The sequence below is a fragment of the Gracilinanus agilis genome, chromosome 5 (assembly GCF_016433145.1).
Source record: "Gracilinanus agilis isolate LMUSP501 chromosome 5, AgileGrace, whole genome shotgun sequence".
NCBI lineage: Eukaryota > Metazoa > Chordata > Mammalia > Didelphimorphia > Didelphidae > Gracilinanus > Gracilinanus agilis.
In genome coordinates, this window is record NC_058134.1 from 129555416 (window position 1) to 129613701 (window position 58286).

General features: G+C 37.3%; 1 protein-coding gene across 2 annotated transcripts; it reads right to left on the reverse strand.

Annotated features, from left to right (window-relative positions):
• Positions 1 to 14618: 14618 nt before the first annotated feature.
• On the reverse strand, positions 14619 to 38595 carry ASB15 (ankyrin repeat and SOCS box containing 15). Of its 2 annotated transcripts, none has more exons than XM_044678218.1 (9): positions 38489 to 38595; positions 35705 to 35757; positions 35484 to 35615; positions 32981 to 33139; positions 25982 to 26227; positions 25274 to 25445; positions 22315 to 22885; positions 21575 to 21728; positions 14619 to 15816 (listed from the first exon to the last, which is right to left on the reverse strand). In XM_044678218.1, exons 1-9 carry the CDS (start codon positions 38593 to 38595, stop codon positions 15644 to 15646), a joined length of 1767 nt encoding a protein of 588 aa, XP_044534153.1. In that variant the 3' UTR covers positions 14619 to 15643. The 2 variants fall into 2 exon arrangements, with proteins under 2 accessions (XP_044534153.1, XP_044534151.1); XM_044678216.1 differs by having other exon boundaries at positions 35705 to 35760.
• Between the last annotated feature and the right edge of the window lie 19691 nt (positions 38596 to 58286).

Genomic DNA, 58286 nt, shown 5'->3' on the forward strand with positions numbered 1-58286 from the left:
AGAGGAATATTTAGATCTCCCACTAGTATGGTTTTACTATCTATTTCCTTCTTGAGCTCTGCCAGTTTCTCCTTTATGAATTTGGGTGCTATGCCACTTGGTGCATACATATTGAGCAGTGTTATTTCCTCATTGTTTATACTGCCTTTAATCAGGATGTAATGACCTTCCCTGTCTTTTTTAATCATATCTATTTTTACTTTGGCTTTGTCAGAAATCATAATAGCCACTCCTGCCTTCTTTTTCTCATTTGATGCCCAAAAGATTTTGCTCAAACCCTGAACCTTAAACTTGTGTATGTCCACCCGCCTCATATGTGTTTCTTGTAGACAACATATGGTGGGATTTTGGTTTCTAATCCACTCTGCTATTTGCTTCCGTTTTATGAGCGAGTTCATCCCGTTCACATTCAGAGTTATAATCATCAGTTGTGCATTTGCTGACATTTTCAAATCCTCCCCCCTTCCTACCCCTTCCCCTTAAGCTATTTCCTTAAAAACCAGTGGCTCGCTATAAAGGCCCTATCCCTTATCCCCTCCCTTGATTGACTTCCCTTTCTACCCCCTCCCTTATTTCCCCCCCTCCTTTTTGTTTTTAAAGGTCTTATGAATTCCCTCCCCCTTCTCCCCTCCCTTTTTTTGTTCTCCCCACTCCCCTGCTCCCCTTGGTTTATTCCTTCTAACTTCCTCAGAAGGGCAAGATAAGAGTTTTATTTCCCAATGGATAGTATAGCTACTCTTCCCTCTCCGGGTTGATTACACTGAGAGTAAGGTTTGATTATTACCTCTTTATGCTCTCTTCCTCTCCTTCTTATAATAGTATTTGTCCCCTCTCTCTCCCATGCCCTCTTTGTGTGTAATAGAATATTCTATTTTCTTATTCGCTCAAGTTTCTCTTGGTGACCCCTGCTATTCTCCCCCTTTTTCCCATCCCCCATGCCATCTTAGATTATTTAGTGTTCCACCCTCACCCTGTTAATTATTCTTCTGATTACTATAATAGTGAATATTATAATAGTGAATAGAATTCACTACAGAGAATTATACATAATATTTCTCTACAAAGGAATACAGATAATTAGATCTCACTGAGGCCCTTAAAAAGGCAGATTTAAAAATTATAAGTTTTCTTTCTTTCCCCTCTGTATCTTATTTACCTTTTCAGGTTTCTCTCGATTTTTGTGGTTGGATATCAAACTTTCCATTTAGCCCCGGTCTTTTCTGTGCAAATACCTGGAATTCTTCAATTTTGTTGAATGCCCATACTTTCCCTTGGAAATATATAGTCAATTTTGATGGGTAGTTGATCCGTGGTTGCAGGCCCAGCTCTCTTGCCTTTCTGAATATTGTATTCCACGCCTTGCGGTCTTTTAGTGTTGAGGCTGCCAGATCCTGTGTGATCCTGATTGTTGCTCCTTGATATTTGAATTGTTTCTTTCTGGCTTCTTGTAAGATTTTTTCTTTTGCTTGGAAACTCTTGAATTTTGCAATGATGTTTCTTGGTGTTTTCCTTTCTTGATCGAATGCCGCAGGTGTTCTATGAATCCTTTCAATGTCTATATTGCCCTCTTGTTGTAGGACTTCAGGGCAATTTTGCTGAATTATTTCTGTTAGTATAGAGTCCAGGTTTTTATTAATTTCTGGTTTTTCTCGAAGACCAATTATTCTCAAATTGTCTCTTCTAGACCGGTTTTCTTGGTCTGTCACTCTCTCATTGAGATATTTCATGTTTCCTTCTATTTTTTCAGTCTTTTGGCTTTGTTTTATTTGTTCTTGTTGTCTTGAGAGATCATTAGTTTCTACTTGCTCAATTCTAGCCTTTAGGGATTGATTTTCGGCCATAATCTTCTGGTAATCGGCCATAATCTTTTGGTTTTCGGCCATAATCTTCTTGTTTTCGGCCATAATCTTCTGGTATTCCTTTTCAATCTGGTCATTTCTTGTGTTCAATTTGCTTATCAGTTCATTTGGTTTCTGAGCCTCGCTTTCCAGTTGCAAGATTCTACCTTTTAAGCTGTTATTTTCTTGCCAGATCTCTTCCATTTTCCTCAAAATCTCAGATTTGAACTCTTCCATAGGTTGTGAGGAGTTTTCCTTATTTGGGGAGGGTCTGGATGGTTGTTTGTTCTCCTCCTCTGTTTGCTCGGTTGTCTGGATTTTCTCTGTGTAGAAGCTGTCGAGTGTTAAAGACTTCTTTTTTTTGTTATTATTCTTTCTCTTCTGAATTTCCTGTAACTGGTTAGCCATCATTAGCCCAGCAGCTTCTCAGGTTTATCCTCGCTCTCAGTGTCTGTCTGAGATCTATTGGCTCCTGAGGTCTGAGTTCTAGTTTTTTCCAAGGTCAAGCCCCCTGGTGGATTCCCTTGCTTGAACCTCTGCAGGAGGTTTCTTTACAAGTCTCAGGGAGCTACTTCCACAGTCGTATACCCGTCTGCACTGGTTCCCCACTTAGGCTTTAGTTCCTGGTTGTGTTTGCCTCCACCCAAGCCTCTGCTCAGCGGGCACCCACGCCTCTGCTCAGCCGGCGCTCCACTCCCAGCGTCCGCTCCCGCGCGCGCGCGCTCAGATTTCGCGTGCGTTCTTGACTTAATGGGGTCCTAAGTCTTGCTGCTCTCAGGAACAGGTCCCGGAGCTGCTGATGACTCGATGGGTGCCCCAAATTTGCTCTATTTCTTTTTAGCTGGGTTCAGAGCTATAGGTGAGTGTGGAGGGGGTGGGGGTGGGGCGGTTGCTCAGCTCGCGCTTGAGTGAGAGCCCTTTTTAGCTTGGAAATGTCTCGATTCCACGTACCTTCCACGCTGTGCCCTGTTGTGGGGTTCCTCCGTTCGTCTGGACTTGTTTTTATGTCCCCTTGAGGAGTTTTGTGTGTTTCGGTCAGGAGAGGTTTAGAGCTGCTTCTTACTCTGCCGCCATCTTAACCCGGATATTCCAGGACCTTATATTCTTATTAGTCCATAGTTAGTAGTTTTCTTGAAAGGCATGGAAGGGAAAGGTATGAATGGGACCTCAGGCATTCTATTACTCTCTTATTAGACTGGTGGTGTTTATTTTTGTCTGCAAATAAAAATTCTGGATTCACACCTCTAGAAATATGCCAAATAAGAAACTTGTTCCTGCATCTCATATTGCTTTCAGACTATCTTTGTGGGGGGGTGTCATAATCAGACTCTGGGAGCTGAGAGTCTCACCTTGATTGACAGGTGAAGACAGTTGGAGACATCAGAATGTTCCCAGAGGCCATGAGGACAGGAGGAAAGGCAGTTGGCCAGAAAGGATAGAAATACCCTGGCAGCCCCCCGAGAAGATCCCTTTTGTCTTTTGGGGACCCTTTTGGCTTTGACTTTGCCTTGGCTGAGCTTTGCCTAAACTTTTGCCTTGGACATTTGATCTTGAACATTGATTGACCTGTGGGTCACACCATGGATCCTTTGATTCTCTCTGAATCCCCTAGATATTTAGGCACTTAAACCATCTCTAGATATTTAGGTATCCTGGGCCCGGGGGAGATCCGGGAGGTGGGTAGGAGAAGAAGAGGGTAGTGAAAGGTGGAATTTCCTGAAGGTTGTAGCAAACAACTAGCAGTAAGAAGCTGAGAGAAACCATCATCAATATTTGTATCATCCAAACAGTCTGCTTACTCTGGTTTGGCTGTGGCCAGGCTGAGCCAGAGGAGGTGAAGAACAAGCCCAGCATTACTGAACAGCCTACAGTCCTGAGGGATTATTGTCTTAGATTTAGTGATAAGGTCTCCTATTCCCCAACCTGTTCCTGATCATTCCTTTCCCTTGTATACAACATAGATAAAAGTTATTAAGTACCTTCCTGGAGTAGTTATTCCATCATCACTCTGGGGAGGGAGCAAGGCAGTCAGATTAATGTTATCCAAGGCTGATAGAAGCCAATACCATTAATCAATCAACCCCAGGTAGGACCTGAAAGGGTTACCCATCCATTGACCTTTAGGGATTCCTGCCTGGGCACTGTTATAAAGAAGGGCAGTTACTATAACATCCAGCTGGGTGGCAGGACTTGGGTATCCCTGCACCAGCCATCAGGGGAACCAAACCACAGCTTACTCAGATTATATACAGATTAATAACAACTATAATAACTAGTCTTAGTAATATTAGTAGCAGTATAGAGATTATTCTCTTTATTTTTATAACAGGGGTGAAATGGATCTAAAGTAAGCAGACTATAATGCACCATGAGCACAAACATACATATTTTACTATCATGCCTTCTGTAAAAAAAAAAAAAAAAAAAAACAACTTAGGTTAACTGTTTTAATTGGGATATGTTCATTGTTTTGCTAATATTTTGCGTGTGTATAATTTCTGCCTATCATCTTCTTAGATGGCCAATGTTATAATGATAAATCATAACCATAATAAAATTAATAATAAGGAATTACCATGTTATTATTTGATGATGATGATTTTAATTATTTAGTTATATAATAATTATTAGTTGAATATTGTGTATGAGATTCAATAATCAATAATGATATTGTGAGTAAGGATCACAAAGAAAATCTTCTGAAATTCCTTGGCAAGATACCCTTTCCAGGAGGAGCTCTGTACATGCATCCAGCATCCTGGCAGGTGTCCAGATAGTATGATATCTCAGTTGGCTTCGAAGCTACAAGAAATGCCCTTAGCTTTTACCATATATGAAACTGAAGAGAGTCAGACACGACTGAACAACAAAGACACTAACAGCAACTAAGCTGATCCTATTCAATAGAAAGGAGCTCGGCTTCTCTTCACTGGGCAGCTCACCCTTATCCTAGTGATTCTACCCATCCACCAAACTTTGTAGAAGTGCTGACGACAGGTCAAGCTTTCTAGGATGAGCTTCCGTCTCTGAGCTCCACCTTTTTCTGTGGACCAGCCCCAGCGAGGAGGTGTGGAATATTTTAGTGGGTTTTTTTCCCCATTCAGAATCATCTCTCAAGTTCCTCTGGCACACCCCGTCGCTTCCCTGAACTCGCTGTTTCTTGGGGTGTATTACGTGACCTTGGTTTAATAGAGTTGACTCCCCACCTAAAGAGATAAAACATTCTTAACTATGCCCGATAATTACCCTTAGCATGGAATCAAATAAAAAAAAATACGTGCCTAATAAAATATAATACATAACAGCAATGAAAGAATGCATAATAAAACATCTGATACTTGAATGTACTTAACAGCCTCTCCCAGGCCACTGCAGTTCTCACTGTTTACAGAATTGGGTGGGAACCCCCAAATTCAAGGAAATTCACAATTATAATTTGCTTAGTTTCCCACTCTCTGCTCCTGGTCAAGGTGCAGACAGTACAATGTGGTTCTCACTTAATAGGTGACTCCCACTTAAATAGAATATGGAACCAGTAAACAGTAAAAACTGGAATACGGAAGGTCACGGCTTTCTGGTTCCTGTCACTAGCAGGGATTGCCTGGAGAATCTAGCCTTAGATTAGATTCAAAGATTAGATTTGAGGATCTAGCCGTGGCTCATTTATTGCTCATGAACCCAGGGAAGGGTACACAAGGGCAGGGAACACATGGAAAGAAACTGTGCTCCATCTCCTCCTTCTGTCAGTGACCTCGATTCCTGAAGTGGCTATTTCTGGTATTTCCGAGTTATTTCACAGCCCCTTTGTCCCTTCAGTTCTCCATGGCTTTTGAACTTCATGAGCAGAGACAACCAGAAACACAGAGTGGCAGATGGCAGAGGAAGAGAGACATGCAAGTCCCCTCTTCCATGTTGATGTTACAAAACAGCATTGCTTTTAAAGATGGGAATCATTAGAGAATGAATGAACAAATTATGGTTTATAGAGTACTTTCTCTTAAGGCAGGCAATAGGGTGGCGCAATGGATAGAGTCCTGGGTTTGGAAAAGGAAAGACTCATCTCCCTAAGTTCAAATATGGCCTCAGACACTTACTATCTGTATGACTTTGGGCAATTAACTTCACTCCTATTTGCCTCAGTTTCCTCATCTGTCAAATGTGCTGTAGAAGGAAATGGCAATCCACTCCAGTATCTTTGAAAAGAAAACTCCCAAATGAGGTCATAAAGTGTTAAACACAACTGAAATAACTAAATAACAAAATTCTCATAAAAAATAACAACTATAAAGAATTTAGAGAAGCATAAGAAGTCTTTTATTCAGTGATACAGGGATGGGAACCAAACTTGTCATTTCATTGGTAAGGGGTGACTTCCAGGTGAGGAAATTCCCTCTTTCAAAGCAGGTTGGCACCTTCTTTGCAATTTGAATTCTTAGAGAGTTGCCTGCAGTCACATAGCCAGTGCTATCAGAGATAGGATTTGAATTCCTGGACTCTAGGCTAGCTATATCTCTTATGCTAAATATCCTTTTTTTCAAAGTACAAGAAAACAGCTAAAAACAAGAGAGGGGATTAAAATGACTTAAATTCCACATGAAGAAACTAAATTAGTCGAAGAATTAGCCAGTGCTCATACTCTATTGCCAACATTCAAGGATACACTTCCTTCTTTCTATTAAGAAAGGATCTTTGTATTTCTTTTCTGAGGAATGTTCATGTTCTTTTCGGAAGTTGGGTGGGGAGGGGAATTTTTTGTGCTCAAACTGTATCAATTTAAAAAGTACCATTGAGTTAGGTAGCTATTAGTCACAATAAGGGAAACCTGAGTTCAAATCTATCCTTAGACATTAATTAGCTTGTGGTTCTTGGCAAGTCTCAACTTCTATCTGTTTCAGTTTTCTCAAATGTGCACCTACGTCTTGGGACTGTTGTGAGGACCAGATGAAATAATATTTGGAAAGCACTGAGCACAGTTCCTGAGACATAATAGGTACTTCAAAATGTTTGTAATATTCCCCTTTCCACTACATACAGGGCATTCATGTTTGCAAAACACTTTCCTCACAGCAAGTCTAAGGGGTTAGGCTGCAGAAGTGTGATGGAAGTTCACCAAGATATAGAGGCCATCTGTGTGCTAAGCCAGCAAAGCTTCTCCACGTGAAGGATGTGAAGGAACTTGTTTTGAGGAAAATCATGATGATGATGTATAAGAGAAATACTTTGGAAAGATGGTGGAACATGAGAAAGACATTTTATAATGTTGTGACCAGCTATTCCTGTGATGAAGGGGAGGCTTCAGAGACATCCAAAGAAGCCAGACAGCATCAACCTTGCCATCTTTTTGCCCTATAATTGACTTACTCATGGCATCCAGTAAGAGACAGTTCTGTAAAGGGAGAGTCCTTTGGTCCTGCACTCTTCCAAGGCTGTGGCCCTGAGAAATAGGTCTTAGCCCTTGGCCTTTCCATTTACCCTTTTCTATTCTGGATGAAGAATGGAACTTCCATTCTTGGAAATTTTGAAGGGTCTGGAGAGTTAAGACACAGGAATCTGGGAGTCAGAATCCATACCAGGTTTTATGGCCACAAAATAACAATTCCTGAAGAAGCAAGTTTTAGGGAGTGATCTTTGGGACCTCAGTCTAGTAGTAGTTAAGTCAAGGACTCACTTGGCATGAATGATACCTTCAAAATGAATTGAGCGTCATGATGCTTTGTAGGAAATGAGTTAAATTTTGAGCTTACTCCTCTAGAAACCAGTAGTGCAGAGGAGCATATGCGTTCTGAAGCATTGTGAAGGAAAATGGTGGTATATTTGTTCTTGCCACAAATATCCCTTTGTAAAAGCTAATTGATGCTAAGTGGTTAAATGAGGGACTAGTTACTGGTACTCCCAAGAATGGGGAAACTTAGGTGGTGGGTACTTGAAGTGATAACACTAAAAAAGCAACATCCTGACCTCTCAGAGTCATTCCCTGGAAACCTGAAAATCAGATATAGCAGCTTGACTCTAGGAGAGCATATATGATATACAAGTATTATTATTTCCAATTTACAGATGAGGAAACTGAAGGTCTAAGAGATAAGTATGTTGCATTTCCCCACAATAGGTCTCATTTATTTGACTTTTTGTCTCTTTTATTTTGTAGTCATTAATACATATGCAATTCTACTTATGAAAAACAGAATATACAAAAGTACAACATCTGGATTTCATGTAAGTGAAGTTTTGCCTGCACTAAATTGAAAGAACTCAAAATCTGATTCTTTCTGGCAAATAATTCAGTAACAATCTCATTGGTTTTAGTTATTTGCAGTGTTGTTCACCAATAACTTAGATCAATAATATCTTTGGAAGGGTGATACGCTAGGCAGAGCATCAGAAGATCTATGCTTTTCTCCCTAAGATGTCACTATCCTCAAGTTCATATCTTTCAATTCTGAAGAATATTATCATGTATCAATGGGAAGAGTGAATTAAAAAAATTGATGTCAGTCTGATAAGTTTGGCTGTTCCTCTAGGGGAGGAGAAAAAAGGTAAATTCCTTAGCAAAGCAGAGAAATGTTGAGATAAGTAGCCAATCTTGATGTCTCTGTGTCATATCTAGTTGATTATAAAGAGTTACCTCTATTGTCTGGTATCAACAAAGGACGCTTGAGATTGTAGATGTGGTTAGTTTGAGGAAACTGGTGGAAGAAAAGTGGTTGCATACCTCAAAGAGTTTTTTTTAAAAAAAACTTTACCATCCCTTTTATGAGGCAAGATAGAATGCTAGAGAATAGCTATATGATCTTGAGAGTTGAATTTTTCCTTTTCCTTCCTAGCTTCCTTCCTTCTTTCCTTCTTCCTTTCCTTCTTTCCTAGCTTCCTTCCTTCCTTCTTTCTTTCTTAGCTTCCTTTCTTCCTTCTTTCCTTCCTTCCTTCCTTCCTTCTTTCCTTCCTAGCTTCCTTCCTTCCTTCCTAGTTTCCTTCTTCCTTCCTTCTTTCTTTCCTTCCTTCCTTTCCATCTCCATTCTTATAATGGAAGTCAGTGGAACTGCCCAATCTCTCAACTTTGCTGTTCTCATATGATATTCTTTCCTCTCATAATCCCCTATGTTCTTTTGCCCCCACTGTAATACAGGTTGGCCATATTATACATGGCAATGCTAAAACCTGTATTATACCACAATCTTCTGAATGCTCATTCCTTCAACTTTTTGCTCCTGGCTGCAGTCTCTGGGATGTCTTTGCTTATCTCTGTTTTGTATTTGTCTGTCTAGAAATCTAGAGCTGGTCCAACAAAAGACTTAAACCATTGGTGGATATATTTCATTAGGGGGAAAAAAAAGCTTACGCTTATGTTGAGAGATACTAAATGCTCTTCTTTTGGCTCTGTAAATTACAAACATTAAGAAAAATAATCATAAAAATCAGTTGCAAATTATAAGGAAAAATCATCAGAAAGTCAGCTGGTAAGTAATATAAAGAGACTAGTGGAAACAGATATATTTGCTTAAATGTAGAGGCTAAAGAGATTGATAGAGGCAGCATGCTTTATGCTGACCTTGAAAGCTATGAGTCATCGCCCACTTTTATTGGTGTTATCATCAGACCCAATGGGATAAATCATGTGTTGTAGACATATGAACGAAGAACTCTGCTTTTCTCTGTGCCAACTGATTTCATTGTTCAGTTGGGCTACCCAGACAATGTTGTAAACATGGGATCGCGTGTCAGTAACGGACAGTTTCCTTCCATCCTGGATGAACACAAAGATCAGGTCACCACAGAGTTAAGTAAAGTCTTGCCAAGAGAAAGAATGATGGAATAAATAACTTTTCATGGTTCTTTTAAGCCCTGCATTTCCATAATTCATTCCTAAGTAGGATTATGTTTAGCCCCAGACAGAGATAGGCTGTCTTGGACTTTCAGACTTCCCATTCTAGGTAATTAATATTCTTAGTCTCCTTCTCCTCTCTTTATTAAAACTTACTCTAGGAAAAAGTCTGATATAACAGTCCTTTGTAGCTGGGCTTTTTGTACCTTTCTCATGGTACCTCATCTTGAATTGCAGAATAAGGGGCTTTGCCCCCTCTTCACAGGATTTTGGGCTGCTTTGGAGCAGTTGTGTTAGAGACTATGATGAGAAAGAAGACTTCTCTATGACCTGGAGTCATGCCACTGAGGCAGACTTCTGTTTTGCCTATATGGTAGGTTATCTCTACCCCTAGCCATTGTAGATTGAATTCTTAGTTCTACTAGTTAAAAGTTACAAGAATCATGTAGTCTTCAGATCCTATTTGACTTAAAGGAAACAGCAGAAGCTAAAGATCAGGCTTAAGTTGAAGGTAAACTAAGGAGGTGATTTTGTCTACTGATTAATTTCCTCTAGCTGTCTGGCATTCATTTTGGGTCCAAATTTGATATGGCCAGAAACAGCTGCTTCCATAGTTTATATAATTCTACTTTATATTATGTATAATATATATCATATAAATTTACTTTAAAGTCCAAACAACTCTTGTTATACCTCAAATAGCAGTGGTACCTAATCTGGGAGGGAGGTCCTTTTAACATTCCCATTTTGTGGATGGGAAAACTGAGACTGAGAGAAGTTAAATGATTCTCTCTGGGTTACACACTAGATAATCTGCCAGGCTGATTTGAATATATCTTCCCAACTCTTGGTCCAGCACACTATCCAATTTGCCATCTAGCTGCCTTAGTGAATGTGGTAGAAACACTAAAATTTGCTGTCATTCAGTTTGTAGTAATAATAACAGCTCAAACTGACTTGCAAGCTCAAAACCTATTAATCGAGTGTGATCTGGCAGGTGCAAAAGCTAATTTGATCTTGGACTGCTTCAAGAAAAGCATAACATCCAGAACACTGAAAGTTATAATTCCGCAGTGTTCTGCTCTGATTAGCACACAATAGGAATATAGCAAGACAACTAGGTGGCACAGTGGATGGAGCGCCTGGCCTGGAGTCAGGAAGATTCATCTTCATGAGTTCAAATGTGGTCTCAGACACTTTTTAGTTTGGTGTCCTTGGACAAGCCAAGTAACCCTGTGTGCCTTGCTTTTCTCCTCTGTCAAATGAGCTGAAGAAGACCAAGAAAGCCTCAAATGGGGTGATGAAGAGTGTCAGACACAACTGAAAATGAATTAACGACAACAATGGAGTATGGGGTTCATTTCTGGGCACCCTCTTTTAGAAAGGATAGACTGGAGAAAATCCAAAGGAAGATGGCCTGGATCTCGAAGGTTCTTGAGTTTATACCACATGAGCATTCATGGAAAGAACCAGGGGTATCTAGACTCAAGAGAAAAAGACCTGGGAGTATTAGTGTTACCCCAAAGTGTAATAGACTCAGGAGGTAATCGGTTCCTTCTCACTTTAGGTCTCTGAGCAAAGATTGGATGCCCCTTTGTTGGAATGGCACAGAGATAAGTCTGAGAGATCTTCCAACTCTAAGAATCTAATTTTTAAACCTTAAGGCTTGCAAAATGAAATACAGACTCACTTGATCCTGGCAACCTGGTAATGAAGGATGCCATTATTATCCCCATTTTCTAAATGAGGGAACAGAGGCTGAGAAAGATTAAGTGATTTGCCCAGCATAGCTAGGAAGTATGTGAGACAGGATTTAAACCCAAATTTTCCTAGCTGCAAGTTCACACTATGACACATTTCTTTTATAAATATAGCAGTTATTGTTGAATCATCATCATTGATATTATTTGTTTTGTCTAGACTTGTGATTTCATTGATGAATGGAAATCCTGGTGTGGAAATTCTCTCTGTAAGTGTGTATCAGAATCTATACACTCAGCTGCTAATAGCCTTAGAGAGTTGTTACCCACTATGCTACATAGCCTATTTGTTATTGCTATAATTTAACTGCCGTTTCCTACTAAAGTTGGAGTCAGAGGAAAAGGGCTTGAATCCCAGTGTCTCCTTTGTCATTTTGGCCATGTCACCTTATTTCTGGATTTCACTTTCTTTTGAAATGAATAATATTAAAGATCTCTCCAAACTCTAAAACTATTGAGATTCTTTGAGTTTGTGATATTCTGTAATACTCTCTCACATTTATATTAAGTTTAGTAGATATAATATACTTTACTCAAAATAACATTGTCAAAGTAGACTTTTCAAGAATTATCTTCATTTTATGGTTGAGGAAATTGACATTTAGGTGGCTTAAGTGACCTGCTGTGGTCACAGCAAAATAAGTGGCCATCAGAAATGGAACACAGGAGTTGTGGTCCCACGTCTTGTATTTTTTCAAACTACCTTATTATGATTAGGCATACATAAATATTCAATATATCCAATAACATTGATCCCAGTACTCCCTATCTTCTCCAGTTTCATTTGCTCCAGTTCCATTTGTTTTTCAGCAAGCAAGCAGCAAGATGTGAACACCCTTATCATAGCCATCAGATGGAAGGGCCACCAAGTACGTGAAATATTTAATGTCTCTTCTGCCTTCTACAGAATCCACGCTGGCCCTGATATTCATATCCTCTTCCAAAGAGTTTTATTTTAAATGATGCCAGAGGAGCCTGGGATTGTCACAATAACACCAGCTTCTAGTACAAGAGGAGATGCTGGCCTCCTTTTTTGCTTACTGGAATGTGACTCTTAAGAGCCAAGTAACCAGTAAAGGGTCTTTGATGGAGTCACTGACCATGCCAGGATTAGAACTCAGGAGTTCCACGTCTTAGACTCAAATTACTAGACTGAAACTCCACCAGAAAACAACAAGTCCCAGCCCTCTTTCACATGCAATGCAGCAAAGTTAAAGTTCACCAAGGGCAAATAAAAATTTACTCCTCTGAACTTGCCTCTCCCTTACATAGTTTAATTTTTTTTTTTTTATGGCCAAGAGTTGTTTGATCAGGATTGTGATCATCGAATCAAAGGAATGGAGCTTAATAACAGCCAGGGATAACAACCTGCTACTCTTCCAAACCACCAGCGATCTCTAAGTAGTTTTGGACCACCGTGAGAATCTGTTTGCATGTTTGGCACAGTTTTTAATAGTATTCTAAAGCCTAAACATATCCACACAGTGGCTGGGGTCACAGATGTTCCTGAGGCATGCAGGGCTGTTACAGACACGTAGGCAGAAATCTTATTGATGTCTACCTGCATCCTGTGTGTCCCAAATATGTTATTGCTTTGGAAGCTCAACAAGGAATTATGAATTTTAAAAAGTTATGCCTACAGCAATGGAAACAAAGACAATAATGGACAACAAAACTCAAGTCAAATTCAACATATGATGCAGATATTTCTGTTCAGTTGTTTTCCATCATATCCACCTCTTCATGATCATATTTGGAGTTTTCTTGGCAGAGATACTAGAGTGGTTTACCATTCCTTCCCTGGCTCATTTTACAGATGAGGAAACTGAGGCAGACAGCGTTATGTGACTTGTCCAGGGTTACAGAACTAGTAAGTGTCTGAGGCCAGAAATAAATTTTCCTGACTTCAAACACAGAACTCTTTCTATCCACTGTACCATTAAGCTGCCTTTAATGCTGGTCCTGAGATACTAAAGATGAAGCACACACTTCCTTTTTTTTGGTTTGTTTTAAACAATCAGGAAACAGAACAGAAGGTCAGGGTACTATCAGGCTCAATAACTGTTGGATGGTCTTGTTGGACAAGATGGTACGCCTTCACCTTCACTTCTTAGAATCTCTAGCTTCTTTCAAAGTTTAACTTGGGTAACACTTCCTATTAGGAGGCTAATCTGATCTCCCCAGCTGTTAATGCTCCTTTCCTTCAGAAAAATAGTGTGTAATATTAATATAAGTGGTAACTCTCAGAGAATGCAAATTTCTTGAGACCTGGGATTGTTTTAGTTTTTGCCTTTGTATCTCCGGTGACTAGCATGGTGCCTGAAATATAGTGGGCACATATCTAGGAAAATTTACTTTGTGGTAAGGTTTGTCATCTCTTGGGTTCAAACAAAATGTGTTAATTTTTAAAATTTGTCCCAAGGAGGTTGTGGGATCCAACCCTAGAGATCTTATTTTGGTTCATAGATTTAGAACTAGAAGGAACCTTAGATGTGATTCAGTCTAACTCCTTTGCTTTAGAGATGAAGAAATCTGAGGACTCGAGTGATGAAATGACTTGCCTAGGGTCACAAAGCTTATTATTAGCTAAAGCAAGATTTGAACTGCCTGACTCCAAATCCAGTGCTGACTCTGTCTCTCAGGTGTCTGGTAAAAAAGTCAGTGGCAAAGGAAAAATATAAGCATGGTCTTTGTGTCCAAAGGCACACAACAGTTTTCTTAATATATAATGGTTGCCTTACATTTTCACATTTAATTGTTTATAAATTTCAAAGGCACACTTATACCAACATGAGTTTTCTTCCTTGGCGTTTCCATTCTTCCTGATCCTTACACATCATCGAGATTTCTTCCTAATATCTGCTGTAAAATATTGTAATATGTGTTCATAATTTCAGCATCTTTTCTTTAAATTAGTTCTACAGTCTGAAAATATGCTTGGCTTTCACAGACTGGTTACACTGTGATCTTCTTCAGAAGACATTTTGCTTCAAGAGGCTGACTGAATTTACTTTAAACCAGTTAAGGCAATATTGTTTCATGAGAGCACACTGGAAACCAGAATTTATTGTATGTTCAGAAGCCACTCAATGAAATCCAGACCTCCTGTATAATGCTAAGCAGATGTCGTTGTGAACAAACAGCATGGGAGATCTCAGCCTTGTGAAAGGCAGCATCGAGGAGCTTGTCATGCTGGGGTTGCGGAAGCAGGCTTGTATTAGCTTCTTCTAAGCCTCATCAGTGGGTGCAGCTGTTCCTGTTTCCCACTTACGTATGAGAAACACCTCCTCCCTTGTCTAACTGAGCCCCCTTGAAAATAAAAACACAACGAATAAAATTCACAATCTGGTGGGAGGAAGATCCGATCTCTTCTGGTTGTTAGTGATTGCTTCAGTTATGGAGGGCATATTTTTTTTCTCCCCCATAAATATCAAGAGAGTTTCTTCAGTGTCAGCCGACAATATGTTGAGTTAGCTCAAATGTTTGGATTCTGATGTTTCTTTTAATTAATTTACCCAGAAATCAATTAAAGGAAGAAGCAAGAAAATGCACAAGCTACATTAAATCTGGTCCATTACCTTGAAATGCCATATCTCAGGGTAACATCTTCATGATTGTTTATTTTCTTAGAATTGTATTAATAGAAACCAATGCATCTTAATCTGCATTTGCCATGGCTTTACAGTAGGATCATGAAATAAAATACATGGTCCATTACAATTCAAGCCAAGCGCATGCAGTTTATATTGTAAGGAAATGATGGAGTTAAAAAAATCATATTTTTTTTAACTAATTTTCTTGTGTTTGTTTATCCTAAAATAGTAAACCTACCATGTGAGGAACATACAAATGCTGAGGAAATTATGGTGTGGAACAAATGTCTGATTTCTAAAAATGAAATTATAAAAGAACATACTACAGTTAACCCCACTGAGACAATGAAACAACCAATGTTAGAGAAAACAAGTGAGTGAAGATGAGTCAAAGTGACCATGCCTGAAGAGCTGAATGAATTAAGTACAATCATCTCTCCATGGGATCAATGTCCCTTCCTGTCAGACCCACAGGAGATGTCAAAAAAAAGATATCATATAACTTTCAAAGTCTTATAAAAGAAAAAAAAAGGTTTTGCTTAACAGAATTGTTAATGGTTTTAAATTATATTTAAAGGTTCTGAATAATTCCAGTGACATGCTCAGAAGGAATGATTGAAAACTCCTTAGGAATCATGATAACTTCAATTCTTGTCCATATAGATCATATTCTTTAAATAAGATATATCCTTTTAAGATAGTTGGTAGAGGAAGCTTCTCTATAAATTCTGGTTTGCGTAGTCTTTTTAGTCCCATGAGTCTCCGAATTCGTAGCCGACACAAATGCTTTAATGAGCAAGGGTTCTCTAAAAAAAAATAATAATAAAAAAATTAAAAAATATATATATACATATAGTATTATCAAAGAGACCAAGATGAGACTTTCTGTTGCAGAATAATATGGATATGCAATTTGGGGAACAAATATATTTATTATGAAAATCACAATATTTGTTCATCTTAAATAACATTACAACAGGTTGCTAAAGGAAGAACACGTTCAAAATGTTAACTATGGTTTTCTGCTCATTTTTAAAGACAGACTATAGAATGACATTTGTTTATTACTTTTGGGGATCTTTGTCCTGCCCATTTCCATTTAGACAAACTCTGCCCCAAGTTGATCCCATACCTCTGAAGTTGTTCTACCTATATATCATTTCAATTATAGGATTGGTTTCAAATTCCTGCCTCTATCATCTTTTGTACCTTACTAGTATTTTCAATTTCTCCTAAAATTTTAATATCAATTTACTTTAAGTACCAGACAAATGTCACCATTTCAGCTTTCTGTATTTTTATAAAAGCAGCACAAACTAGTAGATAAGAGGTCTGTCATCAGTCAGGAACACCTGTGCTCATGTCCCATTTCTGACCCAAAATGGTTGGTTGTATGACTCTGGATCAGACAATTTACCACTCAGTAACCTCTCTAAAACTTTGCATAAGTTGCAGAATATTTGCCAGGCAGCTCGGTGGTACAGGGCATAGAGTACTACTCCTAGAGTCAGGAAGACCTCAAGTTAAACTATAACTCCAGATACTAAATGTATGATCCTCGATAAATCATTTAACGTGTTTGCCTCAGTTTCCTCATCTGTAAAATGGGGATAATAGTAGCACCTAGCTCCCAGGGTTGTTGTTGAGGATCAAATGAAATAATCAAAGGGAAAAAATGAGGATCCAATCAAATTGGAAAGCAGAGTGCCTGGAACATAAGTGCTTTATGAATGGTAACTATTCTTCTTCTTAGATCTATTTTGGTAGAGTTTCATTTCTAAGAGTTCCCACAACATTAAAGTCCCAGACCTGAAGCCTCTAAAATATATTTACCACAATAAGTATAATTATATTGGCACATCCTTCTGGACAACCTAAAGTAATATCACCAGTCACCTTTGTATCTATCTTCGTAACTGTCCTAGCAACAGTCAAACATGTACGTTTTATTGAAATAAGGCTTTTCCCATGATTTGAATATAGAATGTAGACAGCCATTCTGAACAGTCATGACCTCTTCTTTTAGCATAAGGTAATCTTTGCTCCCTAACAAACCTGTTTTGTTACATTTAAATAGAACAACACTGACATCCAGTGGCCAGGTTACACTCATTGTAACTGCCTAATCCCAAATTGTTGAGGTAAAACTTTAATAGCCAATCTGAGATTTTGACACGCTCCACTGAGGCAAATTGCAATTCCCTTGGACTTCAGTAAATGCTTTTCATGAGCTGAAAAAGTCATTACTTGCTTTTTAACCTCCCAGTGATGAACATCCCTCTCAGTTTACCAACTAAGTTGGTCTTCAGACAACAAATTATATAGTCTGAGGCCAACCTTGGAACTGGAAGACTCTCTAGTTCTTCTAAGCTTGCCAGAGCTTCTGCTCCAATGGCAGAACCATCTGGAATCCAGTGTTACCTCGAAGCCATGCTGTGGCAATGGAGCAAATCTTTTATGGAGATGCTGAAGAAATACTTAAATCCTCCAAGGATCCATGACTCTGTTGGCTTCAAAACTCTCTGGAACAATGGAACTCATAATCTACCAGTTGGTGTGGCCAAAAAGGGGGAGGGGGATCATCATTTGATGACCAAATATCTGGTAATGAGACAGTTTGTGACCTGAACTGAGTTGATCCTCAGACAACAAATATACAGTCGTTTTACCTCTTGTTTGACCTGTACATGAAGCTCTATCATCTATGAAGGTTCTCCCAGACCTCAAATTCCATTGATATAAGCTTTAAGAATCAAGGACTTTCTCCATGTTGTGGTAAAGCAGCAGAGTAGGATTTTTATAAAGGCACTGAAGAGCTAATATATAAAAATTATTGACTTTTAGGATTGATGTTAAGGAAAGTTTCCTAATCATTAGACCCCTTAACAAAAGAAGGATGGGCTAACTCAAGAAGTGGTGAGTTCACCATACTTGGAGTTCTTCAAGAAGTGAATAAATTTTTCAGATATATTATAGTGGGAATTCCATTTTTGTAATGTGTTGGAGTAGACGGTTGCTAAGATTCCTTCCAAAATAAATTCTAAGTTTCTGTAATCTTATTTTTAGGTAAGATGTAATTTGTCTTTTGGTCCTGTAGAACCTTGAAGCTGCTTTTCCTCAATGCATCTGGGTTGTCCTTGGCTCCTGATAAAGGTACTGTCCTCAGCAGTTCTGGGACACTTGTAGCATGCCAATCTCCTTATTCCTCTCTGGGCTCTGTTCCTGACTCTCCTAATTTTATCTACCATGACACAGCAGCTTTTTTATCCTGGATGATGCTAGGCATAGAAGCCCCTTCCTCTGATTGGTTATTTATTCCCAGAACCTCCGTTTTAAGGAAAGTAACCAGGCCAGCCATGTTCACTTCTTTATTTCTCTCCTGACTCTGCACTTGATTCTCTGGATTTTCTCTGTCATACCTCCACATGGCACATTCTCCCACTCTTATCTCTCTCTTCAGCTTCCTCTTATATTTTATCTTCAACCATTAGAAGTGAAATTTCTTGAGGGCAAGAATTGTCTTTCCTTGTACTTGTATCTGTGTTTTCAGTGCTTAGCACAGTACCTGGTACATAGTTTTTCATTGTTCATTCTTCATTTAGAAGAGGACCAATGATATCAAGGGGTGATGTTTTGACTTGCCGGGAAGTTGGATTTGAGTGAAGCAGAATTGTCAAAGTTGTCAGCTTCACTGTCTCTTCCAGTGTAGTCCAGTGGCAAGACAAAATCTAAGATGACTGGCAATGGCCATTATAATGGCGATATAGTAGATGACCTTCATATCTTTGATGTCTGATCAGTCACCTTCATGGCCATTAGAACAAAATGTTCTCACTCACCCATTCAATCTTTACAAGGTTGGAGTAGATATCCCCCTAACTCACGGATGGGTTTGAGACTTGTTAGTTACCCTCAACCTGGTTTAGCCCATCTGCCAAGATGGTTTTACCAGGGTGTGCCTAACTACACGTGCTACAGTTTCTTGGAGTCACAGGGGAGAGTTGGATATCACAGGTGAAGGAGCAGCCCTGAAAAGGGCTCTGCAAGCTCTCCTACTGGAGGTGCTTGTCCTTCCTGAACATAGTAAATGCTTAATAAATGCTTTTGAATTGTCTTCTTTTGATCAAAAGAAAGTGGAGAGACTCAGGAAGAAGCTAGGGTTCTTTTCCTTCCCCACAAGTGATTCCTATATTAGAGGATTTATACCATAAGCTTCAGGATGGTTGAATTTCTAGAATCTGATAGTTTGTTATTTTATATATATATATACATATATATATGCATATATATTATAGTTGTTATTTTATTTTATTGACAGAAAATAATAATAACAATGATGACTGAGTTTCCTCAACCAATCTGGCTATCCTTCTGGCATAATGTCATTCCAGTTAATCCAATGCCTTTTAAATACATCTAAATCAATTAAAGTTTTTTGCACCTTTCATCTAAAGCCTATAATGGACTGACTCAAGTAAGAAGTGCTATAATCTAGTTAAGGCATCAGGGCACAGCATCTTGTCACATTAAGTAGTGTAGGCTAAATGATAGCTTAACTCAATCCACCCTCATTCTTACACATAGGAAACCTCTGAGCTATAGTGGGCATTTTAAAATTTTCAGGTATTTCTCTCTAGCTGGTTCTCCAGATGATCAGAAACATATATCCTCTCCACTTACTTAAATTCCTTGCTACCAGAATCCATAGATATGCAAATTTAAATTTACTTAATATAACAGGTTCTGTGACTGAAACAAAAATCTTAACCTCAATATTTTTGCTACCAATATTAATGCCCAAAAAGTTTGAATTCAGCTGAAGGCTATGATTTTCATTTTCAGGTTCCTTAAATGGTTAGGGCATGGTATCAGAAATGGTATCATATTTTCAGGAGTGGTATCATATTTTATTACTATTTAGCTCAACTAACAGAGCAGCTATGTGATGCACGATAGACTTTCACCTCTAAGAATAATTTATTCCTATTATGAAGTCCAAAGAATACTTAGTTAAAGTTAAAAATCTCATTTGTTTTTTATTTTTTTATCTTCAATATTTCAACGGACCTGTGATTTTATCAGCCTGAGCATTCCTTCCACTGGAGCAGATTGTGACCCTCCATGTTCTCTCATCCAATATGATTCTTGTCCACGGCTTTCCATAAATTCTCCAAAGAGGAAACTGCTCAGTGAATTGAAGGCTACCATATAGTTCTTTTGTTATTTTGGGAATACTAATCCATCATGTGACCTTCCAGTGTATTAGTCTTGATTCTCATTACATGACCACTTCTTCTTTTTGGTCATCTACATCCTTAATGGTTTTCATACCATTTCCTGCATTCAAGTCATTATTGGCAATATGATACAACTTGCTTCCCTTAAGAATGAATCTTTCCACTGTCCATCTTAAAAATATCAGGTTTCAAAGCCTAAAATTGTGTTCTTAAATTCCATTTAACTAATGCATGAGGAAGCTGCCAAATGCCACTTTTCAAATTAAATTATAATTTACTGTAAATCTTCTCACACTGGTAGACTTTTTCTTCTACTCTTTGTTTAGTCATTTCAGTCATATTTAATTGTTTACGACCTCATTTAGGGTTTTCTTGGCAGAGATAATGGAGTGGCTTGCCATTTCCTTCTCCAGCTTGTTTTATAGATGAGGAAACTGAGGCAAACAGAGTTACTATGACTTGCCCAGGATCACCTAGCTAGCAAGTGTCTGAGGCCAGATTTGAACTCAAGAAGATGAATCTTCTTATTTCAAGCCTAGAGCTCTACCTTCTACTAGTTATCCTAATCCTCCTTTTACTTTCTTATTACTAGATCTATGGTGGAGATTTTAAAATATACTTCACTATTATAATTCTACCTTGTGTGCTAGTTTTCATCTTAAAATCTTAAAAGTTTGTTGTTGGCATAAAAAAAATATTTTTTTTTGTTTATCCAAAGGCAAGGAAGAATCTTCATAAATAAAGCAATGACATCAGGCAGACAACTTATTGTATATATATCATAGTATAAAGAAACTTTAGAGTTGGAAGAGTATGAGATCATGTAATCTGAATTTCTTTCACCTCTTAGATGAGGAAACTGAAGCCTTTTGTTGTTGTTCAGTTGTTTTTCAATTGTGTCTGACTCTTCATGACCTGCTTTAGAGTTTTCTTGGCAAAGAAACTAAATGATTTGCCATTTCCTTCTCCAACTCATTTTACAGATGAGGAAACTAAGGGTTAATCCACTTACCCGGGGTCACACAGCTGGTAAGTGTTTGAGGTCACATTTGAACTCAGGTCTTCCTGATTTTACCCACTGCCCAAACTGAAGTCTAGATGTATATCAGACAATTGGAACAATTTCAGAGAGACAATGAAACTGACCCTCATATGGAGGAAAATGTTAAAACTAATAAAAGAGAACAGGAACATGCTTTAAAATGGTTAAAATCACAAAGCTAAAGAAATGAACTATCAAGGAAAGCATTAAGAAGCTATAATAGTAAGTCAGAATTGAGTTAAAACATATACAAATCTTAATTTAATTACAAATTTTAATTTTTACCTATTATTTGACGGATTTCTGGCCATTCTCTCTGTACTTCTAGCATAGACTTCAGCTTATCACACAGAGGGACATAATCCATATAATCTATTAAAATACGAATGACACGACCCACCAAGTGCTTCATCCAAGGAACAGTAATGAATTCACAGAACTGAAAGAATTTTAAAATTATACAGGTTAATCATTTTAGAGCACTGTATATAATCAAAGCAACTTATCTATAATGAAGTTACTCAAAAATATTCCCTCCCTTTTGTAGAAAACAAAAGTTCCAAGAAATGGGTTTTTTTTCATTTTTAAGTATAGTTGTAGAATCTTTCTTGTGATAAAATCAAAATAACTGGAAAATATTTTCTTATTTTCTTAAAACTATCAACCCAGAGAAATACGACTTGGTTTGAAATTATCTTGTTCAGTAATCAATGATAGAAAAATGTTTGCTTCTACTTTTCATCAATCTTTCATCCAATAACCTGGAGCCTATGTTTTTAGATATTTTCCAGTTCTTCTGCACTCAGTTTGATCCATCTCTAATTCAAAAGGTAAATTGGAACTTTATGTCATCTATTTTATATATTATTCTAGGTAGTATTCAAGTAATAGAAATGCCATCAGAACTATTGTTTTCTTAATTTATATGTGTGCAAGCTCTCCGTATTTATATAATATTGCAAAGCTTTTTTTTTTTAAGTAAGGGAAGAGTATGAGAAAACTTAAAGGGAAAAAAAGCAACTTACCGGGTTATCTTTTATTACACAAGATGTCCATCCTGGTAGAACATCTTCTTCAATCTCAGACCACACAAAGGAATTTCCAAAGATATCGCCATGCATGCAATCAAAGCACATCTCCACTTGGTAGCCATTATTCAGTAACAGTCTAAGCATTGCTTCATCATTCAAAGCATATTGAATGGCACTAGGGAATCTGGTATCATTCACGTGCATGAAGTAACAATTGACATTTGCTCCATGGGAGAGAAGCAATCTGACGATTTCGTGATTGCCAGCTCTCACTGCTACGAGGAGACAGTTCAGGGGATCTTGGTTTGGGTCTGCACCTGCAGCCAACAGAACCTCTGTGCAGAGGATGTCATTATTGGAAACGGCAAAATACAGTGCAGTCTTCCTTCCATCATCATAGTTCTCAGAAATGTGATCAGCCAGGAGAGAATTGACATCGAAATCATTTTCAATGAGTAATTCCAGACACTGAACATTTTGGCCTTCAGCTGCTGAATGAATGGGAGTTAACCCACTTTTTTGTATTGCATTTTTGGATGTTACTGGGATAAGGTATTTCAGAGCCCTGGAAGAGCAGGGGAAAAGCATTAAACATTCATACTGAATAGACTGAAAAAAAATTCTTCATAAACTCACTCAGGTTTAGCCAGTTCTTTTTTTCCCCTTTCTAAACTTATTTTGATACAAAACATTTTTTTTTTGATACAAAACATTTTAACTCCTGTGTATAGTCTTCCTAATCATTGTTGGCTTTTAATCTTCCTGTTCTAAAATGTCCCGGCTTTATTTTTGGTCTTGGATTCTTATTTCCTTAGAGGCTCTTCCAAGTTTCTCTGAATAATCAGCATTTATTTTAGGCTAAGAGAAGCGGCATAGTACTGGCTGCAGAGACAGCAGCCTTTGAAGACTTGGCTTCACATCCTGTCTCTTAATACAAGCTGGCTGTGGGACCATGAGTAAGTCACTTAACCTCACTCAAGCTCAGGCAACTCTCTAAGATTACAAATTAGAGAGAGTTGCTGAGTTGCATGAATAGAGGAAGTTTTCACTTGAGGGAATTTCCCAAGCCAATGAAGTTATAGGTCTGGATCTCCCCAAAATTTCCAAGTTGAACAATAAGGGTTATGAGTGTAAGCAACTAAGAAGTCCTTTAAGATTATAAAAAGGAAGGTCCAGTTTAGTTACCACATAATACTTTATTATTTATAATTAAAAATAAATTTATCACAAAATATAAATAAAAAAACATTACTTATTCTTAAAAATAACATTTTACTTTATCACATTAAACAACATGAGAGAGGGGAAGCTGGATAGCTCAGTGGATTGAGAGTCAGGCCTAGAGACGGGAGGTCCTAGGTTCAAATCCAGCCTCAGACACTTCCCAGCTGTGTGACCCTGGGCAAGTCACTTGACCCCCATTGCCTACCCTTACCACTCTTCAATCTAAGAGCCAATACACAGAAATTAAGGGTTTAAAAAAAAATAAACAACATGAGAAACCTCTGAAAAATAATATAATGGATGTGTATTCCCAGCATTCATGTGTTTTATAATAAATTACTAACCAACAAATGGTTTGACCAAAAAGGGAAGACTTTGCTTTTTCACTACAATTTCTATCAAATCAATCATGATCACTCATCATATGGTGCAGGGCTGCTAGGTGACACAGTGGATAGAGTACCAGGCTTGGAGTTCAAATTTAGCCTCAGACAAATATTTACCAGTTCTGTGACCCTGGGCAAGACCCTGTTTGCCTCAGTTTCCTCACTTGTAAAATGAACTGGACAAGGGAATGGCACATCACTCCAAGGAAACCCAAGTGGGATCATGAAGAGTTGGACATGACTGAAACAACTGAACAACAACAACAACAACAAAAAAAAAACAGTTTCTAGAGCAGGAGATAAATGGTTGTGAACCTCTCACACTTCACTATCTGCTTAGCTAAATCATGCATGAGTGGCATGATTAGGGATAACTTGTTTTCTTATGGCATCAAATTCAGAGATATCATGTGTGAATTTATGGACACTGGGATTAAATCCAAGTGAAAGCAAACAGCGTCTCATTTAATCTCATTTACTGTGGATTTAACCCTCAAATCTCAAAGTAGTGTAAACATATCCCTGGAGTCTTTGTCAGCAGAACATAAACTCTGGTAGGTCCTATCAAGGTAGAAAGGTTTTAAGTATAAACTCAGTGATGGACTGTATGCCAACGGTTTTGCCCCGTGATCAGCCTCGCTAACTTTGGAGAGTCCATCACCCGGCTGAAGAGTTACAATAATAAAATTTTCAACTATGTAAACTTGCAAAAACTGTCTGCTAAGGCATGGAGGGCTTGGGATCTCTTTTAGTACAGACAGTTTCCACACTGATGAGATTACATTTCTTTGAAGTTCTGAAGTACAGTGTGACTTGAGCAATCTGTAGCCAAATGGCTTAGTTAACTTGGTTTTTGAATCTTTGAGAAGTGTTCAACAGCTATCACGTGGTGGGTGGTTACTGTTGGTAATACTAGTATTTTACTGTTTGCTATAGAGGTTAATGACACGTTAAGTGATGAAAAAAAATCCCTCCAACTATTTGTGCAGATTATGGATGATTGAGTCTATAAAAAAGGAACATTTCAACCTACCTTCTTTATTACATATCTAATGTGGATTGGCCAATGTGCTATAAAGAAATCATCACTTTGAAAAATGAATACAAGGCATTGTGGGAAACCTTGGTAGAGTGGAGGGAGTTAAAGGACATGGGTTTAATCTTTTTCTAGATCTGTGATGACCCTTTGGAATGAAGTCACCTTTAAAAGTTTAAACTTTGAGCCTACCAGCAAACATTTCAGAAAAGGCTCCCTTAGCTTTTTGTTAATCAAGAAATAAGCAGATCTTCAGGAGAGAACCAACCCAACTTCTAAATGTGTCCTCTGGGCCTTCCTTACTCACAGGTAGTGTCCTTCATAGGCAGCTCGGTGAATGGGGAGGTGTCCTGATCTGTTAGGCACATTTCCACTTCCTCCATATTCCAACAAAAGAGAAATACAGTCAGGATTACCTCCTCCTGCTGCCTCAAACAACACAGATGCCCCATCATCCGCCAAAGCAAAAACATCACCACCTAGGATGAGATATTTGTCATGAAGATGTCTGTATAAAATTGGCAAAAATTCTTCTCTTAAAAATGGCCTATTTTCAATTTTCCTTATTTTATAGCTGTTAACCTTTAAAAAAAGGATAGCTCTTAAAGTCACTAAGGTATAGTTAGGTAAAATATGTATTTTAAAAATCGGATACATTTATGGTGTTGGAAAGAATCTTAGAAGTGATCTTGTCAATCCTACTATCCTCCCTCTCAAGAATAATACTGAGATATCCTATAGTAGGTCAGTATTCTAACAGATCTAGCTTCTCGATGTGCCTTTTCTATCCAATGATATAGACAGCAACCCGTCCATATCTGGCCATCCTGTATGAATGACTCTCATCCATGATGTCCCAAATGTCCACCAGAAAGAGTCTACAATATTCCTTAAAAAAATAAGCGGTAAATCTCAACTTTCCTCATTCATCTATCTAGTTAATAACCTCTGACACTGTCATTTGACAAATGTATGACATTTACAAGACGCTGTCCAGGGCTGATTTTCTGTGTACCTTTATGGATGAGATGCTCTAACACATCACAGTGACCATATTCAGCAGCGACACCCAAAGGTGTAATTCCGAATCCATCCCGCAGGTGGACGTTTCCTCCATTCTTTAGAAGCAGAGCAATGATATCCTTGCGTCCTTGTTTGGCTGCCTCATGCATCGCTGACCATCTTTTGATACAGGGCAGGTCAAGACTAGTGTTATGTTTAATCAGAAGAGATACCATGTCATAGGAACCTTTTCTTATAGCTTGAAAACAAAAAAGAATTCATATGGAATTTAATTGATCACTAATATTTTAACTTTCTATTTTGTATACTCAAAGTTACAATCAGAAGAAAAGACTGGATGATAGCTTGATGGCACTGTTTTAAAAGGGATTATTTCTCAGATTTGAGATGAACTCAGTGGTCTCTAATATCACTAAATTCTTTTTTTTCTATGAGCAACCACCTAAGGTGGCTGTTGGGTGTTGTTTTTTTTTTTTAAAACCCTTACTTTCCATCTTAGAATCAATACTATGTATTAGCTCCAAGGCAGAAGAACAGTAAGGGCTAGGCAATGGGGTTTAAGTGACTTGCCGAGGGTCACACAGCTGGGAAGTGTCTGAGGTCAAATTTGAACCTGGGATCATCCTGTCTCTAGTTTAGGCTCTTAATCTGCTCAGCCACCCAGCTGCCCCAGGTTATTAGGTTTTTGCTTGGAAGACTTAAGGAAGATTAAGGTTTTCATAGCGCATATCAATAGAGCCCAACAACTTTAGGACTCACAAGGGAAGCTGCAAGATTTCTACAAGAACATTATTTCTCCCCCTTGAGTTTATGCTAAGATTTTATGACTTTGTTTTGCAAAATGAAATATGTTCTGAATAAAACCACCAAATATTGGGGGGGATTGTAAGGTTAAGCTTTAATAAACATTCTAGAACTTTAAAAATGACTACTGATAAAGCATAAACACCTTGGGAAAAATCCATTTATCCTACTGCTGTTGCCTTTGCTCAAAAATTTTAAGGATTTCCTCTTGTGGAATTGCCTTCACAACGAACCTATGTGTTATCAATTAAAGCCTTTGCTAAGAGAGCAATGAGAATTTATTTTTCATATACTACATTAATTCTTACATCTGTGCCCTGGAATAGAAAGGCCCCAATTCCTATATATTAAAGGGAATTACTGTATAGTTCTACCTCTGAGTCCTGGGTCAGAAAAGTCTGCTGCTTTTTGCATTTTCTCTGTCCTTAAGAATCTCAAAGAATGTCTTCCCTTTTAACTAATTTGGTTAATAAATGAAGGAGAAAAGGTTTTGTTTTGGTTTTTTTCCCCTATGCATGTGTTCCTCATGACATGGAAATGAGGAGGGGTGGATAGTTTGATGGATCACCTCTTAAACAGCTATTTACTGATTAGAGATGCCTTGAGATATTAGAATGAGTTCCTAAAACTCTATTTATTGATTGGTCTGATCCAACGTCAGAGTCTCTGGTCATCGAGAAAGCTATTGACCTATATCATTTTATTGGCTTATGGTACTGGCCTAATCAATAGACTGACATAATCAATAAACTGATATTCTTACCCCAAAATCAGTCTCAAGATAATTTTAATCATAACAGAGCCCAAGAACTAACCAAGGAGAAATAAGTATACACAAGGAACATACATATGTACATATATTTATATTTTAAATTAATATTATGTATATTTATATTTTAAATTGATATTCTATGTATGTATTTATATATTAATATCTATTTGTCTCCATCTACACATATACTAGATAAGTATTAATTAATACATCTGACAAATTATTCTCCAAGAGGTAGAAATGACCCACAATTTATGTAACATGAGCACGGGCAGTCTGGGATTTTAGACTGGTTACTAGAGTTCTACAGAGAAAGTAATCAGAGTAAATCATTTGCGTGCTATGAAGTAAGGTTGGTCCTGGCCTGTTTTTTAGCATAGGAACACGTCTTATGAAGGCATCAAGGTTCCCAGTCCTTAATCCTAGTGTGTGACTTCTGTGATTTTCTGAGGCTTAAAATAGTGAACTTCTCATTCCAGGGAAAAGAGTATTTTGTCTGTAGTCTTATTGCTTCCAGTCTTTGTTCCCTCTAATCTATCCCTCAGGTATCCATCAAATTAATTTTTCTAACATACAGGTCTGATCACATCACTCTCCCTGATCAAAACCCTTTATCTTGTCTAAATCTTGTTTTAATATATTTGTTTGCATGTTGTTGACGCCATTAAACTGTGAGTTCTAGGAGAGTAAGGATTGCCTTTTGCCTTTCTCTACAACCCCAGCACTTAATACTGTTCTTGGCAAGAAGTAGACACTTAATAAATGTTTACTGATTAATGATATCTGTTAGATTATAAATCCTTTTGCCTGGCATTTAAGGCCCTCCAGAGTCTGGGTCCAACCTAATTTCCTGCTGAGTTTTATACTTCATATATCCAACCAAACTAGACCACTAGCAGTTAGCCAATCTCGTCCTGACCTTTTCTGCTTCTGCACTTTTTACGTGGATCATGCCCAGTGCACTTTGTTTCCTTCCTTATCTGTACCAGTTGAAATTTTTTCTTCAAAGAGATTAGCAACCTCTCCTTTGACATTTTCCCTGATCCTTTCAACCTAAAATGATTTCTTCTTACTCAATTTTTTTTATGATACATTCTTTGGATCTTTTTTTGCTTTTAATATTATAACATATTTAAGAACACATTTTGGAGTAGCTAAGTGGCACAGAGAACAGAGACTTGGAGCTGTATGACCCTGGGCAAGTCACTTAACTTCAAGTGTCTAGCTTTACCACTCTTCTACCTCAGAACCAATACTTGTAGCAATCCTAAGACAGAAAGTAACAGTTAAAAAAAAATACATTTTTTTCTGTCCCCTTTTGCTTATAAGCTCCATGAGGGCAAGTACTATGCCACTTTTCATCCTTGTTTACCAATGCCTAACAGTGCCGTTTATGGCTGTGTGTATAATATATAGGCCTATATATTTTGCCATAATATTTTGCACAGATATGTAATATATGTTTTTTTACATATACGAAATTGAGATTTACAGTTTCATATAGGATATTCTTATTGTCTTTTGCTCTGTGTATGGAAATGCTCTTTTTTGATGTTTAAGTTCAGAATAAAATAAGAACATTTGAGGAAAGGAAGAATAATTTCACCTGGGAAGATTGGGGGAGATTATATGAAGGAAATATCTGTCACCTCTCATCTTTATCTTTTTGAAAAAGATAAATAGTCAGGAAAACACAGATGATAAAGGAATAGGTTTCATGAAAAAAGTCAACATGATATCATGGCTAATGAGATGTTGAGTTCACGAGATACCTAATTATCTAGTTTGGATGGAATATAGCATCTATGAGAGAATATAATGTGAAATATAACATTATTTTTTAAAATAATTTCTTTCTTTCCTTGATTACATGGAAAAACAATTTTTACCTTTGTGGTTTTTTTAATTTGAGCCAAAATCTTACCCTTCCTCCTTTTCTTTTCCTCCTCTGAAAAGGCAAGCAATCTGATATAGATTTTACATGTGTAAGAGTGTCAACATCTTTCCATTTTAGTCATTTTGTGAAAGAGAATTTAAACAAACAAAAGAAAAGTGAAGAAACAAAGTGAAATATAGTATGTCTCGGTCTGCAATCAGACTCCATCGTTTTTTTCTCTGGAGGTAGTTGTTTGTTTTACATCACGAAGCCTTGGTGAAATAAGATTCTAAGAGTAGGTTGGAATCCGATTTAGGCCAGGCGAATGCATTTGTATTTTATCCTGCAAGTGATAGGGAGCTTCTGAAAGTTTATGGGCAGGATACTGAGAGGGTCAGATTTGTATTCCAGTGAGATTACTTTGGCAGCTGTGTAAAGGATAGACTGTAGAGGAAACTACAAGCATGGAGACCAATTAGGAGATAAATGATGTTAAAGACCTGACTGATGGGAGTTCTAGTGAACGATGTGGAATTAACATGACTTGATAAATGACTGAATATATGGGGAACAGAGTAAAAAAGTAAAAATTCAGGTTATGAATCTGGATAATCGAAACAATGGTGGTACCCACAACAGAAAGAAGAGAGCTTGCAAGAAGAGCATGTTTAAATGGGAAAAGGAAGAGTTCACTTCAAAACTGTTGAGTTTAAAGTTCCATGAGCATACTCAGGGGGAGATATCCAACAGGCAGTTCATCTAGTCTGATCTTCTCATTCTACAGATGAAATAACCAAATCCCAGAGACCTTGTCCACAGTCATAGACTTAGCTAGCAAAGAGCAGAACCAGGATTTGAACCCCAGATACTATCCAATTCTCTTTCCACAGAGCTGGGGAGGCTAAGCTAAACCTAGAGGTACTGCTACCTATGCTTAAGCTGCCTTGAACTATTAATCTCAAATGTAAGATTTAGAGAAGCTATTAATTTAGAGAAGCCTTAATCATTTGCATCAGAATTTGCCTATTCTAGCTTCATAGGGAACAAGAAAACATTTATCAAGCATTCCTGAGAAATGGGTACAAATTACAGGAAATGCAATGCAACTTTATGGAATCTATAACAGCAGCACTTTAAGAAAGTTTACTAAGTGCAGAAGACAATATAAATCCCTTTCATTTAAATAATGAATAGAGTTTAAATCTTTCTTTAGCTACCTTCTTATGTTAAATAAAGTCAAGTCCTTTGGCCCTTCTCATTTTAAACCTTTAATAATTTTAGTTGGTCTCCTTTGGACTCCCTCCAAATTCTCCATATCGCTCTTCAGTGGCAGGTCCTAAACTTAGTTACACTAAGTTCTTGCCAGGAACATGTGCATCTTGGGAGCTCAAGCAGTTGTTGATAAGGCTGGCTTTAGAATCTGGGAAATGATTCGAAAAGGTTATTCTTATGGAGGCAATGCTTTCCTACCCAGGCAAACAGGGACAAAAATTCCCCCACACTGAAAGATAAATTCGTTTCTCACTTTCCTCTCAAACAATTTAGAATCTAGAAAAATGACTTAAATAAATATTCTTTACCAACTCATTATACCTATTAATCCTTCCTACTTAAGCTAACTAAGGCTTCTTAATATTATCTGTTCCTGTCCTGAAAATTCTTCCCTTAAAGCATGTGTGTGTGTGGGGGGGGTGTTTTAAGGTGTGGTGAAGAAAAGAGATTCATGCAATATATTCCCATAAGGCCTTTAGTAAGATTCCCTCTCCTCAAATATAATAAAAAAGTGTAGTCATTGTTGTTCAATTGTTTCTGATTCTTCATGACTCCATTTGGGATTTTCTTGGCAGAACCACTGGAGTGGTTTACCATTTCCTTCTCCAGCTCATTTTACAAATGAGGAAATGGAGACAAACAGGTTCAAGGGACCTGCTCAGTTTCACACAGCTAGTAAATGTCTGAGGTCAGCTTAGAACCCATGAAAAAGAATTCCTGATCCAGACCTTAACACTCTATCTATTGTGCCACCTAGCTGCTGAAGTCATTAGAGCAGAGTAGTATATAAAAGTTGTTATTTGCCCCTTTAGATACAAAAAATACATTTAGAACTAGAGAAAGGGGTTTATAGCCTTTGATTTTGGTATGTGTAGCTCATGTTTTCAAATGTTCTGAATAATACAATTCCTAAAAGAAGGTGGTTGAAAAGTGTCTAAGGAGCACAAAATTAAGTAAGCTAAGAATTGTGAAAAATTTTATGTGTGTGTGTGTGTGTGTGTGTGTGTGTGTGTGTGTGTGTGTGTGTGNGTGAAAAATTGTGTGTGTGTGTGTGTGTGTGTGTGTGTGTGTGTGTGTGTGTGTGTGGTTAAGACTGGAGTTCTGAAGATAGGTTGGGTGTAGATATTTAGATTTGTGAGTTATCCTCAAAGAGATGATTATCTGATCAAAGATTGAGAGTTGAAGGAACTCTGGAGGTCATTCAATCCAACTCCATTATTTTATAGTTGAGGATACTGATGTCCAGAGAAGATATGATTTTCCCTAATGTCATATGGGCTATAAGAGGCAGACCATGAAATTCAAACTCATATCTCACTCAAAACAGAAGTTATAGATTTGGATAATATTAGAAAGGGAGAGTAGAGAAAAAGACATAAAGGAGGCTAAGGAGAGAGACTTGGTGGTAAGTTACAAGACGTCAGACCTCCATACATGATAAAGAGCTCATTTATTCTAAAGAAACATATATAGAGCCTAAACTTGATTTTATTGGGCAAGGAATCCTAGCATTATTCCCTACTTCTTGGTCAGATTCAGTAAATCCAGCCCCTTTTATCTTGGCAACTGAGGCAAATCACACAATAGTAAATTAATGATAAATTAGAGAGTAAGCTACAAAGTAAACTTTGCCTACCTGGCTTCAAGCATAAATCCACCCAACCCATACACAGGAAGAATTATCAAAAAGAGATGGAGGGTAGCTAGTTATCAAAAGGCACCGGCACTAGCAGGGAAGAAGATGGATTTTGGAAAGCGATAGTTACCAGTCAAACCATAATTAGTATGGAGGAAACAGGGCTCTGCCTTGGGCACTGCCATGGGAGCGTGCTCTTCCCCAGTTTGAACATCATATTTGTTTTTTATATTGGAGTCATCTGACTATATGCCTTGCAACTGACCCTGGTCTTCTACCTTGTAAAAATAATATCATCCTTATAACCTCAAGTAGATACCCAATATGGTACCCCTTTTGTGATGCTCCAGAGTTACCCAACCCACCCTCTTCCTGAAGAGATTATCCCATCACCACTATCAGTACCCTGCCCTGTGCTGTGTCTTTCCTTTCCTCTCCATCTCATTCCCTTTCCACATCTTCCCAAATTCCCTCCTTCCCTGGCCCTCTTCCACAGAATTTACAACAGAGGCATTTAGGGCTCTGGTTACTGGGTGAACACATTCTAGTAGAGACCATGAACGTTACATAGATTTCTTTAGCAATTAACCAAAAGTTATTTAAGCACCTATATGCTTAAAGAAGCCATTACCAAGTAGAAGGGGAGTTTCTCCTTTGAGGTTTTTGGTGTCAGGCCACACTCCCTTTTCCAGCAGAGTTCTTACATTTTCCACCAGACCAGAATTGATTGCTAGAGTTAATGGTGTTTCTCCATCACAAGTATTGTATTCCCAAAGAGTTTTGTAGGATGCTGAGACAGGAAAAACATCATGTGGAATGATGAAAATATCAACAAGAACAATACATACAATTGTCACAAATCCCAACATTTTACCACATTTGTACTCTGCTTTAAACTTATTTCATTATTTATTTTCAAAATTATTAGTATGAGCCCTTTGTTGGACATGGTGATATTATAATTCTCTGGTTTTCCAAATGAGAAATATTTTCTACAAATCAGAAATTTTCTGAGCAAATATGCCTACAAAAATGCAGAGGAGATATGAACAAGGTCTAAAAAATATCATTAACTGTATTAATAGCAAACAGATTCATTCACTGAGTGAACAATCAACAAATCAACAGATTTTTTTATTGAACACTTAATTGTGCTCAGAGTACCATATAATAAATCCCAGAAATCTAGATCCAACAAATACCCTTCACACTTAAAAGATTTAAATTTAGGATGAAACAAAAAAAGGAAATCCTACATTAAATGATAAATGTATTGCATATCTCATCATTCTAAGAAGCAATATAGTTTGCAAAAAAAAATTCAAATTATTTTATGGATAACATCCTTAATGGATTGGCATGGCCAAAGAATTACTTCCCAAACAGTGAATCTACTGATGATAAGCCTCCTTGTCCTTAAAGTAGGCTGGTCCTCAAAAAGTAGGCACAGATTGTCACTGAAGTCTTTTTAAGCATAGTATGCTGGAAGCCAGCCAGCAGCTCAAGGGGTCTGGAAAGGTGTATGGTTTAGGTCAGTGATGGGCAAACTTTTTAAAGAGGGGGCCAAAGGAAAGGAAATGCTCATCTGTCAGCATCTGGTCTGCAGGCCGTAGTTTGCCCTTCACTGGTTTAGGTGAGAAAGAACAAAGCAGAAACTGGGAACCGTCAATCTAACATGTTAGCTCATGACTATTCCAATAGCCCCTGAGCTTGTGCTTTATTTTATACATTTTTTCTACAAAGTACAGTTGAAATCAAAGCTGTATAGAACTCAAGGTTATAAAAATTACATCGCAGTTGGCATATGACACGCAGATTTTTTCTTATGTAGATTATGCTCAGATGAGACAGTGCTCAAGGTTAAAGAATGATCCCTTAAGATTGTGGGAAACAGCTCGGGGTGGGAAGGTACTAAAGTGAGAATGGAACTTGCTTGGACCTGCCATGCAGTGTCCTTGGGACGTTTGAAGCAGAGAGAAAAAGATACAAGCAATTTCTGCTATTTTCTGCTATTTCTGCAAAGGGAAAGGGCTGTTAACTCATTAAATGCTGGTTTACTATAGAGTACTTAGGGGCTTTTTATAGGACTTGAGGCTATCCTAAAAATCTAGATTATAATACTTTCAATCATAAAAAGTGTTGATCAGAAGGGATTCACAGAGAGGGGACAGATTGGGTAAATCATCCATCCTGTGGCCTGAAAATCAGGCCACAAGAATCAGCACAGGGATTTGCCATCTGTATTGACCTTGATGGAACCCTGATAAAGACCCTATTTCTCTGAGTGGCTCTCGTTAATAGTAGAACTACCAAACATTTTTAGTTTTCCATGGACATTAAGCAGAATAAGCAATGCAAAGAATTCACTGAAGAAATGCCTAATTGAAATAAGAAGATGGACCTCTCACATAATAAAATTTAAGAATAACTGAAAAACTACTCATGCCTTCCACAAGTATCTTCACAGTCAAAATAACTCAAAAAAGGATCTCAGTTTATTGGTGAACTCTTGGTGGTGAATTGAGAAGGATGTGGACAACAACTGAACAGGATAAGCAGACATGGATGTGTTGTGATCCACATCATTGCAGGAAATACCTACACAGAAGAGATCATTGATCCATTGGGAAATAGACTACTATATATCCATAATGGCTTATTGAGGTTTGGGATACGTTTTTGTCCCTTCAATAAACAAGTCTCTCATAATAGTCTTGGTGCCACGGTCAGAGATGGAATGCTGAAATGGAAAGACATGCCATTCTCCAGATGTCAATTCTTATGTCCTTAGGTTAAACTCTGACTTGAACAGCTCCTCCAAGAATTGATTTTCTCAAATTCTAGATGCCACCATTCTGTTTTTCTTTGTAGTTTATTATTGTTATTTTTCACTTTTTAAAACCCTTACCTTCTTAGAATCAGCACTAAGGCAGAAGAGTGATAATTGGGGGTAAGTGATTTGTCCAGAGTCACACAGCTAGGAAGTTTCTAGAGGCCAGATTTGAACCCAGGACCTCCCATCTATAGGCCCTGAGCCACCTACCTGCCCCTATGGTTTATTTGTAATCAAGGATGACAACTATAACTTTTTTCAATCTTGTTTTAGGTTAACTGGAAATATTTGGTTCACTTACCATCCAGAACGATTTCAAGTATTTGCTGAACAGGTTGAACTACAGCCTCATGAAGTGGGAACCATCCATTGTCATCAGCTTCATCCAAAGCATATTTATATTTCACATAGTCCTGAAGCTCAAGTATTTGGCCTAAATTAAATATATATAGATTGTAAATTTCAGTTCTTAGTATAACAAATTTTCCTTTCTAGTACTCTGTGAATAATGTGTATATATACCTTTTTTGATGGCCTCTACCAGTTTTCTGTTCTCAGCACTTAGGGGTACAAACCTACTAGGGAAAGATAATAGCTGTTATTATACTTCAAGGCACTTAATATTTTAATTTTCCAGTGATTTCTACCCACGTAGTTTTATTCAGACCCTATAGGAAATGCACAAATATGAGGCAAAAGTACTTTTATTCTTCAGATCTGTAGAAAATAGATTTTAGAGTAGATTTATTATGATATTGGACTATTAGTGGCAATGACATAGCACAGATGGCATACTTTATCTTAGAAAACAGTTCTATGTAATGCAAAATAAAACAGAGAATTGAAAACTGCCATATGAAAGTCAATCAATTCCATTGATCATGCTAACTACCTGCCACAGATGTCTTGCTCAAAATTTAACTAATAAAGGAAAATGTAGGTAGTTATCTTCATTTATTGATCATTATAGATTGTGATGTAGTTTAAAATATTGATTTTTATTGTAAAAAATCTATATAATTACCAATTATACATTTAACTTTGACCTCGGCAGATCTTGCTCAAATGGGAACATAAAGCTCACTCTGCAAAGTATTTTAAACTAACGGATATAAAAAACAAAAATTGCATTTGCTGAAGATATTCCTAGTCTAACAATAACTTTGCCCAAAATGTCATAATCTTTGCTCTCTTGGCCCTTCCTATTTCTTATCTTTAAACTGAAATAATATGTTTTATAAAACTTTCATTAACTCTATTGAGAAAAAAAGCATCTTTTAGGAACAAAGGTCATGAATGTCTTTATTGTACAGGAACAAAGCAGAAAGGGGAAAATATATATTTTCAGATATGCTTAAGTTGTTCAGTGCAATCATTTTACAACTTAACTAAGGAAATAATTGATGTACTTTAAAAAGCTTATGTGAATGTCAGCTATCTTTATAGGAAAGCCATTATGATATAGGGAAAACCATATTGGACTTGAGCCAGAGGAGACTTGGGTTTGAATCCCACCTCTTACACTCATTAGCTATGTCAGATATTCTGCCTGAACTTCAGTTTCCTCATCTGTCAAATGGAGATAATAAAACCTATAGCACCAATCTTTTAAAATAAGATAATGAATGAAGTACTTAGCAAACCTTTAGTCATGGCATAATCGTTAGGGACTATTTCAGTCTCAAGTGTACAAAATAGAGCCTCATAAGTTTCTGAATTAAAAGATTCTAAATGCTAAATTTTGTCAGATAGAATATTTTGTAATGAGCAAGTGCGAAAAATGTTTATACTGTTTCAAATATGACAACTTCTGCTAACATCAAGTTTCAACATGTATATTTTTATTTAATTTGATTATTTAATGGCACTTATAAATACTGTGGTTTACATGGTACTTTATATGGTATTTTATATTTTGAGAAAGACTAAGAGTTAATTTATTCATTTAACCAATACTTTACACTGTGAGTCTCACAATTTTGTAGAGGAGGAAATCATACCAAGAAGCTGACAAGCACATGGATTGTGCAGGGATACAGTAATCAGTAGCAGAATGGGCATGAGATATCACCTACCATCTTCAATACCATCTAAGAATTGGTCACCCAAGAAATATGAGTATATAATTTCCCACTTGATTTTATGTCCTTTTAAGTTCATGTGATTTTAGAAAGAACAATTGTACATTTAGGCAATTCGTCTAGAAAATTCTCATGGGTTTATAGAAAGATGAGATTTGTGGATTTAATGGGCTTAGAAAAATATTTAAAGAATAGGATATTAGAACATTTAAAATATCTAGTGCCTTATATTATTTTGACCTGTGCAAATAGTAATTTGCTTTGCTTGACTATTTATTACAAGGATTTTGCTTTTCCTTTTCTTTTTCTTATTTCCAACATAGAGAGAAGTATGTGGGAAAGAAAATTTATTTTTGTTTGCTGAAAAATAATAAATTTAATTTTAAAAATACACTACTACACTAAATGATAACTTTAGACCAACTATTAATAATATGGAATTAAGTATTGATCAATGATACATGTAAAACCCAGTGGAATTGTGTGTCGGCTAAGGGGGGGTAGGGGGCTTGGGGGAGAGGGAAATAACATGAAATGTGTAACTATGGGAAAATATTCAAAATAAAAATTAAAAAAAAATACGCTACTGCTACCTCCAATCTTGATAAGGTCATGAGTGAACAAATCTAAAAACTGAAGTAAAAATCATATATGTATAACCCAGTGGAATTGCTTGTCAGCTTCAGGAGGGAAGAAGAAAGAGCAGGGGGCAGGGATCATGAATCATGCAACCATGGAAAAATATTCTAAATTAAAAAAAATTTTTTTTAAATACAAAAATAAAAACTGTAGTAAAAATTTTTTCTTGGATGAGGAATAAGGGAAGATTCTCCAATTTAGTTTAAAAAATGAATGATATTCTTATAAACATATCTTATGAGAATATTTCACATTCTCAGAAAAAAATACACACAGGGGCAGCTGGGTAGCTCAGTGGAGTGAGAGTCAGGCCTAGAGACAGGAGGTCCTAGGTTCAAACCCGGCCTCAGCCACTTTCCAGCTGTGTGACCCTGGGCAAGTCACTTGACCCCCATTGCCCACCCTTACCAATCTTCCATCTATAAGACAATACAACGAAATACAAGAGTTTAAAAAAAATACACACACACACACACACACACACACACACACACATATATATATATCAATATATATATATATATATATATATATATATATATATATCATTAGTATATCTTAAAATCTCAATTCCTGTAACTTTTACCTTTCAGGATAAAGTTCTTTTTTGTTAGTTTCAATGGATTCTTGAATGCTAAGCTGAATTTCATAAGCTGTGAGATGATCTTCATCAAAGTCTTCATTTTCCTCCATGTCTTGGTGTAATATTAAAAGAAGAAATTTTGCAAAAGTCAATACTTGGCCTAGGGAATCATTTGTAATTAATATGAGCGCAAATGAAAGACATGGAGTAACTAGCTTTTAAACAATCCAACTCTTCTTAATAGACAAAAATTTCAGCCTGTCAAATCACCAATCAAAACTGAAATTTGTAAAATAAAATATCCATTCATTCATTTAACATTTATTAAGTACCTACCCTGTACTAGACATATTGTAAAATGTCTCATATTTCTACTTCTTTTCTGAATAATATGAAATATACTCATACACGTGTGAAGGCAACTGATGGTTCAGTGGATATTGGCTAGAATTGGAGTCTGGAAGATGAGTTCAAATCCTGTTTCAGACACTAACTGGTCAAGTCGCTTAACCTTAGCCTTAGTTACCCCATCTTTAAAATAATAGCACCTATAGCACAGGATTGTTGTAATTATTAAAATCATAAAAGGTTGTAAACCTTAAAGCATTTTATAAATGCTCATTTATTACATATATAAAATAATAGTTATAGTGTGAAGATGGGAAGGTTCCTTAAAAATGCTTTTAAGAACACTTTTTTGAAGCAGCAAAATAATCACAAAGTAGGCACACACTGGAAAATGGCTAAACAAATTGTGACTCAGGAAGATACTGGAATATGATTGTGTTTTTAGAAAAGATGGATACGAGGAATTCAGGGAAATTGTAGGAACTGATGCAAAAAAAAATGAATAGAACTAGAAAAACAATATATATCAGTCAATCGATCAAAAAAGCATTTACTAAGCACCTAATATATAGTAAATGCTGGGGATAAAACTACAAAGAATGAAACAATCCCTAATTACCAGGCACTTACATGACTACAAAAAATGTCATTTAAAAAAAGACACACTAAAAGGTTCAGATTCATTGTAATGATCATGAACAAGCTTGGTCCTAGAGAACAGATGATATCTAGTCTTCACCTTCCTTAAAGACAGAGGGAACTATAAGTATGCAAATATTTCATACACTTTCAGACATGAACATTTTATCAATCACTTTAAACTATTTTTCTTTGTTATTTGGGAAGGTTTAGGTCAGAGTAGACCAAGAAATGGTCATTAATAAAGTTTTAAAAAATATGATAATGGGTACCTGAAGGACCTATTCATTGATAATGGGCAGGTAGATGGGACGGTTGATCGAGCATGGGGCCTGGAGTGAGGAAGATCTAAGCTCATGCCAGTCTCAGACATTTAATAGCTGCATGACCCTGGTTAAGTTGCTTTACCCTTTTTGCCTCAGTTTCCTCATCTATAAAATGAGCTGGAGAAGGAAACAATAAAACACTCCAGTATCTGTGGCCCCCCAAAAAACTCCATTGGAGTCACAAAAATCAGATACGATTGAAAACAACTAAGGACAACAAAATCATACATAGCACTATTCTAGGCAGTAGAATATGTATTCTCAAACATAAATTCTGATTTAATTTTTGGATATATCATTTCAATCCAACTTGGACTTTTCATCTGACAAAGTAGGTTTGCTATCTCTACTTCAGAGTTTTCTCATTCATATTTCCTTCCTTTTCTACATTACTTTTTCTTGCCCATAATGCCCTACACATATGAATGACCATCATTTGCTTCTAATCACTTCTTAGCAAAATATCTCCCACTGGGGGCCCATGAATGCAATGGAATTTTACTGTAAGATAAGAAATTATAACGATAAAGAAAATAAAGAAGCATGGAAGGACTCATATTAACTGACATTGAGTGAAGTAAACAGATTCAGAAAACAAAACAATTACTACAACTCTATAAATAGAAAGAGTAGCAACACACTTCCAATTGAATGTTATATAGTGACCAGGCTTGACCTGAGAGAATAGAAGAGAAAATCTATTTCCCTCCCTTCTTTGCAGAGGTAGGGGATTATGGGCATATTGCATTTACTGCTAGATTTGGCTGATGTGTTAGCTAATTTTTACTAAACTAATTCCTTCAACCCACCCAAACTCCAGTCTTTTTTTGTGCTTTGTTAGTGAGGGTATTTCTCAGGGTAGGAAAGTGGGGGGGGGAGGGTCAAATATATTTTGAAATAATGGTAACAAAAATAAAGTTAGATATATAAATTATTTTAGGAGAAAGTAAACTTACCTCCCCTTTGAAATCCTCCCTGATTTTCCTTGCTCTTCCCTTATTATTCATATACTGAGTCCTCTCTACCTTTATGTCTGATACTGTTTCCACTGCATTTGGGTTTGTACTTATTTAATAAGGTGTTCCTATGTGTATGTTTTATAACCCTCACCCCAAGATGATTCGTTCTTTGAAGACAAGGCCCATGTAGTCTTTCATTGATATCACTTATCCCACTTCCTTCCTCTTCTCGAAAGTACCCAGCAAATGGCTATTCACACAGGAGACACTAGGAAAATATGGACTGACTGACAAGCACCAGTGTTTTCAGGTCGCACAATTAGATTATGAACATAAACCTGTGGCATTGCATGTTGCCATTATAACTAATATTGCTGTGGTAATAGGGAGATTGGATGGCCCAGGGGATTAGTAATGGGATACAGGGCCTTTCACCTATTTAAATCACAGGTTTAAATCTAGACCTGAGCAGACCTCCAGCTCTCACTAGATGAGCTTTTCCAGGATGGACTCTCACTAGAGAAAAGGTTTGGGCTATGGCAAACCTCAAAAATGTTATTTATATGAATGCCTAGAGTGTTGTTTGTATCTCCAAACTGAAGGATAATATAGGGTAAAGCTGATTCTTAAATTAAATGAACCCTACCCTTTAGCAGTTGCCTCCACATTTTCTGGAGGGGAAAATACATTTGATAGAAAGTCGCATGCATAGTGTATGCTCAGGCTTTAATCAGCCACAATACATAAAATAGGAATATATTAGGATATGACAGGATAAAAGGAATGATGAGATGAAATAATGGCATTTATTAAGTCCATATCCTATGCAAAGACAATCCTTTGAATTGACTTGGGTTTTGCCCTTGCCCCAAGAGAGACCAAACAGCATCTGGAGGTCCTTCTAATCCTTTGAGTCTCAGGTACTTTTGAAGGACTTTAGTAGCTACTAGGGTTCTCCCAGACCCATGTGGGCTACGAAAAAGCAACAAAACCATAATCAATTAGTCCAGGGGTGGAGTGACTCTTGACTAGGCTTCTGGCTGTATTAATATCACTTCCAATCACCTACAGGGGATAAAAGATCCCACTCACAAGGATAGGGGACCCTTCAGTCTTGGTAGATATTTGAAGACCACAAGTGAACACTGTGAAAGGGAATTCTTGGTTCTCTTTGAGTTCACACTTGTGAAAAGGGAATCCTTTTTTCTCTTTACATAAATTGAAGTTAAAACTTTGACAATAACTTAAGTACTCCTTCTTAGAACCTCACTAGATTGTGAGGACAAGATTAGTTCTCTTTTGTCTACCTTTTGATTGAATCAACACAAGCTTGAACTAGGTGGAGGAGCTCACAAACCACTTAGTGAGTTCACACCTTACTTGATGTTAGGTGAGAACAAGCCAGAAACTTAAGAATTCACACACTCAGAAAGGTGTGGTTCCAAAGGTGAGAACTCAGACAATTTGGAAACTGTGATTGGCCCCCATGAAAAGGGGCAGGGACAGGAAACCAGGATACAAGCCATGAAAATCCCTGAGGAATCAGTCTGGTGAAGATGACTCTAGTGAGGAGTGTCTACTAGAGATAGTGTTCCAAGGAACTTCACTGGAGACTGTGGCTTAGGCTGTGGCTTGGATTGAGGCATCAACCTTGGATTTTGACTCCTGGATTACTTAGTTGGGTGAGTAAAAAGGGCTGACTAATTTTTCTAGTTTCCTAAGAGACTAGCTTCCTTCTTGGAGGAGGTCTAGTATAGGTATTTTCTCTAACCTCTCACATTTCTCTACCTTATTGTTTCCCACTCTATTTTTGTAAATAAACTTCTGACTTGAGATATAATAACTCCAGCCAATCACGTTATTTCACATAATTTAAGTTCAACCACTAAATTTAAATTTTACAACACCCTACTACACCAATGCGTTTCATGGGAAGATAAGGGAAGTCTCATTTACAGATGTTAAGTGTTACTATTCCCTCTTCAAATCCTTGCTATGTATATCAACTTAAAAAAAAACTTATTTAAAATTGCCTCATTTTACCCAATATGAAACTTGATTATCAGGATGTACTTGACACCTCTGTTGTAGACCATCACACTAACTTCACTTGCAAAAGATTATTTCTATTCTTTTGTTGATGGATTTGCAATTAGTTGCTCACCATAAAATTGGAGGAATCATCTTTAGTCCTCAGTGGTTTTGAGAAACAAAGGAATATAGTGGATGGGGCATAAAGCTGTAGATTTGAATCCTACTTTTAACATTTAATTAGCTTAATTATCCTTCTGCCTAATTTTCTTCATATGTAAAATGAGGATAACAACAACAACAACAACAATAAATGTATTGCCTACTTCACAGGGCTACTGTGATGCTCCAGTGATATAATGCACATTTTAAAACTTTAAAGCACTATTTAATACTTTATTATTATTTTTACTAAAGGAGTTCTAAATACTAGACCTCATCACTCAGTAGCAATATTTATTTGTTTATCCCATTTTACTGATGGAATAACTAAGACTCTGACTACACATATTAAAAAAAAATCAACAGAAAGAAATGAGATCTTTTAGTTAAAGGGAAATTTCTGAATTTATATGAGCTAGATAGCTCAGATAGTGAATACATTCATACAGAATGGATGAGTTCATCCATAGCATTAGGTTGTAATTTAACATTCAGTGATGTTCTTTGGAGTATAGATGACGTGAAGAACATCTTTGTTTTTAAATTCGAATCCAAAAGTCTCAGGAAAACACCCTACAGCCTGTTGCCTTTAAAGGAAAACACACATGGCTCTTGCTTTTAACAGCCAGCTCTTGTCAGCAATAACTTCCAAAAATAAAAGATATCTTCCGGGGACACATAAATCTTCCCTTTTGGCCCTGTGTAACAGGGCTTTGTGTTGCTTAGGGTGTTCCGGGGTGTCCTAGGGTAGCCTTCAACCCTTCCTTTTGTGTCTCAGAGCAAAGCCTCAACATAACTGTCCAAAAAAAGGATCTACATTCCAGCTGGTGCCTGACTGAAGTGGTCAGGAGGAGGGAGGACTGTGTTCCAAGGCATTATGTATGAGTGATGAAGAGTACATAACATTTCTGTTCATCAGACTCCATAAGTGACTTTAAACTTGTCTTAATATCTGCTTGCTACTGAGGAAGGTGAAAAAACCAAGAAACTTCACAGTAATGTTTCAAAAATGTCATTTTTTACAGGGTGAGACCCATATCTTCTCTGATTAAATCTGCTAATATGTCCTCTGTTCACTTAAATTGGTTAGCTACTTTAAAATTTTTTGAGTATGTCCAAATTGGTTACTGTTTATTCCTCTTCCTCAGGAGTATAAAAGCTAGAATAGTCATGGGCAAGGCTAGTCTTAAGAACCTGTAGCTACCTCCATGGCAGAGAGCAGAAGCTCTAAAATTTTTCTCTCCATCCCTACCTGTCATATGGGTGAAGTTCTACAAATAATAAGCCTTTCCTTTGGGTATTTGAAGGCTTTTACAATCATTAAGAATCTCTATTAAAGTACAAATTTCCTTAGGAAGTAAGAAATCTTATTAACTGATAGCTAGGCCCCTACAAGGCCCTGATGGAATAGACATCAGGTAGGAATGGGAATAGTTGGTTCTAATGTGGGGGAAAGGGAGATGAAGCATAAAATGAGTGACCAACAAGTGTCACAATTTTTCTCAGTACTGAATCTCTTCCTCAATCTCTGAATAACACAGTGGATTAGCTGGGTTAAATTCTGCGAAGAATAGTTTTTTACCTTCAAACTGATGTGGCCTTTGAGTTGGTCAAGCTACTGGAAGTCAGGTAGATGGCCTTGAAAGAAGAAGAGCAAAAGGATTGATTATGAGTATTGACAATTTTTGTTTCCCTTCCTTAAAATAATCAGCATGTTAGAAAAAGTTCCAGTATATAATTCTTGTCCATTTACATATTAGTTGTTTTTTTTAAAACCCTTACCTTTTGTCTTGGAGTCAATACTGTGTATTGGCTCCAAGGCAGAAGAGTGGTAAGGGCTAGGCAATGGGGGTTAAGGGACTTGCCCAGGGTCACACAGTTAGGAAGTGTCTGAGGCCAGATTTGAACCTAGGACCTCCTATCTCTAGGTCTGGCTCTCAATCCACTGAGTCACCCAGCTGCCCCCATGTTAGTTTTTTTTAATCTAGACCTGTGATTTCTTCCAGGTATAAAACTCCCAATGAGGAATACTCTTCTATCGACTTCCATCAGCAATTTATCAATTGTCTCAGAGAGTTTTAGTCTAAGACTCTGAGAGTTTTAGTCATTTGACCCTGGACATTCAGGTAGTGTGTCTGAAAGGCAGGATTCAAATTCAGATCTTCTTGATTCTGTGGCAGCTAGGTGATATAGTGTTTAGATTGCTGGACTTGTGCTCAGCAAGACCTGAATTCCAATCTTGCCCATATATTTTCAGACAGTTTCAATAACACTTTCCTTTCTAGAGTTCTCTAGTTTTTCTAATAAGAAGGCCATGTCATTGAACTGATTTGTTCCTTCTTGTAAAGGAGCTGGAGCTTTGTGGAGATTCAGAGGGAGAAAATATTTCAATTTCAGGCTAAGGTAAAAAAAAAAAGGCACGAGACAAGCCATTTCTTAATGTCTTTTTAGATAGAGTCTGAACATTCAAGTGGTTATATAAAAGAATAAATCAACACTGATAAAACTCTCTGGGTCACTCATGTGACATCTATAAAATTCTTCATTTCTTATCCTGCAAACTTCCCTAAATCTTCAGTAAATAAAGCACTAACCAGCTATATATACTTTTATATTGGGTTGGGTTAACCCTAGTCCTTAGTTTCAGACAGTAGAATTTCATGTACTCTTTCTGATGCCCAAGCCAAATGGGATTATGGGAGAAAAATAAGATGACTGCTGGGTGTACAGAACCAGAAGAAGCTTTATCCTTATCCTTATATGCACTCTGTTTTCCAAGAGAGTCTAGACAGGCTAAGCACAAAGGGCAAACAGAGGAGGGTAAATCAGAACACTGAAACAACAATTTACACAGACTAGCACCTGATTTAAGAAAACTCATATACCTACAAAAACCTGAACTTACAGTATAGAACAATTATGCACTTTATAATAAGATGTTCTAAAAGATTTTCTTAAACACTGAGCTATTAAAAGCATAATTTGATAATATTTAATTTACTTAGCTAGAACTTGTCAGGAACACAAAGATAGCATATAGCCAGGTATACTTGTCTAAGTATTAGGGAAAAGATGCTATGACCCGTCTTGGTCCATTATTGGTCAGGTTCATCGATATTCACAATTTGGCTACAAGAACATTTGCAGCAGAGTCAAGAGAAAATGTTTCTACTCTGTGGAATGCTGGGCTATTTTTCTTTGTTCCTGAAAAGCTGTGCTAGGAGAACTACATATTTATAGAAGTCATACTTCTCTCTATTTAATCTCTATTTAAAGAAAATATTTAATTTCTCGTTCATCTTTTGTGAAAACAGTTTCATTTATTAGGTTTGCATGAAATGGGGTACAGGTACCTCCAGTCCTATCACTTAAGTCATTCAGAATCACTCAGGGAAAAATCATGATCTGGAGTGATGAACCTCTCCTAAGAATTTCTAGCTATTATTTCTCAGACCTCAAAATCTTAGAAGTTTGTTGATCCTTAATTCTGTAACAGAATGTAGCTGGAATGGTGAGTTCTAGGTTAACAAAGAGTTATTTCATATTATATAAACTGATGGGCATTAAAAATGGTATTTAATCTGATAGTACCATCTAATGAATAATATGACTATCCAAATGCTACGATAGAAGAAAGATTTAAAGCATTTTCCCATTTAAAATACAAACCATCACCAATAATTCTGAAAATTTAAATGAAACATTAAAGGAGTTGAATGTTCAATGACCTGGATCTATGCTCTTCTTCAAGAGACTCAGGAAATATGGCCCTGGGGATTTAAACAAAATATGGCTCAGGAAAAGCATTCACCTAACAATAGGTTGCTAAAGAGGAATTTGAGTGGTGAGGTAGAATAAACACTGGATTTAAGTGTCAGGAAGATCTGAGTTCAAATCTTGATTCAGATGCTTAGTAGCTGTAACCTTGTGTGAATGCCACTTAACTGACTCAGCCTCAATTTCCTCATCTATAAAATGGGGATAATAGTACCTACTAATATTGTGAAAATCAAATAAAATAATTTAACATAAACCTATTGCTTTTAATATATAAAAGATCTATAGATGGAATATGAAACTTCTATTCAATATGGAACATGGCAGCAAATCATTTCAACTGGATTGCAAAGTCCTAGGTAAACAGAAAATGTGCAGTAAGGTTTATCTATATCAATGAACATTAACTTCTTTCTCAGGATCTAGGAATCAGCTATGGAGTTTACCAGTACAATGTTGAAATTTCTAACACTGATTAAAAACTCTTTCCTTTATTTATATATATATATGTATGTATTTTTTATGCCTCCAAATGCTGTTTATATTATCCAAAGTCTAAAAAAAATACCACAAATCTCTAGGAAAGAAGAAAAAACCCTCCTGATTAAAAATTGCATGTTACCAATTTGTTACCACTAAATCTTTCTGGGACATGCTTAATTATATGAGTGAGAAGTGCTTATCTAGGGTGGTGTTTTAAAAACAAACAAACCAGTCCTGGCATCATGGTATAATTGAACAGGTCCTGGCCATTCAAGCCCTTGGGTGATGCACCCAGAGATTCAGGAAGAACCACCTGAGTCTGTACATGAGTCCTTGGGCTACATTTCTAATTTGAAACTACTTCCCCATTAAGCTAGTGAACAAGGTGCAGATCAAGTATGTCATATTCTCACCTTTTGGAACCGTCATCATCTTGTCATTCGTATCCAGGGACCTGACTTCCTAACCAAGAGAAACAGTGCCCCATGAGCCAATGTGTCCCTTCATGTATCTAAATTTAAGTATCCAGTTGGTAGTTAAATTAAGACCTGACCTTGTACAACTGAAACATTAGCAGGGGCCAGCAGAGAGGAAAGTATTACCCATGACTTCTCTAGAATCTCATCAAAAGGAACATGAGACTGGTGTGGTAGAAGATTATTTGTGTCCTGATTGGTCCAAACAGCTACCAGGAACAAAACAAATGGCCTGCGGGCTGAGCTGAGAGAGCTGTGCCAAAGTAAAGGAACAAAATGCAGTCGTTTAAATAGTTTTGTTATATCATGAGGGTACACAAATGACCCAGTGAGACTAATTTTTGATTCAATGCTTATCTTAACGATACAAAACTCGAACTCATCTTTCTCACATTAGGTCATAAAACTGACTCTTCGACATGCTTTAAAAAATCAAGTTGAGCCTTAATCTAATACTAGGCTTGCTATTTGCTGAATACAACAGAAGCCAGTGACTCAGTTTTTGTTTGGTGAGCATATCACTTCCAACCTGATTAGGGAGAGGCAAACATTACATAATAATCATTAATGGCTGGTCTGTTCAAGAATCCCCAGGTAAAGAAATCGAGGACTTAAATTCTAGGAAAGTGTACAACAGACATACAGCTTGAAAGGAAAAGATACTAAAATAATAAAAACTCTACCACCACCAAAATTGGGAAAATTCAGCTCAGAATCAGTATTTTCTTAATCCAGTTATGTAGCTAGATTGATTTAGGAAATTGTAAAATGTAAATCTATTTCTCTGTATATTTTGTGTATGTGGGAGCAGGTTGGGAAGAGTAGTAAAATGCTTGAGAATTGGAATTGTTTTGATTTTGTCCTGTATTGCCAAATCTACCAGAATGCCTTGCATAGAGCAGGCTTAATAAATATTTGAGAGCTAAATTGAATTTCTTCATTTAAATCCCAAGTTTCTATTTATTACAAGTTAAAAAGCAAAAATGCTCAACTCCTAAGTGTTTCTATAAGTCTTCCTAGGTTTGGGACACACACAGAAAATTCCTATAAGGCTATGCTACTTGCTGAGACTGTAAGGATGGAATTTTGTGCAGAGGAGATGAAACCAAAGAGAGAAGGAGACAGTTGCTGACAGTGAACTCCAGGAGAGGATTCTGGGAATTTCTCCCAGGAGGAGGGAGAAGAGGGGTCTTCAGGCTGGGGACTGTGAGGAGTGAGGAGGCAAAAAACCCCAGCTCTGATCAGTCTGGAGGCCCTCAGTGAGGATCTTTGTCTAGGAAATCGAAACCCTGATTCCCTGATCACAACCATTTCAACACAACTCATCCTTCATGACTACAGCCATCGAGTCAACTAAGATTCTGGACTGCACTGGGAGCAATCTCTTAGACTCCCTCACTCATTACCTGTCCTTGCTGAGAGACCCTTTGTCAGTCGAATCTTACAATTATAGGAAAGGATAGAAATAGAAATAGAAGGGGAAGGGGGGGGGCGGGGGAGAGAAACTTAGGAGTTGGAACTGCTTTGTTTCCTGCCTAAGTGATGGACCCCATAGGATTAGTGGGAAGAGGGCACTCCTCAAATCCCTCTGTCCTTCACCCCTTTCCCCAATCCCTGAATTGTTAATAATAAAATCCATTTAGCAGCCAGATAGTGTTCTTGAGTGCCTGAGAGACAACAAGGGAGAGGGGAACCACAGCTTGGACTGACAGTCTCCATCTTTGAGCCAGTCCACTCGCTATGCAATTAACCAAACTCAGGGGAGACTTGAGTGAACCCCATCCTTAACCAGGATCGGGTGGGGATACTACCTACCTCCTCTTATAAAGAAGCCTTGCCCTCAACTCTTGGGGGTTGGCACGACCATCTGAGTCACCCAGTTTTGGGGTGACACCCCCTTAAAGTCTTCCAGGGTATATTTGGCCCCAAGGGAGTGGTGAAGAGACAGTCACCACACAGACTTTCTCTCTCTCACTCTCTCTTCTACCAACATCCATTACTGGTCCCTTTATTATTACAATACTTTCAGTGCTACATAATAATAGTAATAATAGGAATTTTTGTTGTTCAATTGCTACAACTCTTAATGACACCATTTGGGGTTTTCTTGCCAGAGATCCTGGAGTAGTTTGCCATTTACTTCTCCAGCTCATTTTATAGATGATGAACTGAGGCAAACAGGGTAGGTCACTTGCCCAGATCACACAGCTAGTAAGTCTCTGAGGCTACATTTGAACTCAGGAAGATGTGTCTTCCTGACTCTAGGCCTGGCATACAGTGTTACCAGTTGCCCTAATAGTAGTAATAGCTAGAATTTATCTAGTGCTTTAATGTGTTTACAAAGTATTTTTTAAATTTTATAACAGATCAGATAGGAATAGAGATAGAATTTGGATTATTTTACCCTTTCTCTAAGGCCTCTTTAAACAGTAGCACCTAGGACAACACATGTTTAAATTGTGAATGCATGAAAAAATGGGCAAAGAGTCTTTCTTTAAGTTCATGGCTCCCAGAAAAATATTTCCCAGCTATGGGAAAATAGCCCACATCAAAGTCTTCCAAGTTCTACACTGTCTTCTTGGGCAGTGAATCACTCACCCTGTGACTGTGCAAAAATCTTTTCCTTAAAACAACTGTATAGTGTTAAAAGCATTAGACTTGGTAACCAGGAAAACCCTGGATTCTAATTTTACCTTCAACACTTACTAGCTTGCTCTCTCTCTCTCTCTCTCTCTCTCTCTCTCTCTCTCTCTCTCTTTCTCTTTCTGTCATAGAGAGTGGTTTTATAGAGTGCCCTGATAGGAGAAAGCTCATTTTATCTGAATACCATATTGGGACAGACCCATGTATTGTTCAACCCAATTGTTCTATCTCCTGGGTAACACTGAGGGCATCATTGCTGTCCTTAATGTTGACCTCAAAGGTGAAGGATGTATCTCCAAACATTTTACTTTCCTTTAATAACTTATTATGGATCTGTCACTTATGAATATAGCTTAACCTTTTCAAAACTGATTCTTTTCAGCCAATATTGGTGAAAACAAGTGCTAAAAGTTGATTTTCTGCTATTTGAAATAGTATTTTTTTATGTGTCCTAAATCCAGTTCTTTCACACATCAAAGATTCTGTCTTTTATCATCAAATATTTCAAATTTTAAAATATTTATTAAATGCCCAGGATATAAAATAGCACAGTGCTAGGCTCTGGGGAATTTCAAAGAGAAATAGGATACAGGCCCTGATCATGTGGAGCTTACACTTAAGTGGGGGCAAAGGAAGGAGGTGATAATACATTCATAAATAGATATAAGCCAAACAGAAAAAAGATAAGCAAGTAAGAGGTACAGAACAAAAGGTTAACTACCATCAGAAGAGATTCAAGAGAACTGGTGAAGTCTTCATGGAAAAGGGAGCATTGGCCCTGGATTTTTGTATAATGGATAAAAATGAAACGTGTGGAGGGAGGTTTTACAAGGCCTGGAGAACATCATGAGTAAAGATAAGGAGGTGGGAAAACAGGCATAATAGTTCACATTCATATAAATGCTTTGAATTTACCGAGTACTTTATATACCTTATCTCATTTGATTCCTTCGACAATCCTCTGAGGAAAGTTCCACATGTTTTATTATCCTTATTTTACAAAGACTAATGCATAGAGGGGCTGGGTGACTTAATCCACGATTACACAGCTTGAAAATGTTGGAGGCAGGTTTTAAGATGCAGGGCTCTCCTGACTTCCAAGCCCAACATTTTCCTAGCACAACATGCTGCTTCTTGGGGTACCCAGAGCTTAATTTGAATGTGAGTACAAGGAGGGAATGAGTGTGAGATAAGACTGGAAAGATCTTGCATTGCAGAGCAAACAGCATTGATAGCCTACAAGGGCAGGGCTCTGAGGAAGCAGCAGCAGCTGCTGTTCTGGAAAGTACACAATTACTTAAGCACCAGTAGGGGTGACCATTAGCCAGTGAACTTAAGAGGCAAGGAGTAATAGCATGCTGTGGTTGTTTCCCTTTATAGAAGCCCTTGTACTTCTGGTACAGAGTGAACAAGAATAAAGGAAGAAAGAATAGAAATAAGGCATGACAACCTTTGCAGTGAGCAAGGGTGGTACTAACAGTTTGTAATCCAAAGGTATCTATCTTTGGGCTATGTTAGTGTGCCTTCTATAAAGGCAAAGGAATGAAGACTGTGTCCTACTGGGTGCATTGCTCTGGGTGTATGGATAATTCGATGCTGTGTGCCCAATAGGATATTTTTTGATCATTCATTTTCTTTCAGGACATAACAGGAAGAATCAGAGCTAATGTGGCAAGGAAGGAGTGGCACCAAACTGTGGAGGCACCTGGAAGTCAAGTGAATCTGTGTGTGCACTACAGAGCAAGCAATAGGGAGACAAAATCTCCAAATCCTAGGCATTGAAGAGTTTTGAGAACTGGAGTGATATTATCATATCTGTGCATAAGGAATGTTAATTTGACACTAGTTGGAAGAGAACATTATGGGAAAAGAAAGGAGGTGGAGAGAATGGATGGAAGACTATTGTAAACATCTGGGTAGGTAGTAATAAAGACTTAGACTTGGATATTGATAATAATAATAATAGCATTTATATAGTGCCTGGTATGTTTTAGGCACTGTGCTAAGCACTTTAAAAATATTATTTTATTCTTACAACCACCCTAGGAGGTAGTTGCTATTTCTCCCATTTTATAGAGAGTTCACTGCAAAGATGGGTGTCATGCTGATTATATCAAACTCCAGAATACAGGGCTTCCTCCAAGAGACACATCAAAGAGAATGATGTAACAATTTGCCCTGGAAAAAATGGGATGAAGAATGCCAATTGCCCAGACCAGTCGTGTCAAATTTGCAAAGAAATGGGAACCACTGAACACATGTAAGTATGTATGTGCTATTGAATTCTTGACACTTATGATCCAAACCACTAAATACATTTGGTTGGACAATCTACTGAGTTGGTTTGTGAGCGTTCTGCATTTTGTTGGATAGGAATCCGGGATGGACAATGAATGAGCCCAGAATTTAATAAAAGAAAGGGAACAGGCTGAATTGTATTTGGTAAATTGTGTGGTGCTTTTAATAATCCCAAGCCATTCCCTGACATACACATGTACAAACCATCTTCATACCAATATTCTTCTGGTACTATTGTATGGCCATAATCCATGAAGACCATCCATGAAGCAATATAATCTCTGATGAATCAAAATTGTACATAGCCAGAAGAAACTTATGTGGATGTAAGTAGGCTATAGCCTATTCCTGATGAATACTTGACTACAGTAAATGGCATAAAAATAGCATCCAGGAAATATATGTGATTGAGAAAAGGGAGGAGCTAATAATATTAGCAAGAGTGAAAGACAACAAATAGTTAGCTCACAGGCTGTACTAGTACTTATGAAATGTTCAGCAACCCAGACTAACACCTCTGGAATGCTAAACCAATCTGCTGGAAAGGATACAAGGGATTGTGGGCAAGAATCTGCAGAGGATGAGAAAGTGTGGATGAGTTATACTCTATACTGGAGACAGTACTCACATCAATAAAATAAGAAGTACAGCTGGGCTAGACCAAGTATATAGAGGTGGTCTGTGTTTGAGGTGACCCAAATTTAAGAGAATTGAGGGACCAATTCTTAAAATATTTGAAAGAGAAGAAGATACCAATGGTATGGAAAATACTCACATATCTTATTACAAAATAAAGCAAAACAAAAACCAAGGAATCCAAGAAAATATCAACAACTCATGATCCATATGGCCACTTTCCCATCTTTATAAAAATTTTATGAGACCAATAGTCACTTAGATTAAGGATATTCTTGATGAGAAAGGACTGGTTTCACAAGTGATATTCTATAATTACACACATCTTTACATACATACAATTGACTAAAAGAAGTAGTGAATACAAGAATCAGCTATATTTTTTATTTAATTATTAAAAATGCTATTTGTTTCCAAAGAACAAGGCTAACTATATAGCAAACAAGAAATCTGTGAGTACTAGATCTTAAACTCTACTATAAAGTAGTGGTCATCAAAACAATATGGTCTGGCTAAGAGACAGAAGGGTGGATCAATGGAATAGACTAGAGGTAAATGACCTTAGCAAGCTAGTATTTGATAAACCCAAAGATCTTTGGGACAAGAACTCACTATTTGACAAAAAAACTGCTGGGAAAATTGGAAAACAGTATAGGAAAAACTTAGGCTTAGCTCAACATCTTATACCCTATACCAATAAATTTAAAATGGATAAATGACAAATATAAAGAGTGAAATCATAAATAAATTAGGTGAACAAAAAATAGTATACCTGTCAGATCTGTGGGAAAGGAAGGAATTAAGATCAAGCAAGAGATAGAGAACATTATAAAATGTAAAATAAATGACTTTGACTATATCAAATTTAAAAGTTTTACACAAACACAACCAATGCAACCAAAATTAGAAGGAAAGAAACGAACTTGGAGAACATTTTTATAACAAAACTCCCTGAAAAAGCTTTAATCTCCCAAATATATAAGGAACTAAGTCAATTCTAAAAAAACAAAAACAAGTCATCCCTCAATTGATAAATAGGCAAGGGACATGAATAAGCAGTTTTCAGATAAAGAAACCAAAACTATCAATAAGCACATGAAAAAGTGTTCTAAATCTCTCATAATTAGAGAAATGCAAATCAAAACAACTCTGAGATACCATCTCACACCTAGCAGATTGGCTAATATGACTATAAAGGAAAATAATAAATGTTGGAGGGGATATGGCAAAATTGGGACAGTAATACACTGCTGGTGGAGTTGTGAATTGATACAATCATCTGGAAGGCAATTTAGAAATATGCCCAATGGGCTTTAAAAGATTGCCTGCCTTTGATCCAGCCATACCATTGCTGAGTTTGGACCCCAAAGAGATAATAGGGAAAAATACATATACAAAAATATTTATAGCCATGCTCTTTGTAGTAGCAAGAAACTGGAGAATGAGGGGGTGTCTATCGATTGGGGAATGAACAAATTGTGGTATCTGATGGTATTACTACTATTATGCTGGAAGGAATAACACTGGCATTCTGAAAAGCATTAAGGTGGAAATTGCTAGCTAGGCATGGGTGATAACCCTTGCCAAAAATGACTTTAGCATGCATTTTTACTTGGCAAAGACCAATATGGCAGAAACTGGAATTATGTATTTGGGTACTATGTTGGATTATAGCCAATATGACATGAAGCCTAAGATGTCATTTGGTACTAATTAAAGTTTGATTTGTGGAAATGAAAGCATTCTATGGTAATTTTAGATAGTAGTACCAAGAGAAAACTTCAAAGTTGGTATGGAACAAATTCTACTAGCCTAAATCTATAAGAATTGTGAGACCAGAGCTCAGTGCTTTCAAAGTAAAGTGTTATTTATTCATACTGTTTACCTGGAGAAGATAAACACTCGTGAGCCTTTGGACCTAGTGTATATTGCCCTTTTATTACTAGGAGGAGAGAGGAAGAATATCCTAATGTTGATATTCACTTGAACTCATATTTGAAGGGACACCAGCAAAGGTGGAGAGTAGACAAAGCAATATAATTTAGCTCTTCCCAACAACTACTCCAACAAAGATCTAGAAAGAATATCAGACCAAGATGTGATGGGAAAATCCAAAAGAAATCACAGTGAATCATTTTTCCAGCCCAGGCATCATAGGGAAATATACATATAGGTCTACAGATACTAGGGATAACGTCTAGTAGCCAAGAAGATACCACATGAAGCCTCTCAGTTTGGGAACTAGGGCTTACAAGTATGTATAAGGGCAAGATGGCCAGCTAGGTAGCACAATGGAGATAGAACATCAGGTCTGCAATTAGGAAGACCTGAGTTCAAATCTGACCTCAGATGCTAGCTACATTACTATGAGCAAATCACTTAACCCTGTTGTCCTCAGTATTATCATCTGTAAATAAACTGGAAAAGGAAATGGCAAGCTACTACAGTATCCTTCCCAAGAAAACCCTAAATGGGTTCTTGAAGAGTCAGACACAATGGAAACAACTGAACATAAGAGCAAGAGGAGATCTCAGATCCAATAGAAAGAGAGGCCTGATGGGAACATTATTGTTTATATATCAGAGCTAGGATACAAATTCAGTGTGGATTAAGGAGGGGACCTAAAACTAAGAGTGATGGATTAGGGTAGCAATGACAAACCTTTTAGAGACCAAGTGCCCAAACTACAACCCTTCCACTGCATGTGAGCCCCCAACTTAACCCAGAGAGGGGAGGGAAGAAGCACTCCCATTGGGTTGCTGGGCAGAGGGGTAAGTGATGTGAGAAATGTCCTCAGGCATTTGTGGAGAGGAGGAAAGGAGCAGCCTCCTCCAGCATGCATGCATTATTTTGCCAACACAGGACTGGGCAAAGAACAGTCTTGTGCCTGTGGATATATACTAGGTAGGCAAGGAGCAAGAACAGAAGCAAGCAGTGATGTGTCCCAGAGTTGAAAAGTTCAGAACTAGAGGGCAGTAATCAGACTTTGCCCTTGATAAGATTGCTTTGATAACATTGAAAATTTGCAGGTTCCTAGCCCAAGTCTCCTCCAAGATCCTTGAATGCCATAGTACTCAATACCTGGAGAATGCAGAAGGAACCAAGAAAAGATCCAGACATTCCCTCCATAATAAGTATGTAGAACCTGGCCCTGATAACAACGTTCCAATTTGAGAAGTAAGGCTAAAAAAGTGAATAAAGAAACAAAAAAATTTTCACTATGAAGAGCTATTATGTTGACAAAGATGCCCAAGAAATTAACCCAGAAGAAAAGATTAACTCCAAACTTCAAGGAAAAACACAAGTCCAACTAAAATTCCTGGAAGAAATAAAGCAGGAGTTAAAGAAAAAAGGTTTTAAAATTATTTTAAAGTGATGTAAAAGGGGAGGGTTTCCATGTAATGTGATTACAGAAGGTACAGATTCCTTGATTGACTGATTGGTTGATTGAGGTAGTGGTGCTATGCTAAATACTTGAAAGAGGGGAAGTATGGCATAATGGATAGCTAGTATCTGTGTATGTGTATACATATCTATACATATACATATGTAAGTATGTATAATCACTTTAAGATTTGTAAGGAGTTTTACAGATAATCTCATTTTATCCTCACAATCCTGATAAGTCAATGCTATTATTTCCTCCATTTCACAAATGAAGAAACTGAGAAATATAGGTTAGGTGACTAGCCCTAGGTCACACAGCTAGTGAGTGCCTTGAAGTCAAGTTTGAACTCGTGTCTTTCTGGCTTCAGTATTCTAGTAGATCAGCATTCAAATTCAGTCTCTAACACAGATGGGCTGTGAGACTTCGGACAAGTTACAACTCTTAGGCTTTAAGATGCAAAACAGGTGCCAATCTGCATTGATAAAGGGAATTTCTGCAGTTGGAATTTTTCTTTTCCAGTGAAATTTCAGGTCCAGCACCACTTCTCACCCCGCCCTCCCCACCCCCGCCAAAATATCAATTGTGACTTCTGTATTTGGGCTACTGTAGCAATTCTGCAATGTGTAGCCATGTTCTGTGGACTTGCATTGTGACATGTATTTGGTTTACTACACGCCACTTTACTTTGTATTCAATTTCTAAATATGTTCTATGTATCTGGAATAAATTGTACCACAGGCATAATAAAGGCTTGTATCCATGCACTTGGGATTTGCAGGGCTCTCTCTTTCTTTCTCCCTTTCTCTCTCTTTTTCCCTTTCTCTTTCCTCCTACCTCTCCTTTTTTCTTTCTCTCTTTTTTAATCTAGTGAAAGAAAATTGAAACTCTTTGATTATTTTAACTTAATCAATCAAGAACTTGGAGTCCCCCACCTTTCACACTTACTTAGTCTTTAACTCATTAACACTTAGTTAAATTAATCCTAAAAGACCACAAGCACTGTCCCCCCTTACCCTGCAGTGCTAGGCAAATTGAGAAACTATAATTGGTGATTGGTTCCTGAGATGTCATAGAACAGCCTACAATGAAAGGACCTAGAAACCAGAGAGACAGGAAGTAATGTGGAGAAAATTCTTATAAAAGCCAGCTGAAGGCATTCAGATTTATTCTGCTGCCTTGGTGGCTCTTGCTGAAAGAGGGATTCTTCTGCATGGCATTTCTTCTGCCTTGGACTTCTGTGTTGGACTTCTTCTGCAGCGTTGATGGCTCACTTGGGCTAAAGAGACTTTCACAGACTTCCACCTGGAGATTGGAACCTGGGGGCTGAGACTCTCCTGCTCTTCTGGCCAGAGATTGGAACTTTGTCAGGGGAGCAGGCTAGATTTCTTTAGAGAAGACTTAGAGGATAGGCTAGAAAATTCCTTATCTCCTTCCTACATTTCCCTCTCTTACTATAGCTATTTTGCTCTAATAAAGCTACTAACATACTCATAGTTTAATCTTTAAATATTATAAATGGCTACAATTCTTTTTTTAAAACCATTATTATCATTGTCAGACCAAATCTCCTTTTCTTCCTTCCTTCCTTCCTTCCTTCCTTCCTTCCTTCCTTCCTTCTTTCTTCCCTCCCTCTCT

Coding starts and splice junctions, on each gene's coding strand:
- ASB15 (XM_044678216.1), bottom strand. CDS start 38,595: ATGGAGGAAAATGAAGACTTTGATGAAGATCATCTCACAGCTTATGAA. Junction 35,761..38,488: donor AAAGAACTTTATCCTGAAAG/GTAAAAGTTACA, acceptor ATCTTTCCCTAG/TAGGTTTGTACCCCTAAGTG. Junction 33,140..35,483: donor ACTTGAAATCGTTCTGGATG/GTAAGTGAACCA, acceptor TTCCTGTCTCAG/CATCCTACAAAACTCTTTGG.